Source organism: Candoia aspera, chromosome 2, assembly GCF_035149785.1.
Source record: "Candoia aspera isolate rCanAsp1 chromosome 2, rCanAsp1.hap2, whole genome shotgun sequence".
NCBI lineage: Eukaryota > Metazoa > Chordata > Lepidosauria > Squamata > Boidae > Candoia > Candoia aspera.
Window position 1 is genome coordinate 131,670,471 of NC_086154.1, and position 72,089 is coordinate 131,742,559.

The 72,089-nt window shown below is 37.9% G+C and overlaps 1 protein-coding gene across 2 annotated transcripts; it reads left to right on the forward strand.

Moving 5' to 3' along the window:
- Positions 1-7,001: 7,001 nt before the first annotated feature.
- RACGAP1 (Rac GTPase activating protein 1) lies at positions 7,002-51,289 on the forward strand. Of its 2 annotated transcripts, none has more exons than XM_063296565.1 (18): positions 7,002-7,085; positions 23,925-23,992; positions 28,310-28,409; positions 29,536-29,738; positions 36,658-36,788; positions 39,344-39,413; positions 39,618-39,671; positions 40,735-40,812; positions 41,385-41,502; positions 42,070-42,197; positions 43,838-44,002; positions 44,931-45,026; positions 45,257-45,455; positions 46,624-46,729; positions 46,907-47,039; positions 47,191-47,326; positions 50,249-50,357; positions 51,130-51,289. In XM_063296565.1, the coding sequence occupies exons 3-18, from the start codon at positions 28,325-28,327 to the stop codon at positions 51,203-51,205; spliced, it is 1,887 nt and encodes a 628-aa protein (XP_063152635.1). In that variant the 5' UTR covers positions 7,002-7,085; positions 23,925-23,992; positions 28,310-28,324; the 3' UTR covers positions 51,206-51,289. The 2 variants fall into 2 exon arrangements, with proteins under 2 accessions (XP_063152635.1, XP_063152636.1); XM_063296566.1 differs by lacking the exon at positions 7,002-7,085 and adding an exon at positions 13,295-13,351.
- Positions 51,290-72,089: the final 20,800 nt, after the last annotated feature.

A 72,089-nucleotide genomic window follows, 5' to 3' on the forward strand; every position in this document is an offset into this window, starting at 1 on the left:
CTCCTTAGTTGAGTCAGAGCCCACTTTAAACTACTGGTGCTTATGCCCTGCAGTCACACTCTCTCCTCCAGCATCTATCTGCTCTTATTTCTTCCTCCAACCCTTTTCACACCTTACCTTCTTCCAGGCAGGGTCTTCTTTGTGTTCTGCATTCTAGTCTTCAGGGACTGGACTTTCAAAGGTCTGTCTCTGTGACTCTAGGATCTGCTCCCTCTTCCCCTTTGTGCCTGTGACAGCCTGATGGCCTTTAAACCTATTTTTCTTTGACTAGTGGGTTACTCTGGGGTCTGGTTCTTCCATCAGACCCCCCTTAAATTTGTCGTTTTCCAGCTTAGTATTTATTTTACATAAATTATGGATGTATATGCACCCTTCAATGTCATAAGATGACTCTTAAATATGCATAGTTGTTATGTTTGATTAGTTATAGTTGTAAATATCTATTTTATTGGTCTGGTTGTGACCTTGCAAACTAATTTTATTGCATGGAATTTGGTAACTCTTGGCTTTCATTTGTACTGCACCCTGGCAAAAATAATTAATAAATAATTTTTGTTGTTGTTGTCAGGTTGGACTAGAAGACTTCAGACAAGCACAATATTTTTAGAGCAGTGAGGCCATTATCAAAAGGTTTGCTCACAGTATTTGAGCCTAATATTTCATGTTCTCAGCGTGACTGATCTGAAAAAAAACTTTATATTTTTTATATTTTTATTGTCCATTTTCTTTCTAGGAATCACTATTGTTTCACTCTAATTATCCACCATGCATAATTTAAACTAGTTTCATACCCTCACTTCTTTTTTCTAACCTAAAAAAGCCAACCCCCAAATCTTATAATCTTTCACACAGAAAAGCTTTTCCAGCTCTGTATCATTTTCATTGCTCTTTTCTGCTTTTCCAGCTCTACAGTATTTTTTATGAGATGCAGTAACTCAAACTATGTATAATATTCTGCTTGTTGATTTATAGAAAAGGATTTTGTATTGGCACTTTTATTTCTGATTCTTTCTCAAGGATTCACCCTTGATCAATGTTTTCATTGACATATCTGTCACAACTTTAAGTTTTTTTTACAATCCATAAAATACTAGGTTAAAAGATCTAGGCTGTAAAGTCCAGACAAGTACTAGATAGTAGCAGAGGGATATAGAAATATCTAGCTCTTTCTTGCCTTCTAGTGATTATTCTGGTTTTTACAGCCAGATCGGAAAACATAGCCCCGAAAAACATAATATAACATAATGCAAGAATAATCATGATACGAGAGAGAGATTTTTACTACTGACAAAATGCTCATTCTACCAGTCTTTCAGAAACAGCAATTGTCACCATAATGCCATCCTTATATCTGTGAGCATATCTGGTCTGAATGCTAAATGTGCAATTCAAAATAATTTTGCACTCTACATGTGGTGGGAGCTTTCAAAGCAAGAAGGTGCTGTTCATTGTAGTTAGAACTACTCTGAATGTTTAGCAATTTCATTGCATTAAGAAATGAATGAAAACAGATGGGTAGAACAAAAAGTAAATTAAAGCAGGCAGTTTTACAGATGTTAGCATTACTGAGAAGTAGGACTGTGATTAGTTCATTACCGTGAGCAGTGGGAAATTGTAATAGGCTGTCAGAACTACTCTTTGCTAGAAAAGGAACCTGCATCCTTATTATCATGAATATGTGAGTGGAGTGACATAAAAATAGTGCAATATGGCAACACAAACTTTAATCATTGGCAACAACAATGCTTCATAGTGCTACTGGGGGCCTTCTATTTAAAAAGTTTTATAAGTGTGCTTTAAATTTAGGTTTCTTTATTCCTCTGTCACTCATGCTCTTTTGTTCCTCCTGTTGTCTTCTCATGTCGCTTAAGATCCGTTTCCTTTCCCACAGGGCAAGGAAATTATTGGTTTCTTTTCATATTTATCCTTAACATTTGTATATACAGAAATAGCTTTGCCTTCCTATATAAAAATGGGGAAAATGGAAGAAACCAGTAATTACATTCCTTCCCTGAAGGAACAGAAACAGACAATAAAACAATTAACAGAGTCTATTCAAGGGGCAATTAAAAGGCTGTTCATCACTGGTTGATGGCAAGTAGAAAATTTTAATTAACCCTGGAAGTGACCTTTGCTGAATGGGACTTACTTGTGAATGAGCCTTATAGAAGAACCTTGGTCAATGGGAAGGGTATTGCTGGATAATAATGTCAAGTGCTAGGTGAATTTGCTGTTTTAATTTTGCTTTCAGTTGATTGTGGAAAACCAATGCCTCAGCAACCCTAAAGCACTCTAATCTGGAAGGAATAAGCTTAGAAGGAGCTCTCATATATTAAAAAAATTGCCGAATCACCAATGGCTATATGAAGTTGTACTTACAAAGGTAGGAACGCTGGGTGGTGAAGGAGGAAACTGCCAATTTTAAAGTGTGGTGCAAAATACAATTTAAAGTGATTGATTATGTACCATCAAGTCGTTGTCAACTCTTAAAGATTTTCTCCACAGTCCTCTGTGCCTAACCTGGTCTTGCAGGTCTTCCAACAGTGCACTCATTGCCACTATAACTGAGTCCATCCACCTTGCTGCTAGTCATCCTCCTCTACTATTTCCTTCTACCTTTCCCAGCATTAGAGTCTTCTCCAGAGAGCTGGATCTTCACATAACATGTCCAAAGTAGGATAATTTGAACCTGGCCATTTGTGCCTCAAGTAAGAACTCTGGGTTGATTTGTTCAATGAACCATTTGTATTCTTGGCTGTCCATGATATTCTCAGGAGTCCTCTCCAACACCAAAGTTCAAAATCAATAGTCTTCCTATCCTGCTTCTTCAAAGTCCAACTTTTGCTTCTATAGTGACTCCAGGGAATACTATGACTTGCATAATTCTGATCCTTGCAGCTATAAACACATCATGACATTTGAATATGTTTTCCAGGGCCTTCATGCTTGCTCTGCCAAGCTCTAGTCTGCAGCATATTTCTTGACTGCTTGTTTCTTTAAAGTTGGTGGTTGATCCTAGAAGCCTGAAGCTATCCACCACTTTGATAACTTCCCTAGAGAGCCAGTTTGGGCTAGTGGTTAAGGGTCTGGGCTAAAAACCAGGAGTCTGTGAGTTCTAGTCCTGCCTTAGGCATGAAAGCTAGCTGGGTGACCTTGGGCCAGTCACTTTCTCTCAGCCCAACTCGGTGCAATGTAGACTATTTAACCATAACAAGTCACGTTGCCCAGTGGTGCACCCTGGGCAACGTGACTTGTCACGGCTAAATAGTCTACACACCTGGCTGCTGGACCTCACAAGGATTTCCCAGCAAGAAAAACAGCAGGATGAACACCAAACTGCTATGCCATACAATTAAAAAAAAATCTTCCCTGTCAATTCTAAGGCTGTTTGTTCTATCTCTTGACATTAGTTTGGTCTTCTTTATATTTAGTTTTAGTCCCATTTCTTCACTGTGCTCTTTGACTGTTATTACTGGAGCTTGCACATCCTTTGCATTTTCAGCTATCAGGGTGGTGTCATCAGTATAGTGCAGGTTATTGATGTTTCCAATGTTAAAACCACACTTGCTTCTTCCAGTTCAGCTTCCTTTAATATATATTCAGCATATAGGTTAAATAAAGAAGGTGAGAGTATATAACCTTGTTGCACTCCTTTGCCAACCTGGAGCCAGTTTTTCTATGTTCTGTCTGTACCGTGGCTTCCTGACCTGTATATAAGTTTCTCATGAAGAGAATGAGATGATCTGGGATTCCCGTTTTTCTGAGCTTGACATGATTGACACAATCAAAGGCCTCTCTATAATAAATGAAACACATTGATATGGTATTCTTTGGCTTTGTCAATATCCAGTGTGCATCAGCAATAAAGTCTCATGCTCCTTGGCCTTTTCTAAAGCCAGCTTGAACATCTCACATCTCTTTTTCCATGTAGAGGTCTAATCTGCATTGAATGATCCTAAGCATTATTTTGCTAAGCTTTATTTTGCTAGCATGTGAAATTAAGACTATAGTCTGCACACTCAGTTAAATCTCCTTTTTTTTTTGTTATTGGAATGTAGATTTTATTTATTTTTTCAAATTTCTATTACCACCAAAAGGGGGACTCTGGGTGGTTGACCTCTATCAATCTGTTGGCCACTGTGTCATTCTCCAAATTTTCTGGTAAATGAAAGGTTGCTGGTTCAAAATCCAACAGGAAATTGTTTCATTTTGAATTACTGTTTTTCTTTTTGAGCTTCCTCTTCTTCCATTTACTTTATTTTTTTTCCCATTTCCACTGAGTTTCCAGTCATCTGAAGTACAAGGCTTTCGCTCAGCCCTTAAACAGCCCTAAGGTTGTTTGGTCTATTTAAAAGCTGACGGTGAAAGCCTTCTACCTTTAATGCTTTAACCTTGTAAATATACATTTAATTTAACTTTTTGTGTTTCTCTGTGACACATATTTCTTTGTGTATATGTGAGATACATGTACAGATATAGAGACAGAGATACAGATACAGTTATATAATCAGCCTGAATCAATCCACTGCAGGATTAAACAGATGTTTTCCAATTTCCTAGTCTATAGCTGAAAGAAAGTGACTGACTCAAAGTTGGCTTGATGTCCCTGCACAGATGGGAAGGAGAAAAAGCAGAGGAGTGAGCAATCAGGTCTTAAATTTGAACAAGACTGTGTGGCCCAGAGGTTGGAAAAGATTGGTGCATGTACCTAGACCAAAATTAAAAATGCAAGAGAATGTGCCAATTCAAATCATGGCATTATCCCATTGTGCAAGCAAAACAAGATCTTATAAAGAAAAATAGAGCTATCTATCTATCTATCTATCTATCTATCTATCTATCTATCTATCTATGAAGAGAAATGACAAATGAACGCTGGGTTTCAAAAAAGTTCCATACTTTTTTTTACATAGAATGTCCTGCACTTTAATTACCTTTTCTCCTTCACCTTCAATCAGTTCTGGAGGCATTTCTTCTGTACCTGATGCTATCTAATTCAGCAACTGGTTTATTGTCTGTTGTGCTTAACTTTCCACAGGTCTAAGCAGCACTATCTGAGGCTAGAACTTTATAAGGCTAAAAGGCTAGGGACTGATTGTTGGGGATCAACTGACATATTTAGATGTACAGGAACAACAGCCTGACAGCCAGATTAAGAGCTCCTACTGACAGAGCTGTGGGAGCTATTCGAGATAAATAGGATAAAAATCAGATGCAGAGCTCTGCTTGAGATTCTCGCCCTAACTACTTCACCTTATAAACATATATTTGAAACTTAAGAAAGAAGAAAAGAAACCAAGACAGAACATTTCAAACAAGGCAGCTTTAAATAATCTAGCTGGCAGTTGTTTGTAAGATTCAAAAAAAGGACTGGTGTTTACAGGACAGATGCTTGGAAAGAAATGAAGCCTAAATTTTAATGAGTCACACATTTTTCCCATTTTGTTTCCATTATTCCTAATTTTCAAGATCAGAATTGCACAAGCAATGGTATTCCCTGCGACACTCTATAGAAGTGAAAGCTGGACTTTGCAGAAACAGAATAGAAAGACTATTGATACTTTTGAACTTTGGTGTTGAAGAAGACTACTGAGAATACTATGAATAGCCAAAGGAACAAACAAATGGTTCATTGAACAAATCAACCCAGAGTTCTCACTTGAGGTACAAATGACCAGGCTCAAATTATCCTACTTTGGACACATTATACAAAGACTTAACACTCTGGAGAAGTCTGTAATGCTGGGAAAGGCAGAAGGACAGAGAAGAAGATGACCAAGGTGGATGGACTCAGTTACAGTGGTGATGGGTGCACCATTGGAAGATCTGAAAATCCAGGTTATGGACAGATCATCATGCAGAAAATCTATTTACATGGTTGATAAGAGTCAACACCAACTTGATGGCACATAATCCCTCCCTCCCTCCCTCCCTAATGTCCAGGCATGAGCACTATTATTTTTATCTTATCATTCAATCTGTCTGGAATCAGGCAGCCTCTAAATTTAATAAAATAAATAAATAAAACAAGAGACAGGTATTACTACACAGAAAACCTTGAAGTTTGCAGATGTATAAGTAATTATTGAGGAGGGGGCTAAGAGGCAGGTATTTCGAAACAAGCCATTGAGAAAGGAGTATGAGGAGTAGCTGAGTGACCTTGGAAAAGTGGAAAAATCACACAGGTGGAACAGAGGGAGTATCACCAAAGAGAGCATGGCTGGCTGATTGGCAAGTAGATAATTAGGAGCGTTCTACAGGCAATGTTTTTTCACATCCTACTTGGTTGCTTCTAACTGGGAATGCAACCTGTATTGCTGTAACTTACACATGAAGCCAGTTTTTGTTTTTCCTTCTGCCCACCAGGTTTTATTTATCAGGCAGACTGGTAGAGTTCTATAAAAACCTTGCTTGCTATTTTATTACCTTTTGATTTATTCTAATAAAGTATAACCCCCACTGTGGTTTTTAAAATATGTGCCAGAAATATGTTGCTGTGTTGTTTTTCTTTCAATAGTTTTCTTTTATTTATATATTCAGGTTATTATAGGGATCAGAGTCACGACAAAGTTTTTTTTTCAATCCTTTTTTTTAAATGTTCTAGCTAGTATGCAAATAATAAAAATAATGAGATGTCTTCCAAACGTTTATAAATTCCCTGTTGTTTCATCTAATACTAGCCCTCTTTTCCTTTAATAGGAAAGGGGCAAAAAACGGATCCTGGGTAAAACTGTTCTCAAAGGAACACCGTCTATAAAGTTACTGTACTGATGAAATAGCGGGAGGGGAAAGGTGTCCTGAAGTATGGGCAAGTGTGCCCGTGAAAAAGAAGGCGCCACAGGCGTCCCGTTTCAGAGTGAGTAAGTGGAACGAGAATGTTTCCTTAATAAGACAAGGCGTAGGTGGTGACGTCACGTCTACCCTCGCTACGCCGGTACTGCTTAGCCAATCACGATTAGAAGAGGCACTTGGTTGTTCCAATTCAAACTGAACGGCGGGCGGGTCTCGAAGCCGTTTTTGCTGAGGCGAATGCCGCGCGCTAGTCCGGTGGGGTTCCAACGGCCTTTCCTCTCACGCGCCGCCTGGTAAGTAACATGGGGGAAGTAGGAAGAAAGCGGCTCGGGAGGCTGGTTGGGATTTCAAGGGCATTTGGGAAGAGGAAGAAGCTAGAAAAAAAGAGAGAGGCTAGTGCATCGCCGGCATTACGGTTCGTTTTATCATCGTGCTGCGTAGTTACGGAGCTTGCAGTTTTCCCTGGTATGACGGCTCGGTGAGGGGAGAAGGCTGGGGTTATCTTTATAGCCGGCCTGAATCATGACAGTTTTTTATTTTTATTTTACACGGTCTTCCCTTATTAAAAGCAGGCTATTGTGGTATTACCGAAATTGAAATGGTCAGTCTTCAGAGACATTTCTGAAAGTAGGTTTCTTGTTCAACCGTCAAGGGGAGAGATTGTGAAACAGGCGATTGACAGAAATATCAGATACTGTAATAACAATTTTTTCAAGATACCTTCTAATATGCAGTTCAATTTACGTCAGAAAGCAGAAGAAAGCAGGGGAGGATAGAAACAAGTATGTGAATAATGTTCAGATTAGGTTTGTTCTGGAATGAGATTTTGTTGGAGGCTTTACAAAAATAATAGGTTTGGAGGAGGGGGTTGAACAGGAAAGAGTATTTGGCATGAAGGTCTGGGTCATTTAAAGAAGCAGGATCCATTTAGCTATTTGAACATAGAACTGAAAGAGCAAAGGTTATGATAGGTATAAATTGGGAGTTGAGGGTGGTATGATGAAAGCAAGCTTACAGAAGACTTTGTAGGTAGGGGTAATGCCCAGTGAGGAGCTTAATGTGATCTGCCCAGTGAGGGAGGTGATTTGTCGGTAGAATTTTGATTGGGTCAGTGGAAAATGAGAAAGTAGAATGTTAGTCATAGCTGAAAATGGGAAACTGCAGTTGAATACTGTATTATGCAAAGATACAACTTGGGCATTGCTCCTGTTCATTGAGTAAATGGCTGTGATTTGGTTGATACAGTATATCAGAAGCCAGGAGAGTTTAAAGAAAGGCAAGTCTGGTCTTGGATTTAATGGCAGTCAAATATTTAAATGAAAATGTGGGGATGAATGGAAGAGGAATGTTCTGTAATTGGAGCTAGAGGTAATAAATGTCTAGGCACTGAAGTAAGCTATCTAAGATGACAAATTCATTCATGGATATGAGAGAATATACAGGATGCAGAATGCATCCTTAAGAAACTTCAGTGGGCAGGGGAAAAGCAGAAGCCTCCCCACCTGCCCCAATATTAAATAATTAGACAGAAGGACAACATTATAACAAGCAGTTGAATGTGTCAGCTGTACTGAAAGCAGCAGTGCTGAAAACAATATTGAGAAATTTGTATTTTTGACAATGATGTAATAATCAGTCATTTGGATAAGAGCAGCTTCATTGGACCATAGAAGCAGAAATCAAATTTTGAGGACACAAATGGGGAGTGTCAAAAGGAGTGTTATGGAAACAAGGCGAAGTGGTACATTTGAGGAGCTTGGAGGCAAAGGTAAAATGCAAGTTGAGCAGTGCTTTAAATCGTTTTGTTTGTTTTTTGTGCCTTCAAGTCAGTTTTTGACTCCTGTTGACTGTCTGGACGAGTCCTTGCATTTTTCTTGGCAAGGTTTTTTGGAAGTAGTTTGCCATTTCCTCTGTCCTAGAGCTGAGAGAGAGTGACTGGCCTGAAGTCACCCAGCTGGTTTTGTGCCTAAGGCAGAACTAGAACTCAGGGTCTCTAGCCTGATGCCTTAACCACTACACCAAACTGCCCCCCCTTTAAATGTACAGTCATATTATTATTATTGATAAAACAAGTGGCATGATTAGATAGACTAAAAGAGTGATAGCTGATTATATGGTGGATTATATGATAATAGTAGGATATACTGTATGTAAAATGAAAGCTGGGAGATAAAATCAAGGGTGTTCATAAAAATATAGGTAAAGAAAGCAGGGTAATCAGTTTGTCTAATGTAAGCTTTGATGCTTCTTGTTCTTATTCCTTTTCTGATCAATAACAATAACTCCTTCACTTCCCCCTTACACTGAATCCCTTGCCCTAAGGACAGCAATCTTGCTTGCAATTATTGCTTTCAGTATCTGATAATAACTACTACTTTTTTGTGTCTTTAGAAGATGTATTCTTTTAAGTCCTTATCTAATAGCTTGAGGCTTTGGGATTGCAGAATCTAGGAGCTGAAAATCATGTTTCCCTTTGCTTCTTTACAACTGTGAAGCTATGGGGCATTATAATTTTAAATTTGTGGTTCTCCAAATAAGCATGCAATAATGATAATGGGATATTTCAATTATCCCAACATCTACTGGGAATCTAATTCTGCCAAGAGGTAGAGGCACAACAGTTCTTGTTCTCTTTTGCTAACAACTTTATTTCTGAGAAGATGAAAGAAAGAATAAGGGGGTCTGCTTATCCTGGACCTGATCCTCACCAAAGGGAGGTAATTGGTTGAAGAAATGATTAGCATCTTGGAGAAAAAGTTGTTATTACCTTTGAATCTGTGATATTTGTGAAGGAAAACCTGAGATGAGTCAGATCTACATACTGCATTTCAGAAGACTGGATTTTGATAAACTTCAAGAGAAGGTAGGTTGGATCCAATGGTTTGAAATCCTGAAGGAGAAAAGTGTCCAGGAAGGATAGGAAATCCTTTGAAAAGAGATATTGAACGCATAGGAGAGATCTATAGAAGTATCAAAAATGCTGAAGAGAAAAAGGGATATGAACAGAGGGTCACATAATTCAAGAAGAAGACAAAAAACTCTAAAAACTATAGGAATGGTATCAGAAAGGCTGAAGGTCAGAATGAACTGAGACTTGCAGGGGATACCAAAAGCAACGAATAAAAAGGTTCTTTGAATATGTTAGAATCAGAAGGAAAATCAAATAAGTTGTAGCTGCATTGTGAGGGAAAATGGTGAATTGGTAATTGATAATGTTGAGAAGGCAAAACTTATTAATTCTTATTTTGCATCGTTATCTTTCAGAAGGGAAATGGAGCTCTAGCCAATCATCATTATACCTTCAGAGGAAGGGTGGAACTGCAGCTTAGGACAGACAAGGAGAGGGAAAGAGAGCTAATTTGAATGAATTCTAGTCTCCAGAGCTGAGAGAGAAAATGTCCCTACTTTCAAGAAGGCAAAGAAAGAGGACCTGGGAAACAGCAAAGCTGCCAGGTTGACATTTGTACTGGGCAGGGTCCTTGAACAGATTATCAAACAGCATGCCTGTAAGCACTTGGATAGGCATACAACAATTAACAGGAGCCAGCGTGGATTTATCACAAACAGATTGTGCCAGGCTAACTTTATCACCTTTGATAGAGTCAATAGCTTAATAGATCAGGGGAACATTTAGACATAGTGAATCTGGATCTTGGCAAAGCTTTCAAGTTGCTTGTGATATCCTCCTTAATAAAATGGTACAATATAGACTAGGTGACACAGTTGGCTGAAAGACCACACCCAGAATGCTTGTTAATGGCTCCACTTCAGCTTGGAGGAAAGTTCTGAGTGGAGTCCCACATGGCTCTGCCCTGGGCTCCATACTGTTCAACATATCAGAGATGTTGTAGTAGGTCCTGCAGGGAGTTGAACTAGATGACTTCTAGCTCTGATTCTAAGACCAAGATAAAACATGATCTTAATTTATTTGATTATATTCATATTTATTTAATATATATTTATATTATATTTAGCTCATCTTTTAAAAAACCCATGCTAATTTTAAGCCCAATAGGTATAAATATTGAATGAAAACATTTGTTTAGAAGAATGCATATAAACACATTTTCAACCTGAACTCTTGGGAATCATACTGAAGTGCTATTGGCTGTTGTGGTTCTCCTTCTCCAGGCAGGAGAAGGCTGTTTCCTTTTGGAAAGCACAGAAAACTTGTCTTATAGTGATGGTTCCACCACTGCTTAAGTGGAAATGGAAATAAAACAGGGTGTATAAGGAAATACCCTCTAATAGATTCAAAAGCTCCTTTCCCTCCCCAACATATGCTTTTAAAAGGCTGAGAAAGTAGCATACAGTATTTATTTATCCTCCTGTTAGGAAGTGGCAGATTATTCATCATGGGTCTCTTCCTCCTGACTACCATAGTATTGCTTTGCACATATGATTTAAATATATTAAACCAAAGTCAAAGATTAGTGAATATTTTCCCTGGAATTGTTTTCAAAAATTAGATAATAACTTGTAGTTTCCTTATATTAATTTTAAGGGAAAAAAAATGAAGGCAATAACATTTAGTATTCTCCAAAAACTGCATAATGTGTTATGGTTGTCCATTCACCTATTTCAGCAGAATTTGACTTTTTTCTACAGACTATTGGTGCACTTCCGGTTTTACTATTTACAGAATTGTCTGTATTTTGTTACAGACGAACATAATTCTGATTTTGATCTACTTAAAGGATACTGTTTTGCTGAAAGATGAGGGGGTAAGGGCAACTAACTACCTGTCATTTTCTCTAATAGGTTATGACTGTCTCTTTATAAATGAGATACTTGGAGGAATAGAAACATCTTGATAGTGTATTTGTTAGTCTAATTTTTGTTTTGATTGGAATGAAAACTGAGTTATACTTAGAAAAAGCTGCTGTGGTAGAATAATTAGAATTCCTGTGCAACTTACTTATTGTTTATTAAATGTTTAAACTGCTGAATCCATGTAATTGGCAGCCAAGTTGGTATAGCGGTTAAAGCACCAGGCTCGAAACCGGGACACAGTGAGTTCTAGTCCCACCTTAGGCACAAAGCCAGCTGGGTGACTTTGGCCAGTCACACCCTCACCGTCCTAGGAAGGAGACAATGGCTAACCACTTCCAAAAAACCTTGCCAGGAAAATTACAGAGACTAGTCCAGGCAGTCACCAGGAGTCAACAATGACTCAAAAGGACTAACAACCGCAACAACAACAACAATAATACTCTTAAGCTGTTACAAGGGAAAAAATCCATAATACATAGGTATGATTGTTTTTATGATCTTAAAACCAGGGCACATAAAAATTCTGCAGTGGTACCTTAACTACTTTTTTTACTTTACTTAAAATACTTTTTTGGTGGTTTTCTGATTTCAGTGGGAGCTACTCTAGAGCTGTCCTTTTCAAAACCTTTTCAGCCTGCAGGACCTGTTTAAAGAACAGAAGGCAATGTATGCATCATATGGATATGGTGGAAGTAAGAATAGTTGGCATGGGTAGAAAATATGAGGAGATACAGTGAATGGTTTTAGTGTAAATTAGATTTTGCTGTATTTCCTGTTATCCTGTGCTTTAATTTCTTTTGTTTACTTTTTTTTTTTTACTCATTTTCTGCACTTCCCATATTTTTGCTTCTACCATTCGTATGGCCATTGATCAGGCATGAACTTTATGCTACAGAAATTTGCAGAAACGTATTAGGAAACTGGAATGCTAATACTGACCTATGGTATGTTCATGCTGCATACAGGTGCAAAATAACCAGCTTAAACTCTAACATAGGTTTCATGTATTTATATGACCAGCTTCTGATTTACACTCAGAATTGTTTTGTGACCTCACAGAATGTCTGAATCTGAGCATTCCTAAAGATGTTTCTCATCTGAAAGAGAGCCGTTGAGATATTTTTTTGTATTTGAGAGGCTAGCTTTGACTTTGGTAAGACAACTATGTTTTAGCTGCTGCTCTTTTTTTGTGAATTTTGTGATTTGTTTTAGCTCTCAGGCCTACTGAACTCAGTGGGTTTTAAAAATATATACAGTACTGTATTGGTAAGTTTCCGAGTTTACATGAGCAGATTTCCACTCATAATATGAGACTATCATTTTGTGTCCCAAATTTGCTTTGAAGGAAACTTGAACGCTTTGAAACATTTGGAGGATGCTTAGAGTTAGGTTAGGTTTAATAATATTTTCTGCTGGTGGAGCATCCTTATCCAATGGAATGACATTGGGTATTATACTTTATATACAATTGTGAATTTAGTAATACTGGATTACAACGTTTTTAAACTCCATAAACTGCTAATGATTTGGGGCACAGGAAGAGACAGCATTGTTCTTTGTTTAGTTTATTTGTAAGCAGAATTTTGATTCATTGTGTTTTTCTTATCTTGCAAAATTTACTTGTCTTCAGATTGAATATTAATGGACACACAACCTTAAATATATTGGTTGTTAAAGCAGCTGCCATTCACTGCAGAGTAACAGCTTTGACTCCTTGGACTGCTACAAATATTCAAAGTTCTGCACATCTTCCAGCTTTTATTATTTTCCTGCAATCTGCATTAAGGTCTGTAGACCATATGAAATACCTAGTAGTCATCAAATATTTATTTATTTATCAAATTTATCACTGCCCATCTTCCAGAAGGCACTCTGGGCGGTTTACAATAAAAATATGTACAAGCATCTTTAATAAGCTCTTCCCATTAAAGGAATACATTTATTTTTTAGCTATATAGACAGTTGAAGCAAATATATTTTCTCATTTGACAGAATCAGAACTGTTCAGGTTTTTTATGTTGTCATTTAAAAGGCTGCAACTAGTTATGCAAGCAGATGTACTTTTAAATTAATAGCTTAGAAGGGAAAGGTCAAATACCGTTTTCTTTAAATGATTTTCCTTGCTTTTATATAAAACAGTCTTTCCCAACCTGGTATGCTTGGAATGTATTATTTTATAGCTTGCGTATTTTCTAGCCAATATAGCCAACTAATACTTATAGAAACTGTAGTCCAGAACTCTGAAGGGCACTAGAATAGGATATATTTAGAGGTTTGGAAAACATTAATGGTAGTGTTTCTGATTGATAGCTGTAACAGAGGAGAAAAAATGTTTTGGTGATGAAAAAGGCTTACACAGAAAAAAGTGACAAAGGAATAGATCAAGATAGCTTGTGGCACTTGAAGCAGGCTTATAATGCTTGAGTAATAATAAGTATTAAATGTATATGTTGCCCAACTCCCAGCTACTCTAGACAGGTATTCTCAGCAACTCTAGTAGGTTTAGTAACACTATAATTTAGTAATTAATAACACTTAGTATTATTTATTTAATATTCATATTAAGTATCTAGAACATACATCTGCTAAGATGCCTCATTGTGGTGGGGCAAGGGGAGGTGTTCCTGGGAGGGGTGAGAGAAGAATGCAGGAGTTTGTGCCAAGAGCAAGGTCACCCAAGGTGTGAAGATCATCCCAGCTGCCCAGCTAAAGCAAGAAGGTACCTTAGGCAACAGTGATGTATGGAGATGATGGAGGCAGATTATCACTTTAGCGACAATGACAAAGGCATCATTTCATACTATGCAGGAGAAGGCAATGGTAAACCACTTCTGTATTTTACCAAGAAAATTACATGGCTAGATAATAAAAAGTGATGATATTCCAGGTGATGAGCCCCTCAAATCAGATGGCATTCAACATGCTACTGAGGAAGAGCTGAGAATCTTTTGGAGTACTAATGATATTTATGATATGGTTGTATTGAAGCCTTTGGGGTGTCTAGTTGCTGATGTTGCCATGCAGGAAAAGAAAATCCAAAGCTGTAAAGACAAAATTGCAGTGGGTACATGGAACATAAGAATCATAAACATGAGAAAGCATACCACTGTGAAAGATGAAAGGAATCAACTGCACATTAATCTCTTAGGCATCAGCCAATTGAAACTGACTTTGGTCAGAATATAATGCTGTTTACTACACAGGCCATGAAAATCAGAAAATGAGTGGCATTCCTTTCAGAGTCAGGAAGGATATAGAGAAGACAGTAGTTGAATATAATGCAGTCAATGACTGAATAATATCAGTTAGACTTTGTGGACAGTCTTTAATATTATTAGCAGATTGCTAGGAAAGCCTTTGGCCCAGGAGTGATCAGAAAAGTCACACACCAGGCATTTCTATAAAAATAATTTTATTTACAGAAAGCAAACATATTTAAAAGCTTCTGCATTCTTACAGGCTCTCAGTGAGAGCTGCTTAACTCTCTACATGCCTACAAAGAAGGGAAACTGAAACTAAAACAAGTCCAGGGAAGTTCTTCTCCTCAGGTGCAAAAATTAACATCCGAAAAGGGGACAATTAAATTCAACCTCTTCACCCGGCCAAAATGATTAGTTGCCATAGTAACCTTAATCTGTAGTAGAAAACATACTAACACTCCCTTTTTTATACTACAGAATAAGATCCAAACCAATTTTCTTTGACAACTCTGTATGTCTTTCCATTCACATTATTTTAACATTATCTCCCCTTTGGTTTAACAGAAAACTACCATCCTTCTTCCTGTGTATTTCCAAACCTAGGTTATTTGTTACAGTTCCAAGGCTTTTTAATGTGAAATGGCTTTTCATGCAGGCTTCAAAATCAAGCCTTTGTTTTTCTGTTGATGTGAACAGCAGCAAATCATCAACATAAATGCACAGATACATACAGCCTTGTTTGTCTTTCTTCATATATACACATGGATCTGCTTTTCCTTTTTCAAAACCAAAATTCTGCAGTTTTTCATCTAATTTTTGGTTCCAGGATCTAGCAGCTTGTTTTAACCCATAGACTGACTTCTGCAGTTCACAGACTAGATTCTCCCCTTTTTCATAGCCAGGGGGTTGCTGCATGTATAATTTGTGGTCTAAATCACCATAGAGAAATGCAGTTTGAATGTCATAGTGGTAAACTGACATTCCTTTGAGTGCAGCAATTTTTAACAGTAATCTAATTGATTCAACTTTAGTAACTGGTGCAAAAGTCTTGTCAAAGTCTAAATCTTTCCTTTGAGTGAACCCTTTTGCAACTAACTTTGCTTTATATTTTTGGATTTTGCCATCAGCATCCCTTTTCAGTTTGAAAACCCACCTGCAACCTAGACAGCGTTCATTGGGAGGTAGATTTACCAGTTTGCATGTTTTATTTTCTTTCAAGGATGCTAACTCCTGTTGCATGGCAGAATGCCAATTTTGTGCAATCTCAGGTGGTAAAGCATTCACTTGTTCTAAAGATTCAGGTTCTGTGAATATGTGAAAAGCCTTTACTGTTTCAGCCTGAAAACGTGATGGAGGAAAGCCTTTATTACTTCTCTGAGACCTGCGAGGTAATACAGGGCTTAAATTTTGACTCCTATCACTTTCCTGAGAAGCATCTGTCTCATCAGACAGATCTTCAGTTTGCCTTTCTGGTTTAATGTCCTCATCAGGCAAAAGATCACCATCAGCAAGTCCTTGCTGTTCTCTTGTGGTCAGATCAACTGGAGAGCTAGAGTTTAATCTCCCCCAGTTTTGTTCAGCAAAAGAACTGCTTTTGCTAATTATTAATTTCTCTCCCACTATGAACCTGTAGCTCCTCTGCCTTTGTTCATAGCCAACAAAGATGACTTTCTTTGTTGTGGGGCCTCCTTTCCTTCTCTGTTGTTTTGGAATATGAACCCAAGCAGTGCTACCAAACACTCTAAGATGGTTTACCTTTGGTTTCACACCATAAAACAAATGGAATGGAGTGTCCTGAATCATAGAGTTATACAATCTGTTTTGTACATAACAGACAATAGATATTGCCTCTCCCCAATACTTAAAAGATAAATGTGAATCTTTAAGCATGCATTCCATTGCATTTTGCAAGGTTCTGCCCTTTCTTTCAGCAACACCATTTTGCTGAGGGGTGTAAGGGTTAGAAAGAATTTGTTCTATCCCCTTTTCGGCTAGGAATCTTTGGAATTTGTGAGAAAGGTACTCTCCTCCTCTATCACGTTGGAGTGCAGATACAGGCCTCGGGAATTTTCCATTTGCCCATGTCACAAAACCTTTAAATTTCTCAAATGCCTCATCTTTGTGTTTTAAGATGTAGATAAATGTGTATGTTGAGAAATCATCAATGATGGTCATTGCATACCTTGCTTGTCCAAGACTTGGAGCAAAAGGACCAATAATGTCAGAGTGTACAATTTCCAAAGGTCTAGTTGTAACTCTGTCACTGTGCTTACTCACAGGAGCTTTTAGTGTTTTGCATTCTTCGCAAACCACACAGTCTAAGTATTTGTCACAGGGTTTTATCTTTAGGTCAGCACACAGCTGTGGCATTTGTGCTATATACTTGAAATTAGCACGACCAAATCTCCTGTGCATCAGGTGTACACATTGGTCATGATATGGAGTGTTGCCAACTGCAGCCTTGCAGCTTGGCTTCCTTGCATTTTGCACAATGTACAAGGAGTCTTTTAACATACCAGTAGCACACAATTTTCCATGTTTACATATCTCACAACCATTTTTCTTAAATTATGATATACCCTGTTGCAGCCAATTGTGCCACAGATAAAAGGTTTGATTGTAAATTTGGCACATACAACACACCTTTTACAGTTTCTCCCAAGCAGGATAAATACAAGTCACCTTGTCCCATAATTTTGGTCACAGACCCATCAGCCAAAGATACACTTTGTCTTTCAGTTTTAGACAGTGACACAAAAGAGCTTTTACAATTACATAAATGACAATTGGCCCCAGAATCTAACACCCATACATCAGAATTACCCTTCTCAGCAACCTCTGCAATTTGGGTTGTCTGAAGAGCCTTCTTCTGTGTTGCCCTTGTGTTCTTCTTCTCTGTCTTTCTAGTCTTGGGTCTCAAGGCACAGTCTTTCTGCAAATGTCCAGCTGAACCACAAGTGAAGCATCGCTGGCTGGCTAGTGCTGTGGCCTCAGCTTCCTTTCCCTTCTTTTCCCTTGTTTCTGGTACTGCAGCTTTCCAGAAGAGATGGGGGGGGGGATCTTTCCTCTCTCTTCTCCCATTCAGCGAGTAAGAGCTGTGTCACATACGATGGGGTGAGGTCTGCTTCAGGCATAGCCTCCAGGGTACAAATCACCATGTCCTACATTCCATTCAGCGAGGACAGGAGGATATAGGATTTTGTGAGAGGTGTAAGTTCCATTCCTCTCTCCTGCAACTCAACAACCAGCTGCTGAATATAATGCAGGTGCTCAGGAAGGCTATCTCCTTCTGCAAGGTAGGCTTTGTACAGCTTTTTTGTCAGGGTAACTTTACTCCCTGCTGTTGCCTTTACATACAAATCTCTCAAAGCATCCCAAAGTTGCTTTGCAGACTGCATACCTCGCACGTGGACTAGCTGATTGTCCTCAACTCCCAGGATAATGGTGGCTCTAGCCCGCTCATCCTGTCTCAGCCATTCAGCACTGGGATTTTGGGGGGTTTGCTCACCAATTGGCAGCCAAAGATTCTCTCTGCGAAGATACATCTCCATCTTCAGGGCCCAATTCAAATAGTTGGTCTCTGATAGGTGCTCCAGAGGCATCGCTGAGGGCTGGGAGGTAGCCATGGCTTTTTCCTTCTTTTGCAAGTCACCTCAGCTGGCTTTGTCCTGTAGACCAGCAGTTGCTGGAAAATCTCCAGGCGGCTCCAAAGCAAATCTTATCAGGTCTTTGCTACCTGCCTTTAAATTGTGCATGAGGTGTGGAGCTGATCTCTCTATTCTCTCTGGGTTTTACTGGGTTTACTGGGCTGCTTACTGGGCCCATAACCTATTAGCAGATTGCTAGGAAAGCCTTTGGCCCAGGAGAGATCAGAAAAGTCACACACCAGGCATTTCTATAAAAATAATTTTATTTACAGAAAGCAAACATATTTAAAAGCTTCTGAATTCTTACAGGCTCTCAGTAAGAGCTGCTTAACTCTCTACATGCCTACACAGAAGGGAAACTGAAACTAAAACAAGTCCAGGGAAGTTCTTCTCAGGTGCAAAAATTAACATCTGAAAGGGGGACAATTAAATTCAACCTCTTCACCCAGCCAGAATGATTAGTTACCATAGTAACCTTAATCTGTAGTAGAAAACATATTAACAAATATGACAGTTATCCAAGTTTGTGCTCCAATGTCTAATGCAGAAGAGGAGAAGGTTGAGGAGTGTTATGGTAAAGTTCAATCTGAAATTGACCAAGCATGCAAGCAGGATGTGGTGTTTGTGATTGGAGACTAGAACTTCAAATTTGGAAATAGTAAGTAGAAAAACATGGTTGGACTGTGTGGCCTATGAAACAGTAATGAAGCAGGAGAATTATTGGTTTCTGCCAGTCGAGTGATTTCTTCATTGCTAACACAGTCTTCAACAGCCAAAGCAATGCTTATATGTATGGACATCACCAAATAGAGAACTCAGATATCAGATTGACTGTATTATTTGTACAAGGAATGTGTAATAGCTCAGGTATAACAACAAAGATGTGGTCAGGGGCTGACTGTTAAAGAGATCATAAACTGCTCATGGGCAAGTTCCAAGGCAAGTTAAAGTGGAAGAACAACATCAACCAGTTTCCATGATATGATCTTGAACATATACCTACAGTTTTCAAGGAGAACCTCAGAGATCGATTTGAAGTCTTGAAATTCATTGATACAGAACCAGAGGAAGTGTTGAATGAGATCCAAGAAGTTGTCAAGGATGAATGTGAAAAGAAACTGCCTGGAAACGTATACACAGGACAGAAAGCCACAGCTCAGACAGAATATGATGAAACAGACTGGCTCCAGGTCGGTAAAAGAATGAAACATGGCTATGTACTCTCTCATTATTTATTCAACCTGTATGCTGTATATATATTGAGGGAGACAGGATCAGAAGATGAGTATGATTTTAAAATTGGAGGAAGAAATATGATACTACTCCGATAGCTGAAAATGCAAATGATCCACAAGCTTTACTAATGAAAGTTAAGGAGGACAGTAAAAAAAGAATGGAATTAAGATTAAATACAGGTAGTCCTCAGTTAACAATGTAACTGGACTAGAATTGCTGTTGCTAAGTGATGCAGTCATAAAGTACGATGTCACATGACCGCACTACTTAGTGATGGCAATTCTGGTTGCCATCCTGAAGTGAATCACTGTGGGTTGTTATGCAAGGATGTCAGGTGGCTGCTAATTGCAGCCTCCTGCTGGCTTCCCCATTGACTTTGCTTGTCAGAACCTGGCAAAGAAGGTTGCAAATGGTGACCGCGTGATCACAGGGACACTGCAACAGCCAGAACTCTGGGGACTGGTTGTAAGTATCATTCAGCGCTGTCGCAAGTTTGAATGGTCACTGAACAAGTGGTCATTAACCAGGGACCACTTGAATGAAGAAGACCAAACTAATGACAAGAGTTCAGCAACCAGACTTGAAGATATTGAAGCGGTAGATAGTTTCTGCCTTTTAGGAACAACTATCAATATCAAAGGAACCAGCAGTCAAGAAATTTGCTGCAAACTAGCTTTTGAAGTAGATCAGTTCTGTGAGGATCTGCAGCACCTACTGGACAATAGGCCAAAAAGAGATGCTATTTTCATTACAGGAGACTGGAATGCTAAGGTGGCTAGTCAAATGACACCTGGAATTACAGGTAAGCATGGCCTGGGAGAACAAAATGAAGAGGGACATAGGCTGATAGAATTCTGCCAAGACAACTCTATGCATAACAAACTCTCTTCCAACAACCTAAGAGATGACTTTATACATGGACATCAGATGAACAACACCAAAATCAGATTAACTATATCCTTTGCAGCCAAAGGTGGCTGACATCTATACAGTCAGCAAAAACAAGACCTGGAGCTGACTGTAGTTCAGATCACAAACTACTTATTGCACAATTTAGGATCAGACTAAAGAGATTAGGGAAGACCCACAGATCAGCTAGATATGAGCTCACTAATATTCCTAAGGAATATGCAGTGGAGGTGAAGAATAGATTTAAGGGACTGGACTTAGTAGATAGGGTCCCGGAAGAACTATGGACAGAAGTTCGCAACATTGTTCAGGAGGCGGCAACAAAATACATCCCAAAGAAAGAAAAACCAGAAGGCAAAATAGCTGTCTGTTGAGCCACTAGAAGTGGCCCAAGAAAGAAGGAAAGCAAAAGGCAACAGTGATAGGGGGAGATATGCCCAATTAAATGCAAAATTCCAGAGGTTAGCCAGAAGAGATAAGGAATTATTTTTAAACAAGCAATGCACAGAAGTGGAAGAAGACAATAGAATAGGAAGGACAAGAGACCTCTTCCAGAAAATTAGAAACATTGGAGGTAAATTCCAGGCAAAAATGGGTATGATCAAAAGCAAAGATGGCAAAGACCTAGCAGAAGAAGAGATCATGAAAAGGTGGCAAGAATATACAGAAGACCTATATAGGAAGGATAATGATATCAGGGATAGTTTTGATGGTGTGGTCAGTGAGCTAGAGCCAGACATCCTGAAGAATGAGGTTGATTGGGCCTTAAGCATTGCTAATAACAAGGCAGCAGGAGACGACGGTATCCCAGCTGAACTGTTTAAAATCTTGCAAGATGATGCTGTCAAGATGATGCATGCCGTATGCCAGCAAATTTGGAAAACACAAGAATGGCCATCAGACTGGAAAAAATCAACTCATATCTCCATACCAAAAAAGGGAAACACTAAAGAATGTTCAAACTATCGAACAGTGGCACTCATTTCACATGCCAGTAAGGTAATGCTCAAGATCCTGCAAGGTAGACTTCAGCAATTCATGGAGCAAGAACTGCCAGATGTACAAGCTGGCTTTAGAAAAGGCAGAGGAACTAGGGACCAAATTGCCAATATCTGCTGGATAATGGAAAAAGCCAGGGAGTTTCAGAAAAACATCTATTTCTGTTTTATTGACTATTCTAAAGCCTTTGACTGTGTGGACCATAAAAATTGTGGCAAGTTCTTAGTGGTATGGGGATACCAAGTCATCTTGTCTGTCTCCTGAGCAATCTGTATAACGACCAAGTGGCAACGGTAAGAACAGACCACGGAACAACGGACTGGTTTAAGATTGGGAAAGGAGTACGGCAGGGTTGTATACTCTCACCCCAGCTATTCAACTTGTATGCAGAACACAGCATGCAACGTGCTGGGTGGGATGAATCCAAGGCTGGGGTTAAGATCACTGGAAGAAACGTTAATCTCAGATATGCAGATGATACCACTTTGATGGCTGAAAGTGAGGAGGAACTGAGGAGCCTTATGATGAAGATGAAAGAAGAAAGTCCAAAAGCTGGGTTGCAGCTAAACCTCAAAAAAACCAAGATTATGGCAACCAGCTTGATTGATAACTGGCAAATAGAGGGAGAAAACATAGAAGCAGCGACAGACTTTGTATTTCTAGTCACAAAGATTACTGCAGTTGCTGACTGCAGCCAGGAAATCAGAAGATGTTTAATTCTTGGGAGGAGAGCAATGACAAATCTTGATAAAATGGTTAAGAGCAGAGACATCACACTGACAACAAAGGTCCGCATAGTTAAAGCAATGGTGTTCCCTGTAGTAACATATGGCTGTGAGAGGTGGACCATAAGGAAGGCTGAGTGAAGGAAAATAGATGCTTTTGAACCGTGGTGTTGGAAAATTCTGAGAGTGCCTTCAACTGCAAGAGACTGCACCACCCCTTGTCTTTTGCAAATGAACAAGGTGAAACCCAGCTCCTCTCTTTGTCTAATCCTATCAGACCCAAACTGACCCTCCCTGACCTCAGACAAAATCCCCTGCAATCCCATTTAAACCAATGAATAGAAGCCTCCTCAGCAATATAGCCCAAGGACATCCTTAAGGGAATTACAACAGAGTAACAAGGTAAGAAACTATCACCTCAACATTCCATCTCTTTTAACAATGGACTTCCCATCATTGCTGCCCTCCTGAAAGGTCTGTTTTGCCTAACAATAGAAATAACCCCAGGTACAGGGACAAGGACCTGCCTGGCTTCCCCAACTGGCCAGCAAATCAGATCCATAGGATTTCCTGCCTTCTAGATGTAAACTTCTATAAAAATCTTTGCTTTTTCATTTTTCAGTGCCCCTCTTTTCTGTAAAGTAGGCACCCAAGGAATGTTGTGTTCCTTCTTCAGACAGAATCCACAACAATACTTTGTAGCACTTAATTGTATAGTTAATACTATTTTCCTTCAGTAGAATAGATGGCAACAGTCTTTCATAAGTTGCTTTTCCCACAGAGATGAAAGCTGGGCCTTTTCCTTTTGGCCCTCTTATACTTCCTTTAAATATTTGTATTTTGTTTTTGACATAGTTAAGGTACAGACGTTTCGTTTGTTGATAAAATGATTAGTCAGGCTGTCTGTAACTTGCAGAAGTGACTAGCCCTTGAGACTGAATCAGAATCAGTTATGTGTGATTGATTTTAATTTGTTAACATCAAACTTTTTTTTTTGCAGTTTAATAGCTGTAAGCATCTCAGACTGAGTTCAGCTATGCTAAAATCCTCTGCTTGGTATAGCTGCTGTTATATTAAAAAACAATGCACAGACTGAAAATATTTTAGTTCCCAACAGTGATCCATGCAAGCATTGTGTATAAAATATAAGCTAATACACATCTATACATGAAATTGTGTGAACCTATTACCTCATATGTGGGACGCGGTGGCGCTGCGGGTTAAACCGCTGAGCTGTCGATCGGAAGGTCGGCGGTTCGAAACCGCGCGGCGGGGTGAGCTCCCGTTGTTAATCCCAGCTCCTGCTCACCTAGCAGTTCGAAAACATGCAAATGTGAGTAGATCAATAGGTACCGCTTCGGCGGGAAGGTAACGGCGTTCCGAGTCGTCATGCTGGCCACATGACCCGGAAGTGTCTATGACAACGCTGGCTCTAAGGCTTAGAAACGGAGATGAGCACCGCCCCCTAGAGTCGGATTCGACTGGACTTTACGTCAAGGGAAACCTTTACCTTTTTATTACCTCATATATAATTTGATTTGGAATAATTCTGCATACATGTGTTGTAGTATATGAAGTACTATTTCATTGATAGTGGTAAATATGCAAAGCAGATAACATTTGATCTTTTTTATTTTCATTAGGCTAAACCAGATGTTCTTTGGAAAGACGCAGCTTTTGATTCTGAGCCTCATGCAGTACAGAATTTAAGGTAAAGAATTACATTTATTAATAATCTCCATAAATTTCTATACATCTACGAACTAATCTAGTCTTATGCTGCTGCTTGTGCCATTTTGACTAACATTTGTTTTTAAATAATGAGATATAACTGTTAGCTCTTGTCAGACTTCTCAGCAAGCTTGACTGGAACTTCTTATTGTAGAAAAGATGAGAAACCATTACAAAAGTATTCCACTGACTGTTCTGTTTGACTATAATCTTTGTAATGGCTTTTCTTGTAACACTTTATCCTGCCTGCTCTATGTAAAGTTAGAAGTGACTTGCTTTTGGGAGAAGAGACAATTTTTTTTCAAATTATTTTTTTTTAAAAGAACAAACATGCGAAAAAAGCGAAAATGATACAAAGATATCAGTAAGTGACAAAGAAGTTGCAAAAGTTGTACAGTTAGTGCTCAGTATATCATTAATGAAAAATTAACCATGAAAAACAGAATAAAGTTGTTTTTAACAACGGAAAAGGATTTTAAAGATCTTTCTGAATCTCTGAGCTGAATGCCAATATCTCCACTATTTTATTATTCAAAGACAAATCATCTGCCCCCCTCAAAAAAAAAAAAAGAGAAAGAAGAAAAACTAATAAAAACATAGGTAAATATTTAGCTTCTAACTTTCCCTTTGTTGTATTTAGACTGATATACAATATTTATAAACATTTAATTTTTTTCATGTGTTTCTGATATCAGTTCTTTGGTCAATTCTTTTCCCCTTAAAAACTGTATTCTGAATGCTTAAGCTTGCCTTGCTGCATAATATATAATATATATAAGCCATTCTTGAATTTGGTAAATGTCTGTTGTGCATATATGCTGTTAACTTTGCTGCATATTCTCCAAGTTTAAGTTCCTAGTCCGATATGGTTGGTAGCATATCTCTTTTCCAATCTTGTACTAGGTTTATCGTTGTGGCTGTGAGCATGTACCTTAGCAAATTGTGATATCTTTTTGTTCATATGTTTTGGAATTATGCCTAATTTTTAAAAATGTGATTTCAATTCAAATTTAGTGGAGAAGAGAGTTTCCATCAGTTCATTATTTTGGTAATGTCCAGATTTGGTATCAGGCTGTTTGCATTTGACCATGTGACTAATTCCCATAGTTTTTTTCCATGTCCCCTCAAGAATTTCTGAGATGTCCCTTTCCCTTTACATTAACATAGTAGCAATTGCTCTGACAATTCTTAGGGTGTTCTGGAATAAGAAATTAATAAAGTTGCTTCTCAAGTGTCACTATGTAACATACTGAGTTTAGGTGGAGTATAAATTATTTTGAAAGATTTGACAATTTTGGGGCAAAATAATAAAGAGTAAATTAATGGAATGATTTTTTTCCACTAATGTTTTCTCATAAATTTTTAAAATCAATATATCTAGCATCTCCCTTTACCTCCCCTTATGCTGCACTTGAAAAAAAGGACATCAGAATGGTAGTGACTAAGAGGAGATAGGGAAAGGAAGGTCTTGGGAAGTTAAGGGTGGTGGGCCTGTTGGATTTGCTGTGCTTGAAGCCAAGGACATTGGCTAAACCCCTTCTTTTCTCTGCCTCCTCTTAGTTGCCAACAATGTCCTTGATTTCAAGCATGGCACAAGGTAAAGTAGGGAAAGGAAGGTATCAGGAACAATTTGGGGACAAGTAGGTTGGTAAGAGATCCAGTTTGGTGTAGTGGTTAAGGCATCAGGCTAAAAACCAGGAAGACCCTGAGTTCTAGTCCCACCTTAGGCACAAAGCCAGCTGGATGACTTTGGGCCAGTCATTCTCTCTCAGTCCCAGGAAGAAGGCAATGGCAAACCACTTCTGAAAAACCTTGCCAAGAAAACTGCAGAGTCTTGTCCAGGCAGTCTCCAAGAATTGGACACAATTGAACAACAACAAAAAAAGTTGGTAAGAGAAGCCATATATCTGAAGCTAAGGCATTGATGGCGGCAGCTATCCAATAGCCTGCCCATCGCTTTGATTTCCCCAGAGCTTTTCTTTATCGCCCTTTAGTCACTGAACATTGCCACTAGCATCCAGCTCTCCCCACAAAATACTTATGTGTTCTAATCTATGCCTACACAATGCATGTTTTACTGTGGACACAGAGTACTGGGAACTAAATGTACTGGAACAGTTATACATCTCTAGTTGGCATCACAAACTATTCAGAAGATAAGCAACTTGGAAAGTCCTTCAATTTGATGACAAGACCAGTATTGTCCAGTTCTGGAAAAATTTCATACGGACAAGTAGAGCTCTTGTAAACACCTGTGCTAAAGAATCAGTTTCATCTTTTGAAAGATCCTCCATAGTTTCCACCTTTTTATTTGGTTGGTTTCAGTGAAGAATGGGGAGTGGAGGGCTATCTTGGATTTGAAATTGCTGAATCACATTTTCTTATTTATTTATCAAATTTATATAGCTGCCCATCTCATGAATGTGATTCTGCAGCATACAGTAAAACTGATCAATTAAAAATAAAAAATTAAACGATTAAAACATAACCAAAGGAGAGTGCCTTCAAGATCTCACATGCAATATAGCCATTTCATGGGCTCCCCACTTCCATGGCATCCCCAAGCCTGCTGAGAAAATCACATTTTAAGGGATTTCTGGAAAATCAGGATTGGGACCAATCTCACCTGGTGGTGGGATGGCGATGTTGTTCCACAGGGTGGGTGCCACAGCCTACAAGGCTCACCTTCTGCGTCCTGTCAGATGGAACTCCTTAGCAGACTGGACTCGTAACATGCCCTTCCTGCTGGCCATGATGGGACAGGTAGATGTAACCGGGGAGAGGCAGTCCCCCAAATAACTCGGCCACATGCTATCTAGGACTTTAAAAGTTAAAACGAGCACCTTGAATTGAACCCAAAAGCAAACTGGCAACCAATGCAGCTTGCAGAGAAGAGGTGTAATGTGTGCAGTTCTCGAAGCACACATATGAAGGAGACAGAATAGAAATTTACAAGTGAGCACTAAAAGCCATAAATCCAGGCAGTGTTAGGAATTTAAAACTTGCTGCATGAACTTACGGAAATTTTAGGTTATTTTCCTCTATCACAACAGCATCTCCCACCACAATGCTTTGCAAGCAGTTTTCTTAAATGGAAATTTGAAAAGCAGTTTTATTTCTTAAAACTTACCTGTCCAAACAAGTGAAAAATGAAAGCGTAGCACTTTTGTGAAATGGTGAGGTTTTAGTGCCTAGATGTTTCCAGAAGCAAGGGCAATGTTTTCTCCATGACATGAAAATAAAATTATATTTTGCCTGGATTGTAGTGATAACAAATAATAATATATAAATATGCATGCTTCGTTGGTTTCAGACTTCCATATTAAAATGTTTATTAAAAGGTGGCTCTTAAATTGCTATGAACTGATTTATAGATTTTAATTTAGATTTTAAACAGGTTGATACTAAGATTCATTATAAGCAAGGTATAGCATTGTTAAAATATTTTGTATCCATTCTACTCTAAACCTAATTTATTTATTACTTCAGATTTTCTTGTAAATATTTACTTCCTTAAGGTCTTTAGATTTCTGCTTTGCAGAGGAAGTACTGTGTGTCTTCTAGATACCAAGCATTCTAAAGTATCCTGTGGCTTGCCAGCTAGATGAAAGAAGGAACAGAGAGTTGGCTGTTTCTTCCTCCCTTTCTTTATGTTTGGGGATATTTTCAGTTTAGAGCAGCTGAAAGAATCATCTAAATTTTTCCTGGGTTGGAATGTGGTAGGTCCTATGTCAGGAATGCAATGGCTGTGGATGTTTCTTCAAAGACCAGGAAGAGGAGTTCTGTAATTGGTTTTCTAAGGTCTGAGCTCCCTATTCATCCTTGGAGGGAAAAATCTCACATAGTCATTAAGGCTTATCAAGAGACAACTGGACTGCACCTAGATCTTCATTTCCAACCGCACAGGACAGTTTACATTAATGTTTTGCTAGCTTGTGTCTTTCCTCGTGCCTATTTCAAGCTGAAAACTCTTTATTGGCAAGGAACCATGTCTTGCTTATATAATTTCATAAATCTCTTTGTATATGGCTATTGAAGTATACTGTACATCATTTTTGCAAGATGTCTGATATTAGCTCAAAAGGGAAAGCATAGATACGTATTTTGGGGTCACAGTCTTCAGAATTTATATATGGAGAGAAATAAATATTGATACAGTAGGTGTGTTATTCAGATTACAGTTTGCTATAAATCCATAGCATGATTATTCTTGACTTTGATCTGAACTCACTGGTAAGGATTGCTGTGCCTGGCAGAAAAAGAAGACAAAAATAAACTATTTTCCGAATTATTTCAGTTTCAGGTGATAAAGATGGAGACAACAACGCTGAATTTACGGAATCTCTTTGACCAACTTGTGTGCCGAGCAGAAATTCTAAATGAAGGCAGTGAATACCGTAAGTGGTCACTTTTTATGGATATTGTGCATGTAAATCATGTTAGAGAGACACAAATAATTATCATATTTGAAGGTTCCTTCTTGCTCTGTAATTTCCATGAAAGATAGGCATGAATTTTTCCAAATTCCTTAGATCATCTAGCAAATGTCTGTTAACTAACTCTGGAAGCATGATTAATTTGATGTCTTTCTTGTGTAGAAAACTAATCTGCATAACAACTAGCAGGTTTGTACAATATGGTTTCTAGGGAACAGTGTGGATCAGGTAGTTAAAATACTATGGTTCTAGTAGTTCCATTATTTTATTGTCTCAGGGAATCAGGTTACATTGCCATGTACTATTGCAGGCTTCAAAACAGCCCAAGTGAAGTCTATGCAGTGTTAGTCACAACATCTATAATAATGGGTTGGAGGGGTTAAGAAAAAATACTGGCTAGTGAGAAGTTTGTCCAGTGCTTTATGGATATCACTTATCAGGCTAGAATGTTTATATCCACTTTAGATGCTGAGCATCTAAAGGAAATCAGTTTTTTTTTCTTTTGGATCAATATTTTTATAATTGTCTATCAAGTTGCTAGTCCAAATATCTATCATACTAGTCAACATCAAATGAAGCATATTTTAAACTTTTCTGTTGACTGTCTTCCTAATATCATAATCTTTGACTGTAATATAATCTGTTCTCAATTTAGCTATAACTGCAGTTTTATTCTTTGTATGGCAATTGCACATTCATATTACATAGGTTGCCTTAGTAAGGTGATTGTTTTTTATTGCGTGATGTCTCTGATCGTGCTTAACATGGAAGTACACTGAATAGCTGAAGTGAAATCTTTGAACTGGGTTATAGAGAAAGATGTGCTGATTTTGCCTGTTTAGTCAAAAATAAGTTCCACTGTCTTCAGTTGGGTTTACTGCCAGGTAATCATTCAGTACTCTACAGAGGAAACTGAGTACAACTTCTTTTTCTGAACTGTCTTCTGAATAATCAGGTTTTCCAACACCCTGGTATTATCTATTTAGATTATTATCAATTTGAATTGAGTGGATATTTAAGGAGGAAATAGAAAAAAGCATTAGAAAATTAATCAATTGTAAATGGATTAAAATTGCACTTTTCCCAGAATTTATCCAGTTGGCCAAGAATTTTGAAGAGTTCAGGAGAAAATGGCAGAAAATGGATCATGAGGTTGCCAGATACAAAGATCTACTGATGAAAACAGAAACCGAGCGTAGTGCTCTGGATGTGAAACTGAAACATGCACGCAACCAAGTAGATGTGGAGATCAAGAGAAGACAGCGAGCTGAAGCAGATTGTGAAAAGTTGGTACGTATAACTCTGAGCTTGTTTTTTAAAAACTGGCATTGGATTTAGAAGAGGAATGTAAGAGCTTTATTGAATATCTTTCCATTTACATGACAATACTGTAGATACAAGCCTTTATTTCCAGAGCATAGAAATATGTTGTAATGATATGAATGTTGGTTTCTTATTTGGCTGATAAAGCTACAATAAACCCTCGGCTTAATAGACCTCAATTTAGTGGACTTGAGATATACAGATATTGTCCTAACAGGAATCACGCTGAGACGAGGACTAGGTCTCTAGTGTTTATTACTGCTACATAAGACAGAAAATCCTAACAAACTGAAGAAGCGTGGGAAAACCCAGACAGATAAACCCCAAAAGTTAAGGCAGGTCTGATCTGTGTCTCTTTGAATGGATGCTTAATTCCTCAGTACTACGCATGCGTTTTCCCCCCTGGATAGAGGCCCCTCCTGCTCACCATCAGTACTCATGACAGATACCCTGCAGTCCCTGAAATAAGGGACTTGCTGATTATTTGTGGAAGCAGTCTGGACAGCGATCACTGCTTCCCTTAAAATGAGTATGTTTCTATTTGAATTCTAGATGAGAGAGCAAAGGTACTAGGATGATTGGGTGGGCTAGTGGGATATACATACACTTAATATTTGAATTTTAGCTGGGAAAAGTGGAGAGGGGAAGGAGGCATATACTGGAAAGATCAGATAGCTGGGTGGGTTCACACTGGGGCAATGGCGGCTTAGTCAAGGGTAGGAGGCAGATGGGATAATGCTGGGATGATCAGCAAGTGGAATGCTGGGAAGTGACTGAAGGTAGGAAAAGTAGTTGGGGTTTCCGGTGAGGAGAAAATGGGGACGGACTGAGTTTTAGCGAAGCTCTGTGAGCTAAAACTCTCAGTGCGGTGTTAAAAGTCGCTCCAGATAATTAAAAGGGGCGAAAAGCAACTTCGGGTGAAGAAGAAGCGAACAAAAGGCTGACGTGTCTTCCGGACAGCTGATTTTTGCAGTTGGCTCACGTTTTTAGTGAAGCAGGCAATCAGCTGGGAAGTGCTAGTTTTGAGCTGTAGGAGCCGCTACTGAACATCTTGATTTACAAGACAGTACCATCGACCACCTCACCTCCTTAATGAATCATTTACAGAACTAAAGAGGAGAAGAGGCTAATCGTAGCTATAGAGATACAGAGGCTCTTGGTGAGTTTCATTATTTCGAGACATTTTCTAGAATTACAAAGGGATTTAAAGGACTACTAGAATAAACAGGGATTGGACTTATTTATTAATATAAAGGAGCCATTTTCTAGTGACTTGATTTGACTTTTTCCTTACATCGTGGTGGATATATAAAACATAAAAACTTGACTTAAATATTGTATGAACTTAAGGAAACATGAATACTAGAAAGCAAAATAGAAGAGGTTTGGGGTCAGGAGAAAATGATGGAATACGTGCTATGTTCGAAGAATTTTCTTTGAAGACTTCCCAGACAATTCTTCAAAATGTGAATCTAATGTTGGAAAAAAGTTTTGAGGACTTTGAAAAGAAATTGGAACAAAAATTAGAAAAGATGAATGAGAAAATGGAGAAATTAAAAAAGTGACTGAAAGGGTGGAAGAATTAGAAATAGTAAGAGAAGTTGAACTAGATAGAATAGCATTGTTAGAATTAAGAGACAAACAGTATAGCTTAAGATTTAGAGGCATACCAGAGGGGAAGGAGGAAGAAATGGAGGAAACAATAATACAAACATTAGCAAACTTAATAAATTGGGAAGAGGATAGGATGGCAGAAGAGATTGAAAAGATGTTCCGCATAAATTCAAAATATGCATGTATCCATAAAAAACCTAGAGATGTTCTAATTGAATTTTCCAGAAGAAAAACAAAAGATATGATCTTGCAGGCACATTTTGAAAATGGGATTAGAATTAAAGGGAAAGATATAATTGTACTTAAGAAGATACTTATAAGAATATTGAGAAAAAGAAAAGACTATGCAGGTCCGACAGAGATATTGAAAAGAAATAATATTTCATTCCGCTGGGAAAAATTAGAGGGGGAGAGTTTTACTTTTCAAGAAAGAAGGTACAAACTAAATTCAATGCATAAAGTAAAAGATTTCCTGGAAAGACACAGAAAAGAACTAGAACAAAATAGGACAAAAGAGAAGAAGATAGAGAGGAGTTAGCTATGAATTCTAAGGAATACGTGGAGCTACTTGTGTGATGGTAGTAAAATATACTACTTGGAATATAAATGGAGCGAATGCTCCACCAAAAAGGAAAAATTATTTAAATTATTTAAAAAAATTAAATCATGATGTTATTTGTTTGCAAGAAACTCATATTAAAAAAGAAGAGGTAAAAAATTTAGGAAAAGAATTTGTAACAGCTAATGAGATGAAAATAAATGGAATTGAATTATATGTGAAACCTTATTTGAAGCCAAAGTTATTATTTTCAGACGAACAAGGAAGATATATAGGGATTGACTTAGAAACACAAGGGATCAAAACAATTGTAGTAGGTGTATATGCCCCACATGAAAATAGAAATAATTCCTATGTGAAACTAATGGAGGAATTATCAATGTATACATACACAAGCTGGATATTGATGGGGGATAGGAATGGGGTTACAATAGCATTGTTAGATAGGAAATCAGAAAAACAAATTAAAAATAAACAAGGGAAACTCCCAAAATCATTTTTTGAATTAATGGAAAATTTAACATTGGTGGATTCCTGGAGACATAAAAATGGATTAATGAAGGATTATACATTTTATTCAGAAAGATTTAAATATTTTTCAAGATTAGACATGATCTGGATCTCAAAGGATTTAGCAAATAAAATCTCTAAAGCTCAAATTTTACCAAAACCTTTTTCAGATCACAATCCAGTAAATATAATAATTAGGGAAAATTCCAGAAATATTAAATGGAGATTGAATGAAAATATCTTAAAAAAAGAGGAAGTAGTGGAAGAGTGTAAAAAGAAATTAAAGGAATTTTTTAAAATAAATTTGAATAATGAAGTGGACATTAGAACAGTTTGGGATGCCAGCAAGGCAGTAATGAGGGGAGATTTTATATCTTTAAATCAAATGATTAAAAAAGAAATAACAAAAATTACAAACAATTATGAATCAGATTAAATTAAAGGAAAGAGAATTGCAGAAAAAACCCTCAGATGATAATTTATTATATCAAATTAAATTATTACAGCAACACATTTCGCTGCTGACAACAAAGGAAATAGAAATGAAATTAAGATATGCAAAACAAAGAGACTTTGAATACTAATAAACCAGGAAAATGGCTGGCTTATAAAATAAGGAAAGATAGGGAGAAGAAAACGATTATTAAAATCAGGGAAAATAATGAAGACTTAGTCAATAATAAAAGAATCAAAAAAGCATTTTATAATTTTTTTTCACATTTATATGAAAAACAAATTTCATTAGATAAAATTGAGGAATATTTAAATAAGCAAAATCTTCCCAAACTCTCACAAACTCAACAAGTAATAATTAACAGTCCAATATCAAATCAGGAAATAATAGAAGCTATAAAGAAACTTAAAATAGGAAAAACACCGGGACCTGATGGTATATCGACAGGATATTACAAACACTTTACAGAACGAATTATAAACCCATTTAGAGACTTATTGAATTCGATTATAGATGGATCAAAAATACCAGAGACATGGACTGAAGCTAACATAACACTTATACCAAAAGAAGAACAAGACCCAACCCTAACCAAAAATTATAGACCAATATCATTGTTGAATAATGATTATAAAATTTTTACTTCAATATTAGCAGAAAGATTAAAAACAATCCTACAAGGAATTATTGATCAAGATCAAAGTGTTGTTGTTTTTTTTACCAAAAAGACAATTGAAAGATAATATACGAACCATGATCGACATTTTGGAATATGCACAACATCATAACGAATGCCAAATAGCTTTAATATTTTTAGATGCTGAAAAAGCATTTGACAATTTGAATTGGTCTTTTATGATTAAAGTTTTAGAGAAAATGGAATTTGGGAAATCATTTGTGAATGGGATTGAAGCAATATACTCAACACAAAGAGCTAAGATTATAGTGAATGAAGAATTGACAGATAACTGCAAAATCGAAAAAGGAACAAGACAGGGATGCCCCCTATCACCTCTCTTATTTATTCTAGTCCTAGAAGTCCTTAATAGAGATATAAGAGGGGATGGTCAAATAAAAGGAGTAAAAATTAAAAAGCAAATTTATAAATTAAAAGCATTGGCAGATGATCTGGTATTTTTACTACAAAATCCCCTAGATTCTATAGAGCATCTGTTGAAAAAATTAAAGGAATTTGGAGAAGTGGCAGGATTTAAGGTAAATAAACAAAAAATGAAAATGTTGAGTAAAAACATGACTCAAAAACAACAAGAAACTTTAATAACTAAATCAGGTTTTACAACAGAAAAAAAGATTAGAAACTTAGTAATATTATCAACAAATAATAATATATTATTTCCAAATAATTATGGGAAAACTTGGAAGGAAATAAAAATTGATATGGAAAGATGGGGAAAATTACAGCTATCTTTGCTAGGAAGGATATCTGTAATCAAAATGAATGTATTACGGAAGATGCTATTTCTTTTCCAAACATTACCAATTCTAATTAATGAAAAAATATTTAAAGTATGGCAAAAAGACATCTCAAATTTCATTTGGCAAGGAAAAAGACCAAGAATTAAATTTAAATTATTACAAGACGCCAAAGAAAGAGGAGGGTTGGGGTTACCAGATCGTAAATTGTATTTTGAAGCTTGTTGTTTTCTGTGGATAAGAGAATGGTTAACATTAGAAAATCCAAAACTTTTACAATTAAAGGGCCATGAACTTAGATTTGGGTGGCATGCATATATTTGGTATGAAAAAGTAAAAATGAACAAAGAATTTAGAAATCATACTATTAGAAAAGTATTATTGAGGGTTTGGGATAAATATAAAAGTAGATTATTACCAAATATACCAATGTGGATATCGCCACAAGAAGCTTTTGCAAGGATGGAAAGTTTAGATGATAAGATAAAATGGTTAAGATATCAAGATATAATAAAATATGAACAAGACACGCCAATGCTAAAAACAAGAGAAGAAATAGGAGAAGGACACCGGTGTCATTGGTTCACATATATGCAGTTAAATGAACGATTTAAATTAGATTAAAAAAATTATAAATTTAAAAAAGAAAAAACAGAGATTGAAAAGCAGTCATATATAAATAATGAGCATATTATTACAAAAATGTATAAAATGTTATTACAATTAAATCAAGATGAACAAGTCAAAGAGTGTATTATTAATTAGGCAAGAAATTTTGGATATAATATTTTATTAGAGAACTGGGAAAAAATGTGGACAAAGGGATTAAAATTTACTTTGTGTTATAATTTAAAGGAAAACTTTTATAAAATGATGCACAGATGGTACCTAACCCCACAAAAATTAGCAAAAATGTATAAAAACGTTTCTAATGTATGTTGCAAATGTTCACAAAAGGAAGGAACATTTTACCATTTATGGTGGACCTGTAAGAAAGCAGAAAAAGTCTGGGCACAAATACTTGAGATGATACAGAAAATTCTCAAGATAGAAATTGTAAGAAAACCAGAATTATTTTTATTAGGTATAATGGAAGAGGGTTTAGAGAGAAAATATGGTAATTTATTATTATATATGATCACAGCAGCTAGGATTATATATGCGCAACATTGGAAAAAGGAAAACATACCAACAATAGAGTGGGTGATGAAAATATTGGAGCTAGCACAGATGGCGAAATTAACAATTTTAATAAAAGAAAAGAATATTACGAGATTTAAAGAAATATGGCAAACGATATTAGATTACCTGTATACAATCGAAAAAAGTGAAGAGATGATAATGGGATTTATATATTAAAGAAGTAAATAAATAGAAATAATAGTACTTAAGGGAAAATAGCGATGAGAGTTACAAAGATAATTATTTGTATATCTATAGCTACGAAAGTCGGAAACCATGTTTTAGTATGTTGTTATTGTTATTGTCTTACTTGCTTATATGTGTATACGTGGTGTTAGGTGTATTCCAGAATGTTATGATTTGTATTGTATTTTAACGAATAAAAAGTTTACCAAAAAAAAAAAAAAGTTCCTGTAGTTGACCTACAGAAAGGGAAAGAAAATAAGTTGAGGAAACATTTGGATTTAATGGATAACGGTTTTACCTGAAAAGTTTGTTAATTAAAATTTTACTGTATTTTAATGTGTTTATTTCACTGCAGTGGATAAATAATGTGTAATAATTTTAGTTTCACTATTAACATACGGAGTGATTTCCATTTTGTGATACAATAAGGGTGCTTTTATGACAGTGAACATTTTGCTAAACTCAAGGCAAAGCAGAGAAGCTGTTTGGTGGCTTAACAGTAGTTAATGAATCCTTCTTGTGTACCTATTTCTTAGACCCCTCCCCATTTAATGTGGATTGTAGTTTTGAAGTGGGATTTACAAGATTATTGTACAAATAGAATAGCTGCAATTGCCCATTCTATGCTTCCTTTCCTTTTTTTGTGGGAGTGAAATGGTGAATGCTGTTGTGATTAGTCAATGGAATTGGTAAGATACTAGCAAATTGCTTTATAACTCAAATCTATTTGGAATACATTAGCTTTTATACTGGCTAGCAGTTGACTCCAACAAAATCACATGACTGTTTTAATCTGATGCTATAACTTGAGAGATCAGCGTATGTGCCTTGTGTAGGGATTAATATGCTAGTGGCATAGTTGTGTTTCTCAGAAGGTTTTGCATATTATGGGCTTCCAGTGCTATAAATTTAATATAAAGCTACTTTTAATGCTTCCCAATTTGTAGGAGCAACAGATTCAGTTGATCAAAGAGCTTCTCATGTGTGATTCATCAGGCAGTATACAGCTAAGCGAAGAACAGAAATCAGCACTGGCCTTTTTAAACAGGCCTCAGACTTCCATTGGTGGCAACAAAAGGTAGGATGTGCACAGCTTATTTCAGGTGGATTAGACTGTAAAAATGTAATGGCTAATGTAATCTGCATTCATTTTGGTTAAAGAAGATTTTCCCAACCTGTTGAAATCTTTGCTTAGAGTCAGAAGTTAAAGATTCAAACATACGTTCACAGGAGAAACTTAAAATAGCAAAATACAATTCTAACACATTTCAAAAAAAAAAATTATATAGAACTTTATTAATTTTTCAAAGTATAGTTAAAATACAAAAGATAGAATACAGAACTAAAGAAAAATTATAAAAGTGCGCAAACAGATAGAAAACATAAAAAGATTGCTTTCCGACCTTCTTCAACACAGATATAAATGCATATTATACAAATGTAATCTCTTACCATTAGTTAATTTTTTAGTAACATGAGTTCTATAAAATCAAACCATTCAATCATCGAAACCCAAAATCAACATTTCATTTTTTTTTCAGATACAAGCAAATAGTCCAAAAGTGATTTCCAAGTATAAACAAATTTAGTCACAGTATTATCTCTTATCCTGTCAACTTAGCCATTTCTGCCATTTCCATACAATCCTAACACATTTTTGTTTGTGAGTGTTTGTATTTCAGATTTTCAAGTATTGAAACCCATGGGTTGCAAGTGGCATTGTTCAGCTTCGAGATGTCTTTGCAGTTTAGGTCTCATTACTTCCAATAAGAAGAATTCTCAGTATTATTATTTGTATGTTAGAGTTAGTAAAGGTAAAGGTTTCCCTTGACGTAAAGTCCAGTCGAGTCCGACTCTAGGGGGCGGTGCTCATCTCCGTTTCAAAGCCTTGGAGCCGGCGTTGTCATAGACACTTCCGGGTCATGTGGCCAGCATGACTCACGGAACGCCGTTACCTTCCCGCCGAAGCGGTACCAATTAATCTACTCACATTTGCATGTTTTCGAACTGCTTGGTGTGCAGAAGCTGGGACGAGCAACGGGAGCTCACCCCGCCGCGCGGTTTCGAACCGCCGACCTTCCGATCGACAGCTCAGCGGTTTAACCCGCAGCGCCACCGCGTCCCTATATGTTAGAGTTAGTTGAAGTGAAACCATGTATTTTTGTTTAAATACTCTTTTTGTAATTGTAGAATTATTTCAGTTTACATCTATAAACCTATCTTGAAATTTTTTTCCTGTGATGTAGGTTGTTAACCTGAATGTTAATAATTTTACATCAATAATAATCTAAACATAAGAACAATTTCAGTTAATAGATATTAATAGATACTAGTAGGGTTTATGTTGTATTATTAGGCATATATTTTTGGTAATTAACAGTTTATCATTTGGGAACTGCAAGGAGTAGCTTTGGAAAACCTTGATTTATAATAGCACTAACATCAACATTTGTTAAATAAAGTACAAATTTGTAAGGTTGTAGTGGGAGTATTACACTGAGTTACCCCTCCCATAATTTGCAGCAAGAAAACACATCTTCCTGATCAAAATACTTATGAGGCTAAGATTTTAAATTTGTTCTTTTAGCCAAGGATTACAGTGGAGTTTTCAAAAAAAAAAAAAAAAAGAGGAGGAGGAATTACGATAAGATGGGAGGAAAATCATGGAATACACAGCTACATAAAAGGGGTAAAGAACTTAGCAATATTAGTAATAGGCAGCTGAAAACCAATCACAAAACTCCAGTTTTATTTCTGAACTTTTACCACATTAATCCAAGATATAATATTTATCAGTGCAGTAAGTCTCTGAGAATTGAATAGAATAGGGTGGCAAAAAAACAAAGATTGAGTTGGGAAATGGTCTGGATTTGGCCAGGGGCTGTGGAGAAAAATATCCCCCAGTGTATTCCTAAGGAGAAGCAGTAGCTCACGTAGTTGCTGGCTGTCCCATTATAAGCCTCTTCCTGGTTCCTTCTTAGTCATGTAACTCATATCAGCTATTTTTAAGGGATTGGGAAGAATTCCAGAAGCAATGCTCTACATGCTTTCCCTATCTTGTTTTTCCTGGAAACTAAGATTTTCAGAATTCCACTTCTATCCCATGAAATAGGTAGTTTCATATATAGGCAGGATGGATCTGTTACTGCATACCAGGTATGTATGCTCATTGGTTACACAAATATACCCAAATTCTATAAATAAATGAAATGATACTAATAATATTTTCATGTTTTTTTAAATAGTTTTTCTCCAAGAGGCTTTTGGTGGTATTTAGCCAAATTTAGGGGAACAGAGGGGACAAAGAATGTGATAACTCTAGTAAATGTTTATTGTGAAGAAAATCCAACTCCCACTGATTTCAGCAGTAACATTAAAGACACATTCAGTGTTGTCCCATTAAAACCACTGAAATTTAATGTTTAACCTCAGCTGTTAAGATACTATAAAAATGAATCTGTGACTTTTAGTATCACTACAGTAAAGTTTCTATAGCAAGATGCCAAATTCCATGTTTTGCATGGATAGAATACACAGTTCTGTATATGTTGCAACAGTCTTTATTGCTTATAAAATATTGGTTTATTATCTTTGATAAGATGAGATTTTAAAATTTATGATTTTTATTTTTAGACTGTCAACAATAGATGAATCTGGTTCAATTTTATCTGACATCAGTTTTGACAAAACCGACGAATCATTGGTAATGTAACGATTACCTGAATTCACTTATTGTACTGTACTGCCTTACAATAATATTTTTTAAATGATCCTTTGTAAGATGTGTATTATTGGTGACTTGTCCTTAAATACCGAATATTCCAAGTTAGGCATAAAAGAATGGACAGACTTAACATGTATGTTTGCCATCTGTGTGATACTAAAGAGATTCTTTTCTAATATCCAGGATTGGGATTCCACAATGGTAAAGACTGTTAGGTTGAAAAAAAGAGAGAAAAGGGTATGTATGGGGTTTTTCTCCGTCTTTTTATTTACCAGTTTGATCTAGAGCCAGTTTGGTCTAGAGGTTAAGGTGCTGGGCTAGAAACCTTGGGCCAGTCACTCTCAGCCCAGCTCACCTCACAGGGTTGCTGTTCTGGGGAAAATAGGAGGAGGAAGGAGTATTAGGAATGTTCACTGCCTTGAGTTATTTATAAAAGTAATAAAGGCGGGATAAAAATTAAAAAAAAATGTATTATCTGATGCAAAGAGCGGGTTTCATTTATTGTTGAACTTTGCATTAGTGATTGAGGGTAGGCCTGCAATCCAAATGTTTTGAGCTTGGGTACATTTAAATCACATATCAATATACATAATATTTATTTATTGTATTTTATAATAATTGTGATGTCGCTGCTTGTATGAGATTTTAACGTTTATGTTTGGAGCTTGATTTTATTGTAAACTGCCCAGAGTCCCTCTTTTTGGGGAGATGAGCGGTAATTAAATTTGAATAATAATAATTGTTAATTTTTCATTAGAATTATATTTCTTAGTCTGAAACTTTTTCTTGTTTTATGCTGACAGAATACTCTTAACAGGCTGGCATTACGTAGAGAACCATTTAATTTCCAGATCTGTTGCTTGTGCCAATTTTTAATTTTGTTTCAGTGTTTAATGTTTTACATTAAACTTTGATAATAAATAGGACAATTCTGGCAAATAGATTTAATAAAATCTGATGTGGCAATTGCCATCACAGTTTTGCTTTTAGTTAATGTACAGTTGACCTTTGGAATTATATTTAATATGCACTTAGGAGAAGGTATACTTGAGATAATCTATCTCCCTTTCCATTTAATTCTCTTTACTTTCATCTGGTCTGGTTACTAGATAAGGTAGGCAAAAAAGGGAATTGTCTCTGCATGTTCCAAGCAGGAAAGGATAATTTAGGTAAATTATTGACTTCATGTTCTGCTTAGATTCCTTATAAACGTAGAATTGAATACTCCTGTGGAATTTTCATTTTACTCAAGAATGCTGTACTGTTTTCGCCCAAAGAATTACAAATGTTTCTTTTACAGCGCTCTTCTAGGCAGTTTATTGAAGGTCCACCTGGTCCTTTAAAGAAAACTCGTTCCATTGGCTCTACAGTAGATCAGGTATGCGCTTTTATAAAGACTGTATTGGATTTGTTTTTATTTACTTATTTTTCAAATTTTGCTGTCGCCCATCTCCCCCCAGAAGAGGGACTCTGGGCAGTTTACAGTAGAACTAGACTGCACATTGAGGTTCATTGGTATTCATTGCTTTTTATTATTCACTGCAGGTGCATCAACAAGCTCGTTTTGCCCATAGGAGGGCACTATTAACGTATATAACTGTCTCTTTATGCCCAAGCTATAAGGTAGTGTTCTCCAAGGTGGTCCCCTCCCGATGTGATGGTACCTATTTCTAGATATGCTTTCAAGCTTTGATTATGCTGACTAAGAAGGGAGCTGCGGTCTCAGTGTGGCTGGAGTATACTAGTTTGTGGGAAACGGTTGGAGAGTATAGAATTCGTTGGTATCATGTGGCAACTTCTATTTCTCATTTGAAACCAGGATTTTAACTTTTGCTGCACAGGATGTTGAGTAGGTGCTTCAAACTGCACTATTGAAACGTGCTACAGATATATTCTGATAAGCTTCTTGCTTATGTTTCCTACATGCTTCTTGGAACTATTTTATTTCAGGGAAATGAATCAATAGTTGCAAAAACAACACTCACAGTACCTAATGATGGAGGCCCAATTGAAGCAGTTGCCACTATTGAGACTATACCTTACTATGTTGGAAGCCACCGAAAGGCACGTAAGTGTCTCTTTGTATGAAATTTAGATTATTGTGATATCCTTGTAACCACAGCTTGTAATCTATGTTTGCCGGTAGCAATCCAGATGCTGACAGAAATGAAGGTAAGGAGCCTCTTGGCAATGTTCATCTGAATTACATTTGAAATTTGTTATGAATCTCCTAGGACCATATTTTTCTTCCCATTTGTAATACTACGTAGTTTTAATTTTCAATCTTTTCCTCCACTGGATTGTATACAATAGAAAAAGAAGACGCCCGCCACTGAAAAATGTATCCATTCTATTAAATCCATCCCACACATTGGTTCTTTAAGAAGGTTTAAAATATCCTTCAAGTCTGAGCTCCTGTGCTAAGGAAAGGGTCTAAAAGTAGCCATTTGCTTTTCTCCTCAAAAAGTGAAGCATTACCTATTGTAATAAAAATGAGAAAAGAGAGATAGCAATACCTTTATTAGGTTAACAACACAGATTAGAATAGATGTATTAGCTTAAACTGGGAGTGCCTTCTTTCAGTTTAATCCTGTGTTAAGAACAGATCTTTCAAATTGTCTCTTTTCCACCCAAGCCATTCTACAGCCTTGGAACAGTGACTCAAGCCTAGGAAGCAGGAAGGTGGAAAACAAACCTGAAACAGATGGATCTAGCACTCCTGGAAGCATTGGGATGAGACTACATGAATTTGTGTCAAAAACGGTGAGTGAAGAAGCCTATCAGTTCTGGGCCCAATTCAATGCCCAAATGGTTTTGGGAAGAAAAACCTCTTTCTCTGATAGTTGGCTGAGGTGGTGTTCTAAATGTTCTTTGGAAAAAGAGACATGAAACATGGCAGTTGCTGTAATGGATACTGTTCCTGGCACAGTGCAAATTTGTTTAATCATTTGATGCTTTGAATCTTGAATAAGATAACAAATATGGGGTGAAACCTTGTTTTTGTTTGCAAAGCCTGGTCCAGGAAGGCACGTTAAGGGAGACAGCTGCACATTTTTTCTCAGTGTGTTTGTTTTGTTTTGTAAGATGTCAAACAAAGGTTGGAGGAAAACCACTTTGCAGACATTTAACCACACTTTTGCAAACTCATGTCCCATCTTCCTTTGAAGTCATTTGTTAACCAGGTTACATATAAAAACATAGTTAAGGAAAAAAATTCTTAATCAAGTTTACACTTTGCATAGGAATTAAATAATGACCCCTGCCTAGCTGCCAAATATCATACATGCCTAGATAATATAGCAACCTTGCTGAATAGGAAGCTAGTTAAAACAGCTGTACTATTGCTGCTATAATTTGCTTCTGTTAGTCTTATCTGGGATTTTAACAGCTCAGAATTAGTTATGATTAAATTGGCATTGTTGCAGGGTGGGTCAGGATGAGCTGAGACAGATAGACAGGCGCGCGCACACACACACAGAATGAGTAATAAAACAAATGAGGGATTTTCTTCTGGACACTAAGATACCTACACTAATGAAGCAGTGTGCTCTAATAATAAATACAAGCGAAATTATTATTTACAAAACCAGTATGTTTTTCTATGTGTGTACAGAGTAGGATTAGAATGAAAAGAAATCAAGTCTTAATCTACTTAGTTTTTCTCCTTCTTACAGTATGTTTCTTTCACTCACTTTCTGCTTGTGATTTATTACAATTTCTTCTCCCCCTCCTTATATCAGTACTGATACTGGAATTTCAGTGAGTTTTCTCCTGGCTGCCTTGCTGCCAAACAAAGCCTTTAACTCACAAAGTTCCATATCCAGCATCTGAATCTCTCTACACACAATACAGTCCATCTTCCTGGTCTTTCCACACACTCACAAACTGCTCTAGGCTTTTCCTCCTGGTTTTCCTCCTTGTCCCAGGGCTGGCATCTTTGGACTTGGCAGGCTGGGTCATTCCTCCACTCCACTCCCCATTAACTGGGTGATGTCCTCTCCAGCAGCATGTCTTGCAGCATCTGAAATATACCCCCCTTTCTCCACTTTCCCTTTTTCTTTTTTAAAAAATATTTTATATCTAAGGCACGTACATACCACTTCACAGGTGCATTCTAGCATTTTCCTTCTTTCTGCCTACGTGCTCTTGGTCTTGTGCTGGGTCATCTGCCTTCCCTAAAAAACAACAACAACTATGCCCTTGGCAGAGACCAGCCACTTTCCTCCAGGTGGGCACTTCAGACAGGCATATAAGCTAAATAAAATAAGTAAGTTTAAATTGATGTCTTTACATTAATGTATCTTAGTGGTTAGTTGTAAGTAATGTCTGTGCCTATTTATTGAATTCAGTGTATTTCATTGCTTATTCCAGATCAATTTAGTTTACACATGTTCTCTCTCTAGGTTATTAAACCGGAGTCATGCGTTCCATGTGGGAAGCGGATAAAATTTGGAAAAATGTCCCTGAAATGCAGAGACTGTCGGGTAGTCACACATCCAGAATGTCGAGACCGCTGCCCCTTGCCCTGCACACCTACCTTAGCAGGAACCCCTGTCAAAATTGGAGAGGTATGGTTCTAAATAAAATACCCTTCAGTGGCCTATGATTGTATAATTTTCTGTTGGACCTCAAAAAAAATAATTTTGAAAGCTTAAATAGGTGAAGGAGTGTTAGTCCTCTGTGAAAACATTTTTGACAAAAGCAGCAGCAGTGTTTCAAGATATTTTCTGGTGAATAAAGTTACTGTTGACATTGCCACTAACTCTAGTTATGCTGGAATTTAAAGAAGTTCTTTAGATTCCAGATGCTGATAGAAAAGCATACACTAGATTTCCTATTAATATAAACATAGTGTGTATGTGTAAAGTTTTTGTGCTAACTATTTCTGAAGTACATTGGTAGAAATACAAAATGAAAGGAGAACAGGGAAAAAACCCAGGAGATAATACTGCCTGAAATTTTGGAGGGAAATGTCTACTTACAGTATATCTTACCATTTATTGTTCATGTCTTAAGATTTTTCAAAAGAGTATTTTGTTCCAATTATACAATTTAAGTAGTTAGGGAAGGAGTAGTATGTAATATACTTATGCTTAAAAAGCTTGCACTTGTTGCTGTTATTATTGTACTATTAGCATATATACCTTTTTACAGTGTTCAGAAAACATATTAAATTTTTAAGTATTCTAGTGTCTCCTGTATTGAGTTACTGCATAATTAATGCCATGTTGTTTCTTTTCATATTTGTGCTATGGTACATTAATTGAGTTTACTGGTAGAATCTTAACATCAAAGATTAAGAATCTGGAACTTGGTCACACAAACTAAATGGGTTCTTTGTTTATTGTTTTCTTGGAATGCACTTACATAATGTATTTCTTAAGTGATTTTCACTAGTTTTACTGTCAATTTACCCATTAGAAAACTGCCTTTGTTTTCTCCTTAGTGGGACTTGTACAAATGGGAAATAACTCTTGCTCCTTTCTCTTTTTTTAGGGAGTCCTGGTGGATTTTGTACCTCTGACAACTCCAATGATCCCCTCCATTTTAGTTCACTGTGTGAATGAGATTGAGAGACGAGGTTTGAATGAGGTAAGAGTGAGCTTAAAAGGTGTGGATCTTCTTATGGAATTGTTTGGAATGCAGAAAGTGCATGTGCTTTCTGCCAAGACATTCTATATCCACCAAGATGCAGCTACTTTCAGAGTTGCTGGTGTGGTGATTATGAACACAGTCAAGCACTAGAACGTATTACAGTGAAGGTGGAGGGATTTCAGAGAAACAAGCTTGGGATCTTGCTTTAAAAATCATTGTTTCAACAGACAGGCCTCTACCGAATTTCTGGCTGTGACCGCACAGTGAAAGATTTGAAGGAGAAATTTCTTAGAGGGAAAACAGTACCTCTACTTAGCAAAGTGGAAGATATCCATGCTATATGTAGCCTTCTTAAAGATTTTCTCCGCAGTCTTAAGGAGCCTCTTCTTACTTGCCATCTCAACAAGGCCTTTATGGAAGCAGCAGGTATGAGTAATATAAGACTTTTCCAATGACTAGAACATGTTGAGTATAAAACTTTCCTCCACTAGGCAAGCTAAAATGCTTATTCTTAGCCTTTTTAGTATGGCTTTTATCCATATGATACTGAAAAATAATATATGATTAGATCCTTTGCTGTTGTGTTCATATACAGACCCCACTTAATATTTAAGACTAGATAACAACTCTTGGAATTAGCTGGAGGATTAATAACATAAATGTTATACTGGAATTATAGTATAGTATACTTACAGTATAGACTTAAAGTTTTTCCCCAAAATGCTAAACACTGTGATTTGGTCTTTGCTCAGCTGACACAAAATGGCCTGATATAACTTCCTTTTAATTCCTATATGTTGGCTTCATTTTGCTTTTATTTTCCTAGCTGTCTGTTTGAAGATCCAGTTTTCTGTTTTTGTTAATGCAGAACAGAAGCCAAGACTAAAAGGATATTATATATTAGAAATCCCTTTCTTATTGATTGTTTTCTATCATTCAACATATTTTTCAAATTTCAGTAGCTCAATTCTTCATTTCTGTACTGTTTATTTTCATAGAGACAAATCTTAATATATCAATGAAAGGAAAATATATAGACTATTTGGCTGGGAGCACCCCTTGGGTGTAAAATGCTATGTAAACTTCCAAACTAGTCTACAAAAATATGTGTTCTTCATTGACTCCCTAATACAATTTGCAAACACCTGTGCCTCCCATGAAGGCATTTTGATCTAGCAGCTTTTTTCTTGCCCCAGATTTGGAGAGTTATATCACTCTTATTTAACTGTTTACTGTGTCTCTCTCTCTTTTAACATCTATAAATTTTACTAAGACTTGAGCCATGCATCACACATCATAAAGTGTTGGGATTGATTTTGTGATTGAATCCAGTCAATTGTAGTTTATTTGGTAAGTAATGATTAAACAGACTATGCCTTCGTGTGATGTATGAACTCAGCTATATGTTGGGAAAAGCCTAATAAGTTGCCATTTTAAATTAACTCCCCCTTCCTAACATGGAGACCAAAGTCCTAGAAACCTAAGCAATTATAACTTATATACCCACAGAATATTCATTATTTCTTAGCACAGACTCTGTCCTAATAAGTTGGAAGAGGTCATAGACTTGTCCTTTTAATGTTTCTATTTAAAGAAATTGTGGATGAGGACAACAGTGTAGCAGCCATATATCAAACTGTCGGAGAGCTACCACAGGCTAATAGAGAAACTCTGGCTTTCCTCATGATACACCTGCAGAGGTAAGTTCAGCTGTGTTATGAAGTCTTGAAGAGGTGATAAGGAAAGATTCTTATACTGTAATTCTGTTCATTCAGGTTCTAGTGGGATTGGAGTGACAATGCAAGGAATAGTTCATAAGATAAAAATGAATTGTTCCTCTTTGCACAAATGCTCTTAGATGTCTGTCTTTTCTCTAGAGTGGCTCAAAGCCCAGATACCAGAATGGATATTTCCAACCTGGCTAAAGTCTTTGGGCCTACAATTGTTGGTCATGCTGTACCAGAACCTGATCCCATGACATTACTCCAGGACACAAAAAGGCAACCTAAGGTCGGTCACAAGGGTGCATGGCAGAATGGGGATATTCAGTATTTTAAATGACTGAGAACACAGAATATACTTGTGCTTGGAAATGCTTAGCATTGATTTGTGTCACTAAGAAAGAAAAAGGGATTATTTATTTGTCAATATGAATTTGTAGGTTGTAGAACGGTTGATCAGTTTGCCTGTGGGATACTGGAGCCAGCTTATCATGGTAGAACAAGAAAATATTGAACCAGCTCACATCATTGAAAATTCCAATGCTTACTCCACACTCTGCACACCTGATATTAAAGGTAATTATGCCTTTGAATTGTTAGCTGTGATCCAACATGTGTGCTAGCTGAAACTTGGTAATGTGAGCAACTGTATTGCTTTTTCACACCAAAATGTGAACATCAGTAGATCTAATAATTCAGTACAATGCACTTAACACATCATCTTGTATCCATTTTGTTCTTACTGATGTCATCTTTTCTTCACTTCTTCAGTTGAGATTACAGGATCTGTTTCTAGACATTTGAACCAAGCATGGCATTCAAAAAGGGCATCTCACAAAATTTAATTTAATTTAATTTAATTTAATTATCAAATTTTATCACCACCCATCTTCCCCCAAAGGAATGAGTTTGTATGAGTGAAGCACCCATCCTCGAAGCTTGAAAGTAGCCACTTTTTCTGGAAGATTCACATGGCTGCACTGATGACTGTCCCTGCTTGATTGCATGTGTGTATGCACACAACACTTCCCCAGAACTACTAATGAAGTGTTTGTGTGTGCTTGCATTCATGCATAGACAGCTAGGAACTGTGTGCCTTCCAAAGGACATAGCTGCTTTAATGCTTGCAGGAAGTCTTTCTCATAATGAGGGTATTTTCCTTATTTCCTCAGTTTGTGGAATGTTTCTTTAGAATAATTTGAACAGCTCAGTTACACATGCCATAGAAAATGAGACTGCTTCCAAAAATGACAGCCTGTTGCCCAATTCACTCTCCCCTGTGCCAGATAGTAATAAAAATATATAACTGCTCCCCTGTTGCATTGTCCGAGGATAATCAGTGATGGGGAGCAGACCATAATGCCATTTTGCAATGAAAATGTAATTATTTTATATTCTGCCACCTGTGAATTGGATCCCTGCCCCATCTGACTGGTGAAGGCAGCTAGAGAAGGGGCATGGAGATGGATCCAGTTAACCCTTGAGAAAGGTGTGGTCTCAGCAGCCATGAAAGAGGCACCAGTCTGCACATTTCTCAAGATGTTTGGCCTGGATCCAGCAGATATGAACCCCTAGCATCTATGTCCAATTTCCCTTTCTTGGAGAAAGCCACTGATGAAGACTAGAACTCACAGTCTCCTGGATTCTAGTCTGGTGCCTTAACCACCAGACCAGTTTGTTATAGTGTTCAAGGCACCAAGCTACTGTAGAAACCAGGAGACTGTGAGTTCAAGTCCCCTTAGGCACGAAAGCCGGCTGGGTGACCTTGGGCCAGTCACTCGCTCTCAGCCCAACTCACCTCACAAGGTTGCTGTTGTAGAGAAAAGAGGAGGAGGAAGGAGTACTATGTTTGCAGCCTTGAATTATTTATAAAATTAATAAAGGCGGTATTAAAAAAGAGGGAAATAGTGAAATTCTCATGGGTGACATGGAGGGAATTGGAGTGTGAGAGTGTGGCCATTCTTGCTCTCAGCAGCTTTTGATACTGTTGACCACAATATCCTTCTGAGCTGACTACAAGGGTTGGGAGCAGGAGGCACCATATTACAGCTTCATCAATGGGGAAAAGTCAGGCTCTCGCTTGCTTTGTTCTGGGGTTACCTAGAGCTCAGTCCTTTCCCCTATCATATTTCACATTGTATGAAAGCGCTGAGAGGGTCCTCTGCTGATTTGGGGTGGGGGGACAGCAATATGCTGATGATACTCAATTGTGTTATCAGTATACCTCTGTCCTGGGTGCAGGGGGAGATGTGGTAGAAGTCTTGTCCCGGTGCCCAGAGGCAGCCACAGTCTGAATGGGGAAAAACAGACTCAACCCAAGCAAGTTGGAGTGTTTGTTAATACAATCCTGCGATCAGAAGCTTTCTGAATTATCTATCTTTTGATGGGATTGTTCCCCCAGAGAGAGCAGATTCACAACCCAAAGTTCCTCCTATATTCATAGCTCCTGCTCAAGTAGCAGGGGAAAGCTGTGACCAGGAGGGCCTTCAACTGGTATGCCATTTGCAACCTTATATGGAACAAGATATTTTAAGGAAGATCACTCATGCCTTTATCATCTGCCAATTAGATTATTGTAATTAGTTCTACCTGGGGCTGCCCATAAAGACCACCCAGAAACTTCAACTGGTCCAGAATGCAGCAGTCCACATGATCACAGGCCAATCCCTGTGCAGTAAGAGTTCCCACCTATCAGAAGGTGTGGTGGTGGGAGCTCAATATTGGACATTCTTAGTGGCAGCTCCCCTCCTGTGGACAACTTGTCACCTGACACAAGGATGGCCCCTCATTCTCATGGCCTTTTGGAAACTAGAAGAACCTTGGCTTTTCTGGAAGACCTTTGGGGACTGATTGTAGAGCCACAGGTACAAATACACACACACACACACACACACAGAGTGTGTGTGTATGTGCATCTGTATTTTTTCTTATTTTATATTGTTACAATTTTGCTACTGAAATTTCCAAATGCAATTTCATTTTATGGCTATTTTAATATCTGTAAACTGCCTAAGGTCTATGAGGATTGAGGTGATAGATAAATTGCAGAAATAAAATAAATATATTTGACAGGGGTTGCCATTCTTAGTGAAAAATCTCTGATTCTTTCACAGCCTGTCTTATTCTCTGTTATAGCAGTATGTAGTGCTCAGCCTTTGTTCTGTTAAAACTGGGCTTGCTACTTGAATCTGCCTAAATTGTGTTTCAATATCATAGAATTTTAATCTTTTTGCTTTGCAGAAAAATTGCAGGAGAATAGTATGAACTTGAGTTATTTGTACTTTAGGCTTATTTTTTGAGCAAAGGATGAAAACTTGACAGTAAGAATTAGATTAGAAATGCCACTTACTTGAGAGAGAGAGAGAGAGAAAGTCATCCTCCCGTTCATTAAAACTTTTCATCATTTTACTTATAATGCATAATGCTGAAGCTATTTGAAATATTATGGCTTAAGAATATTAACTGTAGTATAATGCCTGTGTTGTTTTTATCACAAAGTGAGCATGTTGGGACCACTCACCACCCCAGAACAGCAATTGGTAAAAACTCCTTCAAGCAGCTCACTGTCTCAGAAAGTCAAATCTACATTTAGCAAAACCACACCCAAGTAAGTTTAATTATTTATTTGGTCTAATTAGCAAAGTATCGAATCAAAACTTTATTATGGTCATAGACCAGCATAAATTAGCAAAGTATGTTTTCTTCTTTAGTGTTCTGGAGCTATAACTTGAGTTTGTGTAGCAGCCGATCACCAGTTGGTGGGTGATAATAGAGCAAAAATAATTTTAGTAAGGAATTCTGTAATCGGTTTTTAAATACATGATTTGGTGTACTGGGCAATGAAGGTTCATGAGACAACTTGAGATGGAGCAGAATATGAGGAATAATTGATTCCTATCCAGAGGAAAAAAAATATTCCAAAGGAGCAACACACTGGTTGTGAATGCTTCCAAAAGAACTTCAGCTCAAATGGTTACAATTTTTAATCTGAGATATAAGGCTGTCTTATCAGTTTACCTGTGAATCATAGGCTCCTTACATGGACTTTCATGAGCTTGTTGACATTTTTCCTGAATGTATTCCCTAAATACAACACAGGATAGCCCAATCGCCTCCACTGTACATCTGCTCCTGGACTGTATGTGGAAGCCAGAGGGACGGTTATTTGCATTAGTTATTTGCATTTGAGTTGTATTTTTTTTGTATGTAACACTGCTATTCAGTGGTCATGGAAAGTGGAAATATGGGCCATTGTTTAGCCAATAATAATGAGAGATATGCGAAGTCATGTTACAAGAGTAAAAGAGTATTTTTCTACAAAGTGAATGCTAAGTCATACTGAAAACTATTCGTGATGAATCTTTCCACTTATTTCCTAGATTTGCAAGCAAAAGCAAGTCTGCAACAAATCTTGGACGGCAAGGAAACTTTTTTGCTTCTCCAATGCTGAAATGAAATACTTTGGTGTTCTGAATATCTACTCGCAGTGCAATTATAAAGACCAACAATAAAATCTCAAGTTGTTCCTTTACTTCCTAACAGCAATGTGTAATAGGTTCAATGGGTATATGTCTGTTTTTAAACTTTTCTTAAATTTTATTTGAATTTTATTCAGTGTAAAATATCTAGAATCATATCACATTTATTGTAGGATATAACTGGCATAACCCACTCAGCATGCAAGTAGGGAATCTGCAAGTTTGCTTCTGTTTGAAAACATTTCTGTAGTTGGGAAGCTACCTTCATTTGTTCATTGGAAAGGAATGTAGTTTGGAAAACTAGTAGTTTTCTTCATTTCACAAGCTTTGGGGAAAATGAATGCTGATTCATTACAAAGAGATCTGCAGTTGACACTATACATTCAGTGTGGTCATGTGAAAAATGGAAACCCATTAGTGCATGTACACATTGTATATTTAAGCTTCTTCTTTTTTTGTACCAAAGGAGGGAATAGTAAATGCGATGGCTAATTGAGGAAATGAGATAATAGTATATTGTTACTTTAGCTCTACCCCCACCTCCCAAATGCAGTCAAATGGCTTAGATTATTTGAATTATCTAGATTGCTGGTAAAATCATGTGCTTAGCATTGGAAGGACTCCTAAGGTTATAGCCATAGCAATATGAATTTACCCTTGAATTTATCCCTTCGCCTGTAAAGCCTTCTGATAAAGTGAGTTTTTAAAAGTGCTGTCATTGAATAGAAGTTGAATGTATTATATGCCTGTTAGATGCATTGGATAAATCTGTCCATTTGGCTTTTTCTATTTTCTATCATATCTGTGAAAACTGCTCTTTATTTAAGAGTAGTTTATTTTGCAGCATCAAAAAAGTAAAACATCCTCACGTAGCACATATTATTTTGTGGCCAAATCAATATAAAGCTTTGTTTTGGCAGCAGCCTTTCACACATCAGCTACTAACTCTTTCTTTGAAAGAGTTTGATGTAGGTTTGATGTAGGTTTGGATAATCTTCCCAAACAGGCAAAGAATGGGTTCAAGAAAATTTCTTGGACAATTTCTCTTCAGTGTGATTCCACTCCATATATGTTTCAGACTGAGGCATTTTCTATAGTAGTAATTGCTGTTGCTATGAGGAATCTCTGTGCATTTGGAATGTGGACATGGGTTTCAAAATTCTCCAAGAGTCTGGATGGGGGAAAAACACTCTTGTTGCTAAAGCTATTCAGGGATGTTTGATGGGAATTTCCAATACTTGGTTCTAGACAACTTTGGACAGGTGAGAAAAGCAATGGCCAGGGGCTGTTCTCTGGAATTTCTACAGATTATGAGGAGAAATTCCTGCTATTACTAAAGGGTTTTATCATTGAAAATAACCTTAACATCTTGGGTATTCAAAAAGTTCTAGTGGCTCTAATGGGTCACCTGTGCCTATTACCTTACTTAAATGAGATTTTGATATGATATTCAGGACAAAAGTTTCTAGACAATATACATACCACTTTAGTTTCCTTGAAGGAGTACAGCTTTGTGGTGAATTTGGAAAAGAGCACTTTAAGGACATTGCAATGCCTAGAGCATTTGGATATAGTTCTGGACTTCAGTCAAGATTTTTCTGACACTAGTCACTTGAAGATGGTGCAGGCTGGTACCTTCCATTTTGAATAAAGCTGATGAATATAATGGACTTTGCATGCCTTCAGAGTCTGATGATGATATAACAAGATCTGATTTCTTAGTCCTGTTTATCAGGACCAATAAAAGTATCAAAAGTCTTTTGAAAGGAGTGGCAGTGATTAGTTCTAGGGCTCATCCATTCATTACTGAGAAGCTAAATTGGATATTGACTGCATTTTTGGGATTCCATCTTTGAGCTTTACCTGCACGTAATCTGAGTTTTTGTGGCTGGAAGAGTGTATCATGAAGGGATATGCAGGTTTGGGAATGCAACCACCATGGGGGCATCAAAGCACATTCAGAGGCTGCAGCTTCAGCAATTTTCAAGAGGAGTTCTTTAATAGAAGAGATTTGTAGAACTGTGATTTGGAAGTCAGTGCATATCTTTACTAAACATTATAAAACCAATAAAAGTATAAATGGGTTTTCCAGGTGGGTTTTTCGGTGGTAGTATAGTCAGCAATTTTAGAAGGCTTCCAAAGGGGATATTGCTCTGATATATCCTTAGGTTAGCAGTATCTTTTATGGTACTCCATTTATAATTAACTACTGTTCTAAGAATTTTTTCATATTATTTCCAAGGCAGTGTCCCCCATCCTTTACTGTTAGATTTGATTTCTGCTTCCTAAGTGAAGTTTACATTTATCTCTGCTAAGTTTTATTCGATAATTTTTGGCGCATTTTTAACTAACAATACTGTTTTTAATTTGTCTTTAGCTGATTTTGTGTTAACAAAATTCAATAAACATTTTCTGTGCCTTTGCATCCAAGCCATTTATATCCATTTGGAAGAGTAGGGGTCTAGGATTGAATGTTACAGCATCTACTCAATACCTCACTCCACGCATACAATTTTTGAGCCATCAATATATCTACTTGTTATTGACATCCATCCCACACTTAATTAGCTTTCTAATTAGAATGCTATATTTTATGATACTCTGTCAGGTGTTTACTAAAATCAAGATATGTTCTGGCTATAGCACTCCCATGATATATTAAGAAAGTTGTCTAGTTCTTTAAAAATTGGTAAGGTTAGTTCATTAGGATTTCTCTAAGTTAATGATTGTGGTTTGGCCAATCCATCAGGAAGCTCCTTCAGCATTCTAGAATGCAATTGATGTGGCCTGGAAATTCATTGTAAACAAGTATTCCTGACCATGGAATTCCAAGCTTCAGTTGTACCCCTTATTCTGTTAATGCCCTTTTTTATTATTCTTAACCTCCTTTGGTAACTTCATTCTGAGGTTTAGCTTTCCTGACACCATCTTTAAGTTCCAGGACAACTATAAGTACTTTTCCTTAACAACCTGGCCCTCTTTTCATTTCCTGTATTCCCCAAAAAATTACCGTTAAGCTTTTTCTGCAGTCATATTGGCTTCTTCTGTCTTCCATTTTTTTTCCTCACTGGAATTGTTTGTAATTATGCTTTAATATCTCCTTTCTTAGGAATTCCTGCCTTCCTTGAGCTCCTTTCCCCCATCCTATGCCATGAAATCCTACTTGTCATTGCTATGATTTTATTAACATTATTTAGGAAAAAAGATTAAAAAGATTTTAAGCCCTCTCTCTTTTCCCTTAAAATCAAGGAATCCAGCATTACATTGTCAGTTTCTCCCCAATGTTCCTTCTATTTCCACTTCATCGATTAAGTCTTTTATTGGCTAGAATAAAGGCATAGCTGATAACCTTGTGACTTCCTCTGTTGTCTGAAGGTGAAAACAGAAACACAGGAATTCCTGGCAAGATCATGTTTGGCAGAACTTTTCTTCCCTCAGAATCAGGGCAATTAAAATCCCCCCAACACTATAAATTCATGCTTATTTTGCTTTTGGAAAGCATGTCTGGTTCTCATATCTGAAGATTTTCTTCTGGTGTTGAATTGTTCTACTGTACATAGAAGACTATGAAAACCTAACATAACCTCTTTTATCAAAGTTGGGTGCACAAACAAGACTAGTTAAAATCTCCTGTGCCTGTTGGAATGCAGTTTTCAAGGGTATCAGGTAATGTCTAACCCATTCATTCGGTTGTGGTTGGTGAAGCAACTCTAATTAATAAGACTATAGCTTTATCAAAGATGAAAAAGGAAGGACTTACAAGCTTGACTTACACAAAAGGGAATAATGACTTTTATATGAAATTAGTGGAAGCAGAATTGTTCCATAATAACTACTGTGTTATCTGCTACTAACCTTGCTCTAGCAGGGAACATTCATGCTTCTTTCTACAAAAGCTGAATTTACTGGCTATGATCTCTTTTGTAAGTGCAGTGGATTATTGGGATTAACACTTCAGGCAACTAGACAAGGGGCACCCACTTACCAGAAAGTGACCAAAGCCCTCCAGCTACTTTATGTAATTGAAGCTAAAAGGCCAGTACAACCTTCTAATCTCAGATTAGCGTTTTATACCAAACATTTGTCTATTTCAGGCAGTGAAAGAAATCCTACTGATGTAGTGATTATTGGTAGCTGGTCTGCGTGCAGAAACATTTCTGAAAAGCTGTGCATAGGGCGTAGATGCCTCAAGGAGCTTTTGTAGTTCCTTCTACACGGCAAACCATTTTCCCTATTTAGCACTGCAGGTTGTAGATTTTTACAGTATATTTGGGTTAGATTGAACCACTGCATACAAACAGTTTACAGTATTAGCTGTTTTGTGTCTGGTATTGCATCCCCTGACACTGCTATTTGTTTTAGCTCTTTTGAAAAATGTGGTATGTGCCATGTAGCATCTTTTGTGAACATAGATACAGAAATGTAATTCAGCTCTGCATTTTTCTGGACCTGCTCGATTCTCTTGCCATTTAATTGTTCAGCCTTTTCCCTAGTCAATTACTGCCCTCTTTTCTAGTGTGTGTGCCTGTATACAGATTGTGATGTTATTGCTGATAATGTGCTTCAAAATTTTTATAATTCCTGATCTCCCATTTCTTTAGTGGAAATGTAGATTCCTTTTTTGTTCTAACAGAAGGCTTCTTTTAAAGTTTTTCTGACATTTTTGTTGATCATGGAAGTGGCTTCTTGGCCTGCAGAATACTATTCCTAACATATTGATATACATTCTGGTAGAGCTTCTGTTGTTAGCAGCTTTCACTCATCCTAAAACTTTCTGAAGAAATTTTGTCCTTTTAGGTCTTCTTTAATCTCTTCCACTACTCCCTTGTAAACATTTTTTTTTTTTTTTACTATATAGTAGATATTAATAGTTTGGGAAATATTCACCTCAGCACACTGGAACTTCTGACAGTCCTAAATATTTGTGGGCTTTCAAGATTATTTTCTTCCATAAAACTGTTTAGATCATACTGGATAAACTTGCAATTATACTGTATCAACTAACACGGCAATCTTCAGATCCATTTGATTTTTGGTTGATGCAATGGAATTGGTTTTTTACTTTTATGGAAAAGCTTCCCATCATTGTTAAGTGAGCTATTTCACCTGTCTTTGTGATATAGAGACCAGAAAAAATAAATTACTAATCTCTAGCTATGGTTTGTTGAGTATTCAGCTGTGCAGTCAGACAATTTGCTTTCTCCACAGATGCTGGTTCTCTTGGTACCTCTTGGCTCCTTGGGTCTGTCCATCTGAGTACCCATAATCCATGGTCATGTTCATTTGGAGTAGGATAGGGTTGCGGCCTAAAGCTTTCTCAAATATAGAATGTTCCTGATTGAAGTTCTGCACAGAATGCATGTGAATGCCAAATGGAAAAAAAAACAGTTAAAAGTCAGCAACTAGTTCGTCCCATTCCCTAAAAGCCATAAACCCAACTCCTAATTGCCACTTTCACTAGGATATGTTTTTATGTTCAGCTAACTTTGATAGCTGATATGTAGATACAACTTTAAATCTTTATTAACTAGATTTTTATGGGTTAACCTATATTATGCTGTTTTAGTATTGGTTTCTAAAGCCTTTATGACTTAAAAGTTATCAGTATAGAGATAAGTTTGAATTATGTTCATCTTTTGATTTCTTTATCAGAAATTGTCATGTTGTCTGTACTTCTATGTATTTTCAAAGTGGTTTTGCCTTTTTTGTTACATGTTTCATACAGATATTTGTATACTAGTGCTGGTATGAACAATGTAAGAGATACTGAATGAACTTTGGGAATACCACAAATATATGAAAATGTGGTAAAAGATTTTATACTCAATGACATTTGTTGTTGTTGTTTATTCGTTTAGTCGCTTCCGACTCTTCGTGACTTCATGGACCAGCCCACGCCAGAGCTTCCTGTCGGTCGTCAACACCCCCAGCTCCCCCAGGGATGAGTCCGTCACCTCTAGAATATCATCCATCCATCTTGCCCTTGGTCGGCCCCTCTTCCTTTTGCCTTCCACTCTCCCTAGCATCAGCATCTTCTCCAGGGTGTCCTGTCTTCTCATGATGTGGCCAAAGTATTTCAGTTTTGCCTTTAATATCATTCCCTCCAGTGAGCAGTCTGGCTTTATTTCCTGGAGGATGGACTGGTTGGATCTTCTTGCAGTCCAAGGCACTCTCAGAATTTTCCTCCAACACCACAGTTCAAAAGCATCGATCTTCCTTCGCTCAGCCTTCCTTATGGTCCAGCTCTCACAGCCATATGTTACTACAGGGAACACCATTGCTTTAACTATGCGGGCCTTTGTTGTCAGTGTGATGTCTCTGCTCTTAACTATTTTATCGAGATTTGTCATTGCTCTTCTTCCAAGGATTAAGCGTCTTCTGATTTCCTGACTGCAGTCAGCATCTGCAGTAATCTTTGCACCTAGGAATACAAAGTCTTTCACTGCTTCTACATTTTCTCCCTCTATTTGCCAGTTATCAATCAAGCTGGTTGCCATAATCTTGGTTTTTTTGAGGTTTAGCTGCAAGCCAGCTTTTGCACTTTCTTCTTTCACCTTCATCATAAGGCTCCTCAGTTCCTCTTCACTTTCAGCCATCAAAGTGGTATCATCTGCATATCTGAGATTGTTAATGTTTCTTCCAGAGATTTTAACTCCAGCCTTGGATTCCTCAAGGCCAGCTTGTCGCATGATGTGTTCTGCATACAAGTTGAATAGGTAGGGTGAGAGTATACAGCCCTGCCGTACTCCTTTCCCAATCTTAAACCAGTCTGTTGTTCCGTGGTCTGTTCTTACTGTTGCTACTTGGTCGTTATACAGATTCTTCAGGAGGCATACAAGATGACTTGGTATCCCCATACCACTAAGAACTTGCCACAATTTGTTATGGTCCACACAGTCAAAGGCTTTAGAATAGTCAATAAAACAGAAATAGATGTTTTTCTGAAACTCCCTGGCTTTTTCCATTATCCAGCGGATATTGGCAATTTGGTCTCTAGTTCCTCTGCCTTTTCTAAACCCAGCTTGTACGTCTGGCAATTCTCGCTCCATGAACTGCTGAAGTCTACCTTGCAGGATCTTGAGCATTACCTTACTGGCATGTGAAATGAGTGCCACTGTTCGATAGTTTGAACATTCTTTAGTGTTTCCCTTTTTTGGTATGGGGATATAAGTTGATTTTTTCCAGTCTGATGGCCATTCTTGTGTTTTCCAAATTTGCTGGCATATAGCATGCATTACCTTGACAGCATCATCTTGCAAGATTTTGAACAGTTCAGCTGGGATGCCGTCGTCTCCTGTTGCCTTGTTATTAGCAATGCTTCTTAAGGCCCATTCAACCTCACTCTTCAGGATGTCTGGCTCTAGCTCACCGACCACACTGTCAAAGCTATCCCCGATATTGTTATCCTTCCTATACAGGTTTTCTGTATATTCTTGCCACCTTTTCTTGATCTCTTCTTCTTCTGTTAGGTCCTTGCCATCTTTGTTTTTGATCATACCCATTTTTGCCTGGAATTTACCTCCAATGTTTCTAATTTTCTGGAAGAGGTCTCTTGTCCTTCCTATTCTATTGTCTTCTTCCACTTCCGCGCATTGCTTGTTTAAAAATAATTCCTTATCTCTTCTGGCTAACCTCTGGAATTTTGCATTTAATTGGGCATATCTCCCCCTATCACTGTTGCCTTTTGCTTTCCTTCTTTCTTGGGCTACTTCTAGTGTCTCAGCAGACAGCCATTTTGCCTTCTTGGTTTTCTCTTTCTTTGGGATGTATTTTGTTGCCGCCTCCTGAACAATGCTGCCAACTTCTGTCCAGAGTTCTTCCGGGACCCTATCTACTAAGTCCAGTCCCTTAAATCTATTCTTCACCTCCACTGCATATTCCTTAGGAATATTAGTGAGCTCATATCTAGCTGATCTGTGGGTCTTCCCTAATCTCTTGAGTCTGATCCTAAATTGTGCAAGAAGAAGTTCGTGATCTGAACTACAGTCAGCTCCAGGCCTTGTTTTTACCGACTGTACAGATGTCCGCCACCTTTGGCTGCAAAGGATGTAATCAATCTGATTTCGGTGTTGTCCATCTGGTGAAGTCCATGTATAAAGCCGTCTCTTAGGTTGTTGGAAGAGAGTGTTTGTTATGCAGAGTGAATTGTCTTGGCAAAATTCTATCAGCCTATGTCCTGCTTCGTTTTGTTCTCCCAGGCCATACTTACCTGTAATTCGAGGTGTCATTTGACTGCCCACCTTAGCATTCCAGTCTCCTGTGATGAAAATAACATCTCTTTTAGGCGTGTTGTCCAGTAGGTGCTGCAGTTCCTCATAGAACTGTTCTACTTCAGCTTCTTCAGCATTTGTGGTTGGGGCGTATATTTGGATCACTGTGATGTTAGATGGCTTGCCCTGAATTCGAATTGAGATCATTCTGTTGTTTTTTGGGTTGTATCCAAGCACTGCTTTAGCCACTTTACTATTAATTATGAAGGCTACTCCATTTCTTCTGTGGTCCTCTTGTCCGCAGTAGTAGATCTGGTGGTCATTTGATGTGAAGTGGCCCATTCCAGTCCATTTCAGTTCACTGACGCCCAGAATGTCTATCTTTAATCTTGACATCTCACCAATAACCACATCCAATTTGCCCTGGCTCATAGATCTTACATTCCAGGTTCCAATGGTGTGTTGATCCTTAGAACATCGGATTCGCCGTTCACCACCAGCACCGTCGGCCGCTAGCCGTCCTTTCGGCTTTGAGCTAGCTGCGTCATCACGTCTGGGGCTAGTTGAGCTCATCCTCTGTTCCTCCCCAGTAGCATTTTGACCATCTTCCGACCTGGGGGTCTCATCTTCCGATGGTATACCGACATATCTCTGGTTGTACTGATCCATTTAGTTTTCATGGCAAGAATACTGGGGTGGGTTGCCATTACCTTCCCCAGGGATCGCATTTAGTCTGACCTCTCTGTCATGACCTTCCCGTCTTGGGTGGCCCTTCACGGTTTAGCTCATGGCATCATTGAGGTGCTCAAGCTCCAGCACCACGACAAGGTAACGATCCTTTGCTGAAGACTCAATGACATACGTCCACTTTATATTTCGTTCTTTAAAGTGGGGGAAGTGATGACTCCTTATTTAGAGGAAGATAGCCATTTTAAAGATCTATTTATTGTTGAGGATCAGGCCAGGAAAAAGATTCCTAATCTTACAATGTCAAGTTATTTTGACCTCTGCTGAGCTTATTCATTACATTATCTTATCCAAAAGGAACCTGCAGTTTTTGTACATCTCTTAAATATAATATCACACCAAGAGGAAATGGGTTGTCATACCTGATAACACCTCTTTTATACTATTATATGGCATTTTAGATTAATTGCTGTTTAAAGCTGTAAATACAGACTTGTTATATATAGACACAATTCTCAAAGGTTCAGATTTAAACATCTGCTAATACAACACAAGGGTTTCACACAATATGTCGATCCAGTCAGTCAATTTCTAAAGAGAACACAGAAAAGGACTCTAACAGGTTTTTATGGCAAGAGCATTCTGGGGTTGTGATACTGATAAAGAAACAGCATGGGGAATAAGGTTGCTTGATCCTCTGCTGTGCATAGACTTTCCAGCCAAATCCAGCACTTTGATGTGAATCCAAATCATGCCGTATATAAACAATATTTAAGTAAACTTGTTCAGTACTTCCAATCTATTTCACCAAGCTGAGATTGGTTTCCAAATTTCTTCTTACACCCTCACTTTAAATTGTCTAGAAAAGGAAGAAAGTACCTGGGATTTTTCTCACATCATTTGTTATACCCTTCCTTAATGATCCATAGGAGGAGGGAGAAACTCAGAACAGCAGAGCAAATTGAATATTCTTTTTCAAACTGATTGTTTTATAGAAGCAAATGGTTCCTTCTGGCAGCTGCCATTATTACTTCTTTTAGGAACAGCTTGGCAAACAAATAGAAAAGGTATTTTCTGATACAGAGATCAGACATGAGAAAACCTATGTGCATTTAAAAATCAACATCTAAATCGCACTGCAATCTATTAATAAAGGAAAGTTACCTTATTAGGTGTAATTTATCCTGCACCTTTATTATAAGAAATATATTTTTGTTGATGAGTGGGAAGAGTAAGTATGTACACAAAGTACTCAAACCCTGCCAACTGGATATCTCAAACAGCCTATCTGATATTGTGCTAACGTAAGAGGCTAACTGAACTCATATCACACAAAACGTAATGTGTTTAATTTTGGCTTAGGGTTTCGTGTGATGCAGCCAACCAAATGTGATTTATGCAGCAATAAATCATGACTTAGGTGTGACGTGTGAATACAATCAATAACAAAACAACAGGGAAGCTAACTATCACTACTACTGTATTTTATTGGAATCATGTCATAAACAGCATGTGGGACTGTAGCAGGAGCTGCAATTGCAGTTCTGGAGGGGAAAGATTAGTTACAAGCAACTGGAGTGTGAGAAGCATTACTTGTACTAGCCTATTTCAAAGGTGATACTTTAAATTCACACTGAAGCATCGAATAGTGTTAGCAAACTGAGCAGCATTCACTGGGCATCCCAAATAGCTCATATTCTCCTGGATTACCTGCCAATAATTTAGCTTGTGCCAGAATTTAGAAAGTCTTTATGGTACTGACTTGGAACCTGCACTAAACTGATATCTTGTGCTGGAGCAAATTAGCTCATTGGAAACTCATTTGAGGCCCCACATGGTGACCAGCCTGTTTGGCTCTGTTGCCAAGGCTGCTGTAGGCACCCCATCAGTCTTAGGTGTGCCAACAAGATGAGTGTTCCATTTCTGAGAGAGAAAGCTGCGTCAGAACTGAAAGTAGGTACAGCCAGCATAGTGGGGCCCTCTCAAGTCCTGCTGGGCTGCCTCATCATGGAAGGAGGGGTTCCCGGAGGGGTGAGTAAAGGATGCCAAAAGTATATGCTCCCCATGGGGTCACCCAAGGCATAAAGGTCATCCCAGCTAAAACAAGCAGGCCCCTATGTTGGGCAGCAGCAATGCGGAAAATGCAGGAGGCAGAGGATTCCTTTAGTGACAACAGCAAAGGCATCATTGCATAAGAGAGGGCAATGGTACACTACTCTGTATTTTACCAAGAAATCACATAGACTTAGAGTGTGCAAACTATTGCGCAATATCCTTAATTTCACATAGCAAAGCAATGCTTAGGATCATCCAACACAGATTAGTGCTCTGTGTGGAAAAAGAAATGCCAAATGTTCAAGCTGGCTGAGGACAAGAGAATTATTGCTGGTACATCCTAGATAATTGAGAAAGCAAAGAATGCATGCATGCATGCATACTTACACATACGTTTTTCATTAATTACAGAAAGGCCTTTAATGTATAAGCTATGTCAAGCTGTGGAATGTGCTTAGGAAAATGGGAATCCTAGAACATTGTATTGTCCTCATGTGAAACCTACACAGGACAAAAATCCACAGAGAACATGGTCAAATAGACTGGCAAAAGAGTAAGAAAGTCTATATACTCTCTCCTTATTTATATAACCTATATGTTGAAAATGCATATATTGAGGGAGGCTGGATCAGAAGATGTGTGTGATTTTAAAATTGGAGGAAGAAATATCAATAACCTGTGCTATGCTGATGACACTGCTCAGATAGCTGAAAATGCAAATAATCTACAAGTTCTAGTAATGAAAGTCAAGGACCACAGTGAAAAAAAATGGAACTAAGATTAAATATGAAGACCAAACTAAAGTTCAGCAACCAGACTAAGAACTGATAATTAATTATTTTATTTTCTATCCTGCCTTTATTATTTTTATAGATAACTCAAGGCAGTGAACATACCTAATACTCCTCCCTCCTCCTATTTTCCCCACAACAGCAACCCTGTGAGGTGAGTTGGGCTGAGAGTGACTGGCCCAAGGTCACCCAGCCGGCTTTCATGCCCAAGGTGGGACTAGAACTCTCAGTCTCCTGGATTCTAACCATTAGACCAAACTGGATGGATAGTTTCTGCCTTCTGGATCAACAGTAAAGGAATATATGCCACAGACTAGCACTAGGCAGAGTAGTGTTAATATATTGTTTTCTACTACAGATTAAGGTTACTATGGTAACTAATCATTTTGGCTGGGTGAAGAGGTTGAATTTAATTGTCCCCTTTTCACATGTTAATGGTTGCATTGCCTAAGGGAGGAACTTGCCTGAACTTGTTTTAGTTTCAGTTTCCCTTCTGTGTAGGCTTGCAGAGAATATGCAGCTGAGAGAAATCTCTCCTCTCAGCAAACAGCCTTTAAATATGTTTGTTTTATGTAAATAAAATTATTTTTATAGAAATGCCTGGTGTGTGACTTTTCTGATTTCTCCTGGGCCAAATGCTTTCTAGCACTCTGCCAACAGGTTATGGGCCCAGTAAGCCCAGTAAAACCCACAGAGAATAGAGAGATCAGCTCCACACCTCATGCACAATTTAAAGGCAGGTAGCAAAGACCTGTGAAGATTTTCTTTGGAGCCACCTGGAGATTTTCCAGCAACTGCAGGTCTACAGGACAAAGAAGCCAGCTGAGGTGACTTGCAAAAGAAGGAAAAAGCCATGGCTACCTCCCAGCCCTCAGCGATGCCTCTGGAGCGCCTATCAGAGACCAACTATTTGAATTGGGCCCTGAAGATGGAGATGTATCTTCGCAGAGAGAATCTTTGGCTGCCAAATGATGAGCAAACCCCCCAGAATCCCAGTGCTGAATGGCTGAGACAGGATGAGCGGGCTAGAGCCACCATTATCCTGGGAGTTGAGGATAATCAGCTAGTCCACGTGCGAGGTATGCAGTCTGCAAAGCAACTTTGGGATGCTTTGAGAGATTCGTATGTAAAGGCAACAGCAGGGAGTAAAGTTACCCTGACAAAAAAGCTGTACAAAGCCTACCTTGCAGAAGGAGATAGACTTCCTGAGCACCTGCATTATATTCAGCAGCTGGTTGTTGAGTTGCAGGAGAGAGGAATGGAATTTATACCTCTCACAAAATCCTATATCCTCCTGTCCTCACTGAATGGAACGTGGGACACGCTGATTTGTACCCTGGAGGCTATGCCTGAAGCAGACCTCACCCCATCGTATGTGACACAGCTCTTACTCGCTGAATGGGAGAAGAGAGAGGAAAGATCCCCCCCCCCCATCTCTTCTGGAAAGCTGCAGTACCAGAAAACAAGGGAAAAGAAGGGAAAGGAAGCTGAGGCCACAGCACTAGCCAGCCAGCAATGCTTCACCTGTGGTTCAGCTGACCATTTGCAGAAAGACTGTGCCTTGAGACCCAAGAGTAGAAAGACAGAGAAGAAGAACACAAGGGCAACACAGAAGAAGGCTCTTCAGACAACCCAAATTGCAGAGGTTGCTGAGAAGGGTAATTCTGATGTATGGGTGTTAGATTCTGGGGCCAATTGTCATTTATGTAATTGTAAAAGCTCTTTTGTGTCACTGTCTAAAACTGAAAGACAAAGTGTATCTTTGGCTGATGGGTCTGTGACCAAAATTATGGGACAAGGTGACTTGTATTTATCCTGCTTGGGAGAAACTGTAAAAGGTGCGTTGTATGTGCCAAATTTACAATCAAACCTTTTATCTGTGGCACAATTGGCTGCAACAGGGTATATCATAATTTAAGAAATATGGTTGTGAGATACGTAAACATGGAAGATTGTGTGCTACTGGTATGTTAAAAGACTCCTTGTACATTGTGCAAAATGCAAGGAAGCCAAGCTGCAAGGCTGCAGTTGGCAACACTCCATATCATGACCAATGTGTACACCTGATGCACAGGAGATTTGGTCGTGCTAATTTCAAGTATATAGCACAAATGCCACAGCTGTGTGCTGACCTAAAGATAAAACCCTGTGACAAATACTTAGACTGTGTGGTTTGCGAAGAATGCAAAACACTAAAAGCTCCTGTGAGTAAGCATAGTGACAGAGTTACAACTAGACCTTTGGAAATTGTACGCTCTGACATTATTGGTCCTTTTGCTCCAAGTCTTGGACAAGCAAGGTATGCAATGACCATCATTGATGATTTCTCAAGATACACATTTATCTACATCTTAAAACACAAAGATGAGGCATTTGAGAAATTTAAAGGTTTTGTGACATGGGCAAATGGAAAATTCCCTAGGCCTGTATCTGCACTCCAATGTGATAGAGGAGGAGAGTACATTTCTCACAAATTCAAAAGGTTCCTAGCTAAAAAGGGGATAGAACAAATTCTTTCTAACCCTTACACCCCTCAGCAAAATGGTGTTGCTGAAAGAAAGGGCAGAACCTTGCAAAATGCAATGGAATGCATGCGTAAAGATTCACATTTATCCTTTAAGTATTGGGGAGAGGCAATATCTACTGCCTGTTATGTACAAAACAGATTATATAACTGTGATTCAGGACACTCCATCTCATTTGTTTTATGGTGTGAAACCAAAGGTAAACCTTTTGAGAGTGTTTGGTAGCACTGCATGGGTTCATATTCCAAAACAACAGAGAAGGAAAGGAGGCCCCACAACAAAGAAAGCCATCTTTGTTGGCTATGAACAAAGCCAAAGGAGCTACAGGTTCATAGTGGGAGAGAAATTAATAATTAGCAAAAGCGGTTCTTTTGCTGAACAAAACTGGGGGAGTTTTTAAATTCTAGCTCTCCAGTTGATCTGACCACCACAAGAGAACAGCAAGGACTTGCTGATGGTGACATTAAACCAGAAAGGCAAACTGAAGATCTGTCTGATGAGACAGATGCTTCTCAGGAAAGTGATAGGAGTCAAAATTTAAGCCCTGCATTACCTCGCAGATCTCAGACAAGTAATAAAGGCGTTCCTCCATCACGTTTTCAGGCTGAAACAGTAAAGGCTTTCCACATATTCACAGAACCTCAGTCCTTAGAACAAGTGAATGCTTTACCACCTGAGATTGCACAAAATTGGCATTCTGCCATGCAACAGGAGTTAGCATCTTTGAAAGAAAATAAAACACAGGAACTGGTAAATCTGCCTCCCAATGAACGCTGTCTAGGTTGCAGGTGGGTTTTCAAATGGAAAAGGGATGCTGATGGCAAAATCCAAAGATATAAAGCAAGGTTAGTTGCAAAAGGGTTCACTCAAAGGAAAGTTTTAGGCTTTCACAAGACTTTTGCACCAGTTACTAAAGGTGAATCAATTAGATTACTGTTAAAAATTGCTGCACTCAAAGGAATGTCAGTTCACCACTATGACATTCAAACTGCATTTCTCTATGGTGATTTAGACCACAAATTATACATGCAGCAACCCCCTGGCTATGAAAAAGGGGAGAATCTACTCTGTGAACTGCAGAAGTCAATCTATGGGTTAAAACAAGTTGCTAGATCCTAGAACCAAAAATACATGGTTGGAATACATGAAGGACCAGGTTGGAGACAGAACATCCTGAAGAAAATCTATCTGTGTGGTTGCTAAGAGTCACTACCAACATGATGGTACAAAACCATCGATATTTAAGTGGAGGAAACTGTCCTTTCAACATAAGTAACTGTGATTGTCAGTTGCAAGGGGACAAAAGTAGGAGAGGGGGTCTCTCTCTGTGTCATGACAGGTACACAAAGTGCAGAAAAGCAAGGCTATGCAAAATGCAGGAAAAGAACAATCAAAAGATACAGCCAGGAGATACTGTAAGAAAAAAGGAAAGGAAACAATCTGATCCAAACGTTACGATCTGCTTTTTTTAACAAACACAACCAAAACCCAGCTCTTTCCTACCTCCCATATACAAAGGTAGCACAAAAACTACAGGGGGTTAGTTTAAGGGTGTTTGAGAAGGTGTTTGGCAAAATGTTTTGAAAACATACAAGAGATGATCACAAAATCTGGGAAGCAGAGGGTCTCTTCATGCCACACGGGGATGTTCAGATCAGATTTTGCTCTTCATGTCATCGAGAAACGTGTCAATGTGGGAAAGAGTGTTTATGGCACATCTGTGGATAGAAAGTGCATGATAATGTAAAGAAGCTTGAACTGTGGAATCTTTGCAAATGTTGAAGGTGGGTGGGTGAATGTGCTGAGTGGCATGTGATGAACATAAAGCATGGGTGAGAATAAATAGAATGCATACTGAATGGTTCAGAACTGATCAGGGGAGTAAGAGTGGCCAATCACTAGCCTAATAATTGTCAGTGTAAGCCATGTTCTTAGACAACAAGTGGCAGCATGCCTTGAGAATGTTGTCCAGTCAGGATGGGTAGACCAGTTCCATTAGATCCCTTTAAAGGGTATAAAAGAACCAGCCCAAAAGGATTCAGGTTTTTGGGGGAACTCCACTGCAGAAGAATTGTAGATTGTATTCCTCTTATTATTTTATCCATCTCTGTGGTAATCAGAGATGACTAGACCAGTTGGATAAAGATTCTGTTAAAACTAAGGAAACCTGCTCTGAATACCGTTAGCAAAAGTGTTTTACCTAGCTTTTTATTTTGTTATTTCTTGCTATGTGTTTATTTAATAAAAACACAGGTATATGGAAGGCTGTAGTTTCTTATTCCTGTAAGGTACTAAATCAAGCAGAGAAGTATGCACTGAAAACTGAAAGCACCTCTGAAATTCAAATCAGCTGATAAAAAGGGGGAAGTCTTTAGTACCTTCCTAAGATACAATAGTCGGTAGATCACATTTCTGTAAGCCCCTCAAAGGAGCCAAAATCCAGCTTTGCTGACAGTGTATTTTGTGAATAGTCTTCAGTTGGGAATAAAGCTCTCCTGTGCTTTTGGTGTGATTCCCGGGGACTCTGCTGTTGCTTTCAATACAGTTCATATCTGGCCATAAGGTTTCTGAGTTGACATGGGTATCTGGGCTTATGGAGTGAAACATATTTAAAGCGGTCAGTGGGTTACTGATCCTAGACACTGTGGCTAAAAGCAAAACAGATAAGCAAAGTGTGCTGAGATGGTTGCCTATCTACTCTGCCCAGTAGATAGGCAAAAAGAGAACTTCCCTTCAGTGCATAAGAGAATCAAGAATGAATGACAGCAGAATTAGTTTGAATACAAAAGTGTGTGATCAGTAGTACATGAGGGGGTTTCATCATATAGAGAATGAATGTGGATTGAATCACAAATCAACTATATGAAGAAAAAATGGGTTGGAAGAAAGATGAAGGAAGTCATGGCTGAATAGAGTTGATAATAATCTCCAAAAGAGGGAAGTTTGAAGAACAAAAAGCGCATATGTAAATAAAAAAGAGGAAAACATTCACAAGAGATGTCTTATATGCTATAAGTTGGATCAGGTCCCATGAACCCACAAAGTGTGATTTTTAATCATTTATATTATAGTTATGTCTACAGTGTGAAGTAAGCTGGTCTGTGAAGGTTACAGCCACAATCAAAGTTAGTTTTCCAAGTTATCAATTCTTTTTACGTTTGAGGTGATGATTGGCAGTGGTAGATATCAAACCAGTGTTTATTAAACTGCATGGTTTTTAAAGTACTATAACACACCCCTACACAAGCAAATTATATATATTTTTTTTTAAAAACAGAAAAAATACAATCTAATGATGAATCTGTGACCCTAAACAACTTGCTAAACTATAGTTCCCAGCATCCTTCACTGTTGGCCATATTGCCTGAGGCTGTTGGAAGCTGACTATTCAACAACTTTCAGAAGCCTGCACATTTCCTGTTCCTGTCCATTTGGGGTAAGAAAAGATTAAATACTAGAACAAATCAGAGAAGCTAATTTGGTGCAGTGGCTAAGGAATACCAATAAGAGAAAGTTGGATATCAGTTCCCCACTCTGTCTTGAAACTCAGTGGGTGCCCTAATGCCTCTGACCCTCTTTAATCTTCATGTATGTAATATCAATGGCATGTTAGGTGAGGGCGTCCATTTTGCCCTAAATTTCTTAACCTGCAGGGAATTATTGCTGAACTACAATGCTCAGTGTTCCTTACAACAGGCCATGATGCTGGAGCTAATGGGTGCTGGAGTCCAAGGAATCAGTCTGGAGGTCAGCAAGCTCCCTATTGCTGCTGTAAAGAATAGGAGCATAATTCATACACTAATAATGCATTCATATTGTTTATCCCTGTAGAAAAAAATAATACAATTCTTCTGGAAAATTTGACAAGGACTCATGACAGAGGTGAAAGAAAAACTGCTTTTGTGTGGATGCTGCTCTGCGTTGGAACTGAATGATGAACCTAGACTGGATGTTTGACTGATTCAGCATTCTGGCTCTTTAGGTGGGTAATTTGGGCCTTCAGTCATTCTCATACCTGAGCAAGTGAAAGAGGCAAGGACTGTCTTTCATGCAAGGCAACGGTCATTGTAAAAACAGTAATAGTTTTGATGAGAATTTGGGGTTGGAAAACTAATTTACCTTTAACAACTCACACTGGGGCATGATTGATGATCAAAGGTACTGAGCAGGTACTTTATTCATCTTAAAGCACAGATGAATAAAGCCAGCTGTGGGTTTTTGTTTTGTTTTGTTTTGTTTTGTTAAGGATTAGTCAAAGTCATGCTTGAGGTACTCAGTTTTCTATTATCATGCCACTTTTTCCTTTTACCCTGCACTGAACAAAAGTTCTAGACTAAAGACCTTGGAACTCATATATTGGATGCTTTGTTCCCAGAACTCCAGCTTTTGTTCAGATAATTGCCCCAACAATCGCTTTCATCTCTGCAGCTCATTCAGCAGTGGGATGAGATCTGGGGATAAGATGATCATACACACTGTCAGATAAAAGCCATTAGTAAGCTTCTGTTTAGATTCTGGTCTGACATATATACAAAACCATGCTTTTTGGTTTTTGCCATTTAAAAAAGAAAGACTACAACTTACACAAATACATGCACATATAGTTATTGCCAATACCATGGCATTTCATAAACTCTTGCCTATTAAACCTCGGAACAGAAAGGATAAAAACCAAGTTACTGATAAGGCAGAATGTTCACCTTTCTGTTTGCTGTATTTCCTTAAGGAGGAAAAAAAATCCAAGGGATCCATTATTACAAATACATCTTATTTTATGCTTCTTGCCTTGAGTCAGCCCTAATTGTGGGAAATAGCAAGGTCACAGAAAATGGAAAAAGGAATGAAAAGAGGAATGTCTGGCGAAGAGGTTAGGGTCGAAGAAGGCCAGACACTTTTGACATGATGCTTATAAAGAGCCCTGCACTGCTGGTGTCCCAGGAAACAAAAATGAATAGATTTCTCCCACTCAGAAAAAATTAGAAAGGGAAGCTCAAATCATTTAGGCTGCTGTGTGTGTGTTATGTTTGTGTGTTTCTTTTTTTAAGCTGCCATCAAGTATACTAATTATTATTAATAATAGTAATAATATCAAGAAAACAAACCAAAACTATCCTCACAGGACAAAAGAGATTGGAAAAAAGAGGAGAAAACACGAATGCTGCAGCTCACAGACAACTGGCATTTGGCAGACTTTCCATGTGGTGATGTTATTTGCATCACTGCTAGGTCTGAACCTGACCCTTCAAGTGTGAAACCAAGAGGGGCAAGTGACCCACAAGGCAAGTGTGCAATAGTGCTCACATCTTCGCTTGTGAATAACCAAGAAGTTTAATCAGAGTCCCACTTGGATTAAGTTGGTGGCAATTCCTGCTTGTAAAACACACAACCCACTTAGAAGTGTGGTTGAGAAGAATTTGGAGAAAGGAGGAGGATAAACATCACTGCAATAATGTTTGTTTTCAAGAAGCTATTAACAGTTTTGGCTAAGGAAGACCTTGCCAGTTCAGGCACTTTGCCAAATTCAAGGGAACAGGATGGAAGAGTGGTATTAAACAGGAGGAAGCAAAACCAAAGGCATGCTTTAATTAAACTGGCTTAAAAGGTGTTTGTTCCTCCCTTGGAAATTTGGGGAATTACAATTCTGAAACCAAAAGTACTGGTGAAGCCCTCCACTATCATCAAATGATAATTACCTATGAATCTTGAATCAAAGAATTAAAGCTTATGATAAAGCAGGGGTGCACAGCTTGCAGCATCCCATAACCCTTGGACATGACTCTCAGAGCCTCTCCAAAAATTGTCATTGATTTGTAAACACTGTGATAGTAGGCAGAAATTATTTAATACATGGGGATCAATCATTAATGGTTTATTATTAAATCTGTTTTTAATTACACCTAAAAGGAAGTGAAATTTGTCCTAGTCCCATCCACTTTGTTCAAGCCTTGCTACCTTCTGAAGTGCATCCCCCAGCATGTCATTCAGAATCCCTTTCTTGACCCAAAGATGTTTCACTTTCCTGCTATGAGATCTGTAGTGTAGGGAGGTCTTGAGATCATGAAGGTTAACTGGAGATAAAAAAGCAAACAAACTCATTCAAGTTAAGGAAGATCATTTCCCACATTTAATCTAGACTCCAAAATGAGTCATTCCAAGTCTATATTCAGCAGATTCTTAGGCCAGGGGCACTTACTCCCTGGGTCACCAATTGACAGGAAAGCTAAATCTGTCTCTGTTTTAAAAGACTGTCTCTCAAGTCTTAATCAATGATTTTCAGTAATGTATGATCAGAAAATACCTTCACAGACAGGTTCCACTGGCATTCATGCTCTGCTTGACTCTTAGGGTTACTATATCCTCTGACAATGGCAATGTGCTCTGCTGTGCTTCTGGCCTGTAGAGCAAAGTGGCTGCAGTGGCACCAGCTAGTGGCCTGATCCAAAAAACTATGGATACAGAAAGAAAAGACACCTTAGTAAGACCCAGTCAGAATAATGGCTCATGCACAGGAAGCTACATAGTTGCTTCCCTGCCTAAGCTTCTGGATGCGGTGGTCAAGTTGATGGTGGAGTTCCCAGAATGTTCTTTGGACC

What these genes read in the sequence shown, in the direction of transcription:
- RACGAP1 (XM_063296565.1), top strand. Translation starts at nt 28,325, where the DNA reads ATGGAGACAACAACGCTGAATTTACGGAATCTCTTTGACCAACTTGTG. An exon ending in TGAAAAAAAGAGAGAAAAGG is followed by an intron (nt 39,672 to 40,734) that starts GTATGTATGGGG and finishes TTTCTTTTACAG; the next exon opens with CGCTCTTCTAGGCAGTTTAT. An exon ending in CTCATGATACACCTGCAGAG is followed by an intron (nt 46,730 to 46,906) that starts GTAAGTTCAGCT and finishes TCTTTTCTCTAG; the next exon opens with AGTGGCTCAAAGCCCAGATA.